The 72,089-nt window shown below is 35.0% G+C and overlaps 1 protein-coding gene across 2 annotated transcripts; it reads left to right on the top strand.

The window, feature by feature from the left end:
• The first annotated feature begins 15,029 nt into the window (after positions 1 to 15,029).
• On the top strand, positions 15,030 to 55,711 carry LOC120203848 (nuclear pore complex protein NUP160-like). Of its 2 annotated transcripts, XM_039204009.1 has the most exons (26): positions 15,030 to 15,285; positions 15,387 to 15,760; positions 15,853 to 15,919; positions 16,824 to 16,984; positions 23,536 to 23,621; positions 24,693 to 24,797; positions 24,921 to 25,015; positions 25,729 to 25,849; positions 26,159 to 26,341; positions 26,440 to 26,632; positions 26,750 to 27,321; positions 42,639 to 42,801; positions 42,942 to 43,216; positions 43,339 to 43,526; positions 44,129 to 44,205; positions 44,300 to 44,640; positions 45,119 to 45,187; positions 45,294 to 45,612; positions 45,819 to 45,944; positions 52,067 to 52,175; positions 52,273 to 52,344; positions 52,459 to 52,582; positions 53,482 to 53,589; positions 54,106 to 54,246; positions 54,714 to 54,887; positions 55,522 to 55,711. In XM_039204009.1, the coding sequence occupies exons 1-26, from the start codon at positions 15,113 to 15,115 to the stop codon at positions 55,558 to 55,560; spliced, it is 4,455 nt and encodes a 1,484-aa protein (XP_039059940.1). In that variant the 5' UTR covers positions 15,030 to 15,112; the 3' UTR covers positions 55,561 to 55,711. The 2 variants fall into 2 exon arrangements, with proteins under 2 accessions (XP_039059940.1, XP_039059945.1); XM_039204014.1 differs by lacking the exons at positions 15,030 to 15,285; positions 15,387 to 15,760; positions 15,853 to 15,919; positions 16,824 to 16,984 and having other exon boundaries at positions 23,530 to 23,621; positions 24,697 to 24,797; positions 55,522 to 55,709.
• The last annotated feature ends 16,378 nt before the right edge of the window (positions 55,712 to 72,089 follow it).

Raw genomic sequence — 72,089 nt, 5'->3', positions numbered from 1 at the left:
ACCTTCCTCAGCTTCTCCCTTAAATTCGGGAGCTCCTAAACCTCTCAACTCTTTTGCTACATTTATTCTTTGAGTTAGTGGAGCAGAAGGTTGAAGACGCATCAGAATAGCGTCTAACGTTCTGAAGAACGTATCTTGATCTTTCACAGGCACTCCTTGAGATGCCTGTTCTTCACCTTGCCTGGCCAGGGCAGGTGAATTACTGCTTTCAGCATGCCTATCTTCTCCCTCTTCACTTCGGGAGCTATTATGTCCGGACATCTAATAAGAATAAACACATTGTTCTATTAGCAAAACAGCATACTCATACTATACCAGATCAGAAGTTCTCACTATTTGTTGGCATGTATTCCATTTAAAGACTCTATAGACTCTGGTTCATGCCTAGAATCGGCTAAACAATAGCTCTGATACCATTAAATGTAACACCCCCAACCCGTACCCGACCCGGATATGAGTCAGAGATATTACATTGACTTTTAAAACACAAATCTTAACCAATAATAGCAAAATATTTGAACTTATATTAAGAAAATACGATAATATACATATTGTAATATAAGTTTACCAAAATATTCAGAGCATACACAACTTAACCCTTTACTTACATGCCAACTGCCATTTACATAACAAAATGACCTACTGATTAAGTTGCTTCTGATCTGGTGGTTGCAGGAGTAATGCTGTCAAGCTGCTTCACCTGTCTCGTCTACTTTCTCGGATCCTACGTGTGAAACACTCACACGCTAAGTCATCGACTTAGTGAGGCAATGTAATAATAATAACAAGGCAATGTAATGAAAATGTCATAATCATATGAAATGAGATGGAAGCATGTACTTAATCAATGTAGTCTACATCATCAATATCCATACCTGTAAGCATATTACTTTAACATTCATGAATTTGTATTAATAAGTTTATTGGCCCATGATATCATATTGAGAACCTAAGGTATCTGAGTAATGTGAGGTTGTGCACTATGCTGTCACCACAGCTCGTATAAATGCACCGAAGTGCCGCGTAGAATTGCACCGTAGTGCCATATAATAATGTCCATAAGGACCACATAGAATTCCTTAAGAATCATATACATATGCTAGGGATCACATATGTGTCTCACCAGACTTCACACATGTTCCAAAGAATATATATATATCCCGAAGGACCGCGTAGAATATTGTCCCGAAGGACCGCGTAGAATATTGTCCTGAAGGACCGCGTAGACCCTCTACCCTTGGCATGCCAACTATACCTATAGTTCTCATCTACATAACATGGGCTTTTACATTTCACGTAGTCTATATCGCGTAGACATGTAAATTCTTACCTTTTCACATAGCTCATAACTTTTCCTGCATATTCATGTCATATAATGCATTTTATATGAATTCATGTCATGTCTCATAATACAGAATATGATCATGTACCAAGATATAAAATCTAGACTTATCACAAGTATAGAATTGAGTATATTTCTATAATTATGCTATGCATATGCACTCACTTATATTTCTTTGTCTTTTCCTCGATCGATCCTACTTGTAGATTGTTCCCGAACTCGTGTAGGCTCAGTATCTACATAAACATAATTTTCAAGATGATTATCAGATGTCTATGTCTTGAAATTAATCTTTAATAGCCTACCAATTTAAGGAATTAATAGTTTAGTCTTTCTTTTTTTTTATATGGGGGAATAGGTTCCCCCCTGGGGGTATCGATTCCCCTCTAGCATTCTGGAAATTCATATTCGTTGAGGGGGTATCGATTCCCCTTGAATGGGTACCAATTCCCCTAGCCCAGAAATCCTATTTTGAGCTCGAAAATCATCTCATTTCAGCTCAAACATTCATATTTCACTCCCTTTAATACTCTTAGCTTTCATACACTTACTTAAACTAATTATTATCCATTCAATACCTCTAAAACTAAAAAACTAATCATCCATATAGAATTTAAGAATCTTACTCAAATTCCAACTTGTTCTAATTTTAATTCTATCACCTCATACTTCTTAATTAGCTTGATGACAAGTCAAATCCAGCTTCTAATTCTTATTATGACCTTTAATCTAAGATTTCATTCAATGGCTCCCAACCTTTAATCTCCCTTAACTTACAATTCTTTGAGTTCTAGGATCCTTGTTTCTCTCCATCATATTTCCTACATCTTCATTAACCAAACCCATGCTTAACTCATAAGAATTAATCCAAAAGAAGACAACTCACCTTTGCTTGCAAGCTTCACGGTTGGAGAAGGAAGAGAAGAAGAGAAAAGTCTGGAATGTTTATCTCAAATGCCCACGTGATTTATAAAATCACCCTAAGGAATATTTAATTATTTCACTTACTAAATTACTCTTTTGCCCTCTTAATTCTCCTTCTTTATAATTCAATCTTACACCAAATAACTCAAATAGGTCATTGAACTCTTCCATCATTTTACTTAAATCACCAAATGTTGAAACTTTGCAAATTAATCACTAACCCGGCATGGAGGATGTTACAAATCTCCCTCCCTTAAGAAAATTCGTCCTCGAATTTTCAATAAGAAAAGAGATGGGGATATTGATTCCTCATATCCTCCTCACGCTCCCATGTTGCTTCCTCTACTTTGTGATTCTTCCATAAAACTTTAACCAATGGAATAGTCTTATTCCTCAATTGCTTAACCTCATGAGCTAAAATTTGAATCGGTTCTTCCTCATAAGTCATATCCGGTTGTACCTCGATCTCTTCTGGATTTACGATATGGGAGGTATCCGATCGATATCTTCGAAACATTGAGACATGGAATACATTGTGAATCTTTTCCATTTTTGGTGGTAAAGTCAATTGGTATGCTACGGGTCCCACCCTTTTTACAATCTCATATGGTCCAATAAACCGGGGACTTAACTTTCCTTTCCGACCAAACCTCAAACATTCTTCCATGGAGATACCTTTAAAAACACTTTATCCCCAACTTCAAATTCAATCTTCTTTCTTTTAAGATCAGAATAGGACTTTTGACGATCAGAGGCCACTTTGAGGTTATGCTGAATTTCTCGAACTTTCTGTTCTACATCTTGAATTAAATCCGGAATAAGAACACTTCGGTCTTTGAGTTTATACCAATTTAATGGAGTACGACATTTTCTTCCATATAATGCTTCATATGGGGCCATCTTTATACTAGACTGATAACTATTGTTGTAAGCAAACTCTGCCAGCGGTAAATACTTTTCCCATGATCCTTTAAATTCCATTACGCATGCTCTCAACATATCTTCCAATATCTGAATAGTTCTCTCTGATTACCCATCAGTCTGAGGATGAAAAGCCGTACTAAAGTTTAAACGAGTCCCTAACGCTCCATACAAAGATTTCCAGAATCTAGAAGTGAATCGAGGGTCTCGATCAGAGACTATGGAAACAGGTACTCCAAGCAATCTAATAACTTCTCTAATATACAGCTCTGCATACTTTTCCATAGAGAAATCCGTTCTAACCGGAAGGAAATGCGCTGACTTAGTTAATCGATCAGCAATTACCCAGATTGATTCTCTTTTGTTCGGAGTCAAGGGTAACCCCGAAACAAAATCCATCGTAACATTTTCCCATTTCCATTGAGGAATGAAAAGCGGTTGCAATAATCCTGATGGAACTTGATGCTCAGCTTTGACTTGTTGACATGTCAAACACTTAGACACAAATTCGGTGATGCTTCGTTTCATCCCTGACCACCAAAATCGATCCTTCAAATCCATATACGTCTTGGTTCCACCCGGGTGCATCGTTAACGGACTGCAATGAGCCTCTGATAAAATTTCTTTCTTCAAGTCGTCATTGTCGGGTATTACAATTCTTTCATCAGGTACTTCAGGCTCTTATGATCCGTATATAAGTAACAATGCTCCCCATAAAGATAATGACGCCAAATCCTGAGATCGAATACTACAGCAGCCATTTCTAAATCATGAGTGGGGTAATTCCTTTCATGTGGTTTCAACTGTCTCGATGCATACGCTACCACCTTTCCTTCTTGCAATAATACACACCCCAACCCGTTATGGGATGCGTCACTGTATACTACAAAATTCTTGCCAGATTCCGGTTGAACCAATATCGGAGTTTCCGTCAGAATTCTCTTTAAAACTTTGAAACTTTCTTAACATTCAGAAGTCCAAACAAATGGTACGTTCTTTCTCATTAGCTTTGTTAGAGGCAGCACAATCATCGAAAAATTCTTAACGAATCTTCGATAGTAACCGGCAAGTCCAAGAAAACTCTGAACTTCAGACACATTCTTAGGATCTTCCCAATCCATTATAGCTTTAACCTTCTGAGGGTCTACTCTAATCCCAACTGCCGAGATCACATTCCCCAAGAAAATTACTTCGTTTAGCCAAAATTCACATTTGGACAATTTCGCATAGAGATTTTTATCCCTGAGAATTTGCAAAACTAGCCTCAGATGTGTGCTGTGCTCTTCAATGGACTTCGAGTAAACCAGTATGTCATCAATAAAGACAACAACAAACTGGTCCAGATAGGGCTGAAAAATCCTGTTCATCAGATCCATCAAAGCATCAGGTGCATTCGTTACTCCGAATGTCATTACGATGAATTCATAATGACCATATCTCGTTCTGAAAGCCGCCTTCGGAATATCTTTCTCTTGGATCTTCAATTGATGATAACCCGAACGTAGATCGATCTTCGAAAATACCGAAGCTCCATTTAGTTGATCAAACAAGTCATCAATGCGCGGAAGGGGATACTTGTTCTTGATGGTCACCTTATTAAGCTGTCGATAATCAATACAGAGACGCATTGATCCATCCTTCTTCTTAACAAATAACACCGGAGCTCCCCAAGGTGACACACTTGGTCGAATAAATCCTTTTTCTAACAACTCTTGCAATTGATTCTTTAACTCTTGCAATTCTTTCGGAGCCATCCGATAAGGTGCCATTGCAATAGGAGCGGTTCCTGGCATTACTTCAATTTGAAATTCTACCTCTCTATCCGGAGGTAATCCTGGCAACTCAGCTGGGAAAACTTCAGGGAATTTTTGAACAATTTGAATCTCCTTTAGCCCTTTCTCTATAGCTCTTAAATCTATTACATTTGCAAGAAATCCTTGACATCCCTGTAGCAATAGCTTCTTAGCTGACATTACTGACATTACATTTGCTAAGTGATTAAACTTTTCACTGCTCACACTTATCTCTGTTCCTCCTGGACATTTCAGGGTTACCTTTTTCAATCTGCAACTAACATCTCCATAATAACGGAACAACCAATCCATTCCCAGAATCACTTCAAACTCGTCAAAGGGTAATTCCATCAGATTAGCAGGGAATTCAATTCCCTGAACCTTTATGGGACACCCCTTACAGACTTTATTCACCCGAGCACTATGGCCTAACGGAGTTGTTACTATAATCTCATTACTCGTAGCTTCTAAGGGAATCCTCAACTCCTTTACTAACTTACTTGTAATATAAGAATAATTAGAACCCGGATCAATCAGCACCAATACTAATTTATCATACAATTGAAAAGTACCTGCAATGATATCAGGATCATCACGGTCATCACTTGTCTTTAAATTGTATACCCGAGCAGTGGATCGAACTTCAGGTTGAGCAGAGAATTCAGACGGGTTCCTTCCTCTGCCTCTTCCTCGTCCTCTTTGTGAGGAAGAACCAACTCTTCCAGATGGTACAGGCTCACCAACAATCAATGGACAATCCCGGATAAATTGTCCGGCATCTCCGCATCGAAAACAAGTCCCAGCAGCCATCCGACAAGCCCCATAATGGTTTTTCCCACAGTACTGACACTGTTTCACTTGACTCGGAGTAGATCTCCCAGCACCAGATTCCACTGACTGCGTCTGTCTAGGTCTTGCCTGACTTGCTCCCCTAGCAGACGATGAAACTGATTCTGATCTAGCTTGTGATCGAAATCCCGAGTCTCTTCCCCTTTTTGATGGTACTGAGCTAGAAGAAGCACCCGTTCTCTTTGATGTTTGAACTCTAAAATCCCCGAATATCTCATTCTGAGCTCTTTCAAGAGCCTTGGCGCGATTGATCACCTCTTGGAACGAGGACAAATTCAACACTATCAACAATTATTTAAGTCTAGGGCGCAAGCCCTCCACGAACCATTCGCAAGCATCTTTTTCAGTAGGAACAAGCTCAGCTGCAAACCTGCTCAGCTTATTAAACTCACATTCGTACTCATATACAGAGCGGCTCATCTGCTTCAAATTCATAAACTCCTGCTTCATTTGTCGGATAAACTGATCTCCAATATACTTGATTTTAAATTCTTCTAAAAACAAAGACCAAGTCAACTGGTCGGTTGACATCCTCATGGTGACGTTCGTCCACCATATCCTCGCCTGACCCCTCAATAAAGATACAGCTCCATCTAATTTCTCCACTTCGAAACAGTGGAGACCATCTAACATGATTTTCAAATCATTCAACCAAAGATCCGCTGAAACTGGACCTTCCTCAGCTTCTCCCTTAAATTTGGGAGCTCCTAAACCTCTCAACTCTTTTGCTACATTTATTCTTTGAGTTAGTGGAGTAGAAGGTTGAAGACGCATCAGAATAGCGTCTAACGTTCTAAAGAACGTATCTTGATCTTTCACAGGTACTCCTTGAGATGCCTGTTCTTCACCTTGCCTGGCCAGGGCAGGTGAATTACTGCTTTCAGCATGCCTATCTTCTCCCTCTTCACTTCGGGAGCTATTATGTCCGGACATCTAATAAGAATAAACACATTGTTCTATTAGCAAAACAGCATACTCATACTATACCAGATCAGAAGTTCTCACTATTTGTTGGCATGTATTCCATTTAAAGACTCTATAGACTCTGGTTCATGCCTAGAATCGGCTAAACAATAGCTCTGATACCATTAAATGTAACACCCCCAACCCGTACCCGACCCGGATATGAGTCAGAGATATTACATTGACTTTTAAAACACAAATCTTAACCAATAATAGCAAAATATTTGAACTTATATTAAGAAAATACGATAATATACATATTGTAATATAAGTTTACCAAAATATTCAGAGCATACACAACTTAACCCTTTACTTACATGCCAACTGCCATTTACATAACAAAATGACCTACTGATTAAGTTGCTTCTGATCTGGTGGTTGCAGGAGTAATGCTGTCAAGCTGCTTCACCTGTCTCGTCTACTTTCTCGGATCCTACGTGTGAAACACTCACACGCTAAGTCATCGACTTAGTGAGGCAATGTAATAATAATAACAAGGCAATGCAATGAAAATGTCATAATCATATGAAATGAGATGGAAGCATGTACTTAATCAATGTAGTCTACATCATCAATATCCATACCTGTAAGCATATTACTTTAACATTCATGAATTTGTATTAATAAGTTTATTGGCCCATGATATCATATTGAGAACCTAAGGTATCTGAGTAATGTGAGGTTGTGCACTATGCTGTCACCACAGCTCGTATAAATGCACCGAAGTGCCGCGTAGAATTGCACCGTAGTGCCATATAATAATGTCCATAAGGACCACATAGAATTCCTTAAGAATCATATACATATGCTAGGGATCACATATGTGTCTCACCAGACTTCACACATGTTCCAAAGAATATATATATATCCCGAAGGACCGCGTAGAATATTGTCCCGAAGGACCGCGTAGACCCTCTACCCTTGGCATGCCAACTATACCTATAGTTCTCATCTACATAACATGGGCTTTTACATTTCACGTAGTCTATATCGCGTAGACATGTAAATTCTTACCTTTTCAAATAGCTCATAACTTTTCCTGCATATTCATGTCATATAATGCATTTTATATGAATTCATGTCATGTCTCATAATACAGAATATGATCATGTACCAAGATATAAAATCTAGACTTATCACAAGTATAGAATTGAGTATATTTCTATAATTATGCTATGCATATGCACTCACTTATATTTCTTTGTCTTTTCCTCGATCGATCCTACTTGTAGATTGTTCCCGAACTCGTGTAGGCTCAGTATCTACATAAACATAATTTTCAAGATGATTATCAGATGTCTATGTCTTGAAATTAATCTTTAATAGCCTACCAATTTAAGGAATTAATAGTTTAGTCTTTCTTTTTTTTTATATGGGGGAATAGGTTCCCCCCTGGGGGTATCGATTCCCCTCTAGCATTCTGGAAATTCATATTCGTTGAGGGGGTATCGATTCCCCTTGAATGGGTACCAATTCCCCTAGCCCAGAAATCCTATTTTGAGCTCGAAAATCATCTCATTTCAGCTCAAACATTCATATTTCACTCCCTTTAATACTCTTAGCTTTCATACACTTACTTAAACTAATTATTATCCATTCAATACCTCTAAAACTAAAAAACTAATCATCCATATAGAATTTAAGAATCTTACTCAAATTCCAACTTGTTCTAATTTTAATTCTATCACCTCATACTTCTTAATTAGCTTGATGACAAGTCAAATCTAGCTTCTAATTCTTATTATGACCTTTAATCTAAGATTTCATTCAATGGCTCCCAACCTTTAATCTCCCTTAACTTACAATTCTTTGAGTTCTAGGATCCTTGTTTCTCTCCATCATATTTCCTACATCTTCATTAACCAAACCCATGCTTAACTCATAAGAATTAATCCAAAAGAAGACAACTCACCTTTGCTTGCAAGCTTCACGGTTGGAGAAGGAAGAGAAGAAGAGAAAAGTCTGGAATGTTTATCTCAAATGCCCACGTGATTTATAAAATCACCCTAAGGAATATTTAATTATTTCACTTACTAAATTACTCTTTTGCCCTCTTAATTCTCCTTCTTTATAATTCAATCTTACACCAAATAACTCAAATAGGTCATTGAACTCTTCCATCATTTTACTTAAATCACCAAATTTTGAAACTTTGCAAATTAATCACTAACCCAGCATGGAGGATGTTACAAATCTCCCTCCCTTAATAAAATTCGTCCTCGAATTTTTAATAAGAAAAGAGATGGGGATACTGATTCCTCATATCCTCCTCACGCTCCCATGTTGCTTCCTCTACTTTGTGATTCTTCCATAAAACTTTAACCAATGGAATAGTCTTATTCCTCAATTGCTTAACCTCATGAGCTAAAATTTGAATCGGTTCTTCCTCATAAGTCATATCCGGTTGTACCTCGATCTCTTCTGGATTTACGATATGGGAGGGATCCGATCGATATCTTCGAAGCATTGAGACATGGAATACATTGTGAATCTTTTCCATTTCTGGTGGTAAAGTCAATTGGTATGCTACGGGTCCTACCCTTTTTACAATCTCATATGGTCCAATAAACCGGGGACTTAACTTTCCTTTCCGACCAAACCTCAACACATTCTTCCATGGAGATACCTTTAAAAACACTTTATCCCCAACTTAAAATTCAATCTCCTTTCTTTTAAGATCAGAATAGGACTTTTGCCGATCAGAGGCCACTTTGAGGTTATGCTGAATTTCTCGAACTTTCTATTCTACATCTTGAATTAAATCCGGACCAAGAACACTTCGGTCTTTGAGTTCATACCAATTTAATGGAGTCAGACATTTTCTTCCATATAATGCTTCATATGGGGCCATCTTTATACTAGACTGATAACTATTGTTATAAGCGAACTCTGCCAGCAGTAAATACTTTTCCCATGATCCTTTAAATTCCATTACGCATGCTCTCAACATATCTTCCAATATCTGAATAGTTCTCTCTGATTACCCATCAGTCTGAGGATGAAAAGCCGTACTAAAGTTTAAACGAGTCCCTAACGCTCCATGCAAAGATTTCCAGAATCTAGAAGTGAATCGAGGGTCTCGATCAGAGACTATGGAAACAGGTACTCCAAGCAATCTAATAACTTCTCTAATATACAGCTCTGCATACTTTTCCATAGAGAAATCCGTTCTAACCGGAAGGAAATGCGCTGACTTAGTTAATCGATCAACAATTACCCAGATTGATTCTCTTTTGTTCAGAGTCAAGGGTAACCCCGAAACAAAATCCATCGTAACATTTTCCCATTTCCATTGAGGAATGAAAAGCGGTTGCAATAATCCTGATGGAACTTGATGCTCGGCTTTGACTTGTTGACATGTCAAACACTTAGACACAAATTCGGTGATGCTTCGTTTCATCCCTGACCACCAAAATCGATCCTTCAAATCTATATACATCTTGGTTCCACCCGGGTGCATCGTTAACGGACTGCAATGAGCCTCTGATAAAATTTCTTTCTTCAAGTCGTCATTGTCGGGTATTACAATTCTTCCTTTACAATATAGATTTCCATCTGACTTAATCTCAAAGTCTTTAATCTCTTTGTTCTTTACTTGTTCAATTCTTTTCAAACACATTTCATCTTTACTTTGCAATTCTCCTATTCATTCTAACCCTGCTGGTTTAAGGGTTAATTCTGCACAAAGACCACCATCTCCCGATAAAGATAATCTTGCATCCATAGCTCGTAAAGCTGCAAACGTCTTTCTACTCAAAGCATCTGCTACCACATTAGCCTTTCCGGGATGATAGTCAATTATCACATCATAATCCTTTAAGAACTCTACCCATCTACGTTGCCTCAAATTCAATTCTTTTTGAGTCATCAGGTACTTCAGGCTCTTATGATCCGTATATAAGTAACAACGCTCCCCATAAAGATAATGACGCCAAATCCTGAGAGCGAATACTACAGCAGCCATTTCTAAATCATGAGTGGGGTAATTCCTTTCATGTGGTTTCAACTGTCTCGATGCATACGCTACCACCTTTCCTTCTTGCATTAATACACACCCCAACCCGTTATGGGATGCGTCACTGTATACTACAAAATTCTTGCCAGATTCCGGTTGAACCAATATCGGAGCTTCCGTTAGAATTCTCTTTAAAACTTTGAAACTTTCTTGACATTTAGAAGTCCAAACAAATGGTACGTTCTTTCTCATTAGCTTTGTTAGAGGCAGCACAATCATCGAAAAATTCTTAACGAATCTTCGATAGTAACCGGCAAGTCCAAGAAAACTCCGAACTTCAGACACATTCTTAGGAACTTCCCAATCCATTATAGCTTTAACCTTCTGAGGGTCTACTCTAATCCCAACTGCCGAGATCACATGCCCCAAGAAAATTACTTCGTTTAGCCAAAATTCACATTTGGACAATTTCGCATAGAGATTTTTATCCCTGAGAATTTGCAAAACTAGCCTCAGATGTGTACTGTGCTCTTCAATAGACTTCGAGTAAACCAGTATGTCATCAATAAAGACAACAACAAACTGGTCCAGATAGGGCTGAAAAATCCTGTTCATGAGATCCATGAAAGCAGCAGGTGCATTCGTTACTCCGAATGGCATTACGATGAATTCATAATGACCATATCTCGTTCTGAAAGCCGTCTTCGGAATATCTTTCTCCTGGATCTTCAATTGATGATAACCCAAACGTAGAATATTGTCCTGAAGGACCGCGTAGACCCTCTACCCTTGGCATGCCAACTATACCTATAGTTCTCATCTACATAACATGGGCTTTTACATTTCACGTAGTCTATATCGCGTAGACATGTAAATTCTTACCTTTTCACATAGCTCATAACTTTTCCTTCATATTCATGTCATATAATGCATTTTATATGAATTCATGTCATGTCTCATAATACAGAATATGATCATGTACCAAGATATAAAATCTAGACTTATCACAAGTCTAGAATTGAGTATATTTCTATAATTATGCTATACATATGCACTCACTTATATTTCTTTGTCTTTTCCTCGATCGATCCTACTTGTAGATTGTTCCCGAACTCGTGTAGGCTCAGTATCTACATAAACATAATTTTCAAGATGATTATCAGATGTCTATGTCTTGAAATTAATCTTTAATAGCCTACCAATTTAAGGAATTAATAGTTTAGTCTTTCTTTTTTTTATATGGGGGAATCGGTTCCCCCTTGGGGGTATCGATCCCCCTCTAGCATTCTGGAAATTCATATTCGTTGAGGGGGTATCGATTCCCCTTGAATGGGTACCGATTCCCCTAGCCCATAAATCCTATTTTGAGCTCGAAAATCATCTCATTTTAGCTCAAACATTCATATTTCACTCCCTTTAATACTCTTAGCTTTCATACACTTACTTAAACTAATTATTATCCATTCAATACCTCTAAAACTAAAAAAAGTAATCATCCATATAGAATTTAAGAATCTTACTCAAATTCCAACTTGTTCTAATTTTAATTCTATCACCTCATACTTCTTAATTAGCTTGATGACAAGTCAAATCCAGCTTCTAATTCTTATTATGACCTTTAATCTAAGATTTCATTCAATGGCTCCCAACCTTTAATCTCCCTTAACTTACAATTCTTTGAGTTCTAGGATCCTTGTTTCTCTCCATCATATTTCCTACATCTTCATTAACCAAACCCATGCTTAACTCATAAGGATTAATCCAAAAGAAAACAACTCACCTTTGCTTGCTTCACGGTTGGAGAAGGAAGAGAAGAAGAGAAAAGTCTGGAATGTTTATCTCAAATGCCCACGTGATTTATAAAATCACCCTAAGGAATATTTAATTATTTCACTTACTAAATTACTCTTTTGCCCTCTTAATTCTCCTTCTTTATAATTCAATCTTACACCAAATAACTCAAATAGGTCATTGAACTCTTCCATCATTTTACTTAAATCACCAAATGTTGAAACTTTACAAATTAATCACTAACCCGGCATGGAGGATGTTACATAAACAATTTTAACCCAGGTTTGTACATTAGAAAAGGTTTTTTTTTATTAATATGAGATAATTACAAGGTAGTATCTGTTTAAAGATAACTTTCAACCATTTGACATTGAACGTTCATACCCCTGACATTCATGGTCCTCAAATCCGAAACTTCAAAAAATAACAATAACTTCTTTATCATTGAAGTCGCGTTATTCGTGTTACGTTAGAGAAGTTGAACTGATAAGAAAGGGATAAGATGGAAAGAAAAAAAGAATATAATTTCGATTGTCAAGGAAATTGCATTGATGTTTTTATTCAAAGATAATGTCGATGAGTTCTACCACTTTTGAATCTTTCTCGTCTCTTTCTTTCATTTTTCTACTCATTTTCTTCTCCAATCTTATTTTAAATTAGAGATTCCTACCAATAAGCAAAAAATGAAGAGATTTATGTTTTTTTAATTAGAATAAAATAGTAAGCTAATGAGAGATTATCATGGACAAGGAATACTGTATCAATTACTCTAAAGTGTCACATTATATTGATATTACCTAAGTAATAATCATTTACTCCTAATAGAAGAATTTAGGGTAAATTACGTGTTTAGTATCTAAAATATCAGTTTTGGTCTGTTTTAGTAATTAAACTTTTTTTAAATTATACCTAAAATTTAGTTTTTGTTTCATTTTAGTACTCTACCGTTGAAAACTTAACGGATAGGCTTGTCGATCGCCGCATCTATAGTCGTCGGCCGTAGCATCTGTCGGTCAATGAGGTCTAAACTTTTCAGCCTGCACCTTTTCGACCCCTAAGCGCGATTTTGACCTATATTTCACTAGGAAACACCTCAATCTCTCCAAATTAACGATGAACTCTTCGATTTCTTCATCCTCCGATCTCCATGGTCCACCGTTTGATGGGCCTAAAGCTGGACTATGTTGGTCGACTCATCATTCTCTTGTGGTCCACCATTCAGATTGGTCGTTCGTCCACCAAAGCTATGCCACGTCAGCATGTCTGTTAAGTTTTTAACGACAGGGTACTAAAACGAAATAAAAACTAAACGTTAGATATGATTTAAAAAAAGAAAGTTTAGGTACTAAAATAGACCAAAACTGATAGTTTAGATACTAAACACGTTGTTTACCCAAAAATTTATTATAAATTGACAATATAAGTGAGTGTAGGGTTAATTATAAAATAAGTGCCCAAACTATAGCGCTTTTTACGAATAGGTGTTTATAGTATTTTTTGAATGATCTCGGTGTCTAACGTTACAAACGTTACCATTTTAGGTGCCTAGGCCGTAAACACTGTTAATTTTCTCTATTTAGTGACACATATCACATTCTGGTAATTTTAAAAAATTTATTTAAAATTTAAAAAATTAAAATGATATATTTTTAAAAAAACACACAAAAAATTCGAAATAGCCCCAAAACTTTTCATTTCAACCTCTAAACTCATGCCGCCCGCCGCCCTTTGCATTGACGAAGCTCCACCCGACCTCACTTACCCAACGATCAATACCCCTATGAAATCGCGATCGATCGACAGTCTATCGGTGTTTTGTACCCTGTGAACCCTATGATGAAAATCACGATCCCACGTGATTCTAACGGCCAATCGATTACAACTATGGTGGTATATGACTAGGAGGATGACAAGAACTAAGTAGGCGGTGGTTGTGGCCGAAAAAGTTGGTGGTGACGATGAATTAGAGTTAGGATTTAGGATTTTTATGAAATTGAGGTTTTTTAATGTAAGAGAAATTAATTTTTTTTTATATAAATATAATAATATTTTTAATTTAATTTTGAAAAAAAAATTACTGGAATGTAACACATATTATTTAATGGAGAAAACTAATAACAATTACGACCCCGAACACTTAAAATGATAACATTTGTAACGTTAGACACCGAAATCATTCAAAAAATATTCTAGACACCTACTAGAAGAATCGGTATAATTTGATCAATTAGTTTATATTTAAGCCGTGAGCCTAACATAACTTTTCAAATGTTATGTTTTTTTTTCTTGTTTGATTTATATGTGGTAACCGGTTGTGGTTTTTTTCCCGGTTTCCCTTTTCTTTCTTTATTTTCAATGGTTGAGATGGTCAACTGCAAAATCCAACGGCTAATTTGCCTTTGTCGTAAGATTGCCGCAGGTTAATGTTTTTATTTTAGAAAAGTTCGAGATTTTTAATTTAAAATTTCAAAGTTGAAACTAAAACCCTCGCTACCAGAGAGAACTGGACATCGTTTTCCGGCAGCGGCACAGTGAAGGGTTTTGACTGAAACTCGAATTCATTGAAATTTCACAATGATGGTGGCGGGGATGGAGGTTCCTGTCATTGGCAGCGACTCCATCAAATGGATTGACCTCACAATCCCTTCATCCATCAACCACCTTGACGAAGGCGGTTTCGCTCCCCCCGCGGTGGATTCCGCCTCCGCCACTTACGTCGACGGAGACGGTCCTTTCTATCTCATTTGGTATGTCTCTTTATTTTTCTCTACATTAGTTCATCAACATAAGCATTGTTTTTTTTTTCTTTTTTGTAAATTCTTATTCTTCTCTTGTTCGCAACCATCAGCCGAATCCATATGGGTCAACCGAAAATTCTGGAAATCTTCAAGCTCTCGCAGGAATTCCCTCACAACACTGGGCTCCGCCTTAGTTTTGCTCACCCACTCTCGCTTTTCGCTCTTGTTAGCCCCCATCCATCCAAGTCGCACTACTTGCTTTATACTGTGACTGTCTCGGGGATTGCTTACTTCATTAAGCTTTCCAAGGACTTGACTTCCTTTTGCTCCAGGGACGAACTTATAGAGCTTGATGCGCGTGCATATTCTAATTGTAATGAGCCAATTACATGTATGGATGCAAATCCTGGATGTCTTTTGCTTGGGAGAAATGATGGATCTGTTACTTGCTTCCAACTTGCCTCGCTTCACCAAACTGCTCCTGGTATCTATTCCTTTTACATCTTGGTCCAATTTTGTTATGTCATGATAGTTAATTGTACAAAACTTTTTGACTCTTTAACTTTTCCATTTTAGGTTTTGTATCTGAACTGCGTGACGATTCAGGGGCTAGTCTAGGTCGCTTTTGGGGTTTCATGTCAAGGTATCTTTTTCTATTTTCGAGCAATATATATACATACACACAAAAATGTACATTGTGCAACAAATAGTGCACTTATCTGGGGAATGCATGTTCAGTGAAGCTGTCTGTTTTAATGATTTATATTTGGAAAAAATTCAATTCGTCAAAATGGGCTTTAAGGCTGTATATGAATCTCGGGGAAAATGTGGATGAAATTGAAATGTATTAAATGTGAAAGAGTTGGAAGTATAGTATATGGGGGAAAATGTTTTCCAATCTTGTTTGAGTAACTTGAGGATAAACTATTACACTAACTAAAGGAAAAGGATTCCTTTTTTTTCCTTTAAAAATACTGTTTCCGTCTTGTTTTCTTGTTCTCACTTTTTCTGACATCCAAAATAACATTAATTGGCTTTATTAAGGGCGATTTAGCTTATTTAGTGTTCGTTTCCTTGTTAATAGAGAAGCTTAAAAATATGTTTGGACAAGACAAATAGGTTTAGGGGTTTACCTACTCAATGTTGATTTGAATTTTGAAAATTAATTCGTTGATGTACTGTTTACTTCTATACCCCGAGTCCTGGGATCTTGGTGGATAACCAAGGATCGTGTTGTATAGATTTTTAGAGTGAGAACTTTTTCTTGTAATTGTTATCTCAGCAATTTAATTTTTACTAGTATAAGAGCTTCGTATAGTGTTCATCATAGTCCTAATAAGAATAGGATTCTTGCGAGAACTCTAATCAGCAGTTAGATTCATGTGAGTGTGGATGTATGAATGGATTTGAGACCACCTAATCCGTATTACAACATTAACGGAAAAGGTTAAACTTATGTTTTGAATTTTATGCTTGATTTGATTTTTATCAGTGGTGCGATCATTTTCTCTTCTAACATAGGTTAATTTTCTTCATATGCCATGCAGGGGGAGGGTTGTTGGGGCTGTCCAGGATCTAATAATAAAAGAGATTCTTGGGAAACGAGTTGTATTTGTGCTTCATCATGATGGGATTCTACGAGCATGGGATCTTTTATCTCGAAACAGAATTTTAAGTCATGCGATGGTCGTGCCAACATCAGTTGAAGGTGATTCTAGCACTCGACTATAACTTGCTTCTATAACTATCTTAGCTTCCATTTTGTCCCTTCTCCAAATGTTCAAGTTTTGTAGCTTCTCAAACAATAAGTTTGTCATGAGTAGTAGAGATATAGAAAGTCGGAGAAGGTGGGGGAGAATTGGGGGAATTGAAAGTAGGGTTAGGGATTTCAATTGAGAAAATTAGGGTAATTGGGAATACAAAATTAGAAGGGCTTAGTCACTTACCTGATGAACCAAATCAGGGGAAGGAATCATGCCAGCAGCACCTGCAGGAGAAAGAATCTGTTCGACAGATGTACTGCCAGGTGGTAAATTGGTTAGAATTGGTACAATGTTAACAAATAAAACGTGTACTGAACCAAGAGGAAATCATCTGAAAATTGAATGAAATTATTCTCTTCAATCTTTTTTTCTCTAAATCTTCTCTTAATCGTTATTTCTTCTATTCTCGTTCTTCTCCGATTCTCTTGGGTCATAACAAATTGGTATCCAGAGCCACAACTCTTGGCAAAGCAGTGGCTGAATCCTCTGCTCTTTCTGTAATTCAAAACCAGATTGACGATTTATCAAAGCTGGTGAAGCAAGATCAATACCTGGAGACAAGGATTGCAAAGAATAAAGGTTATTTTGAGCAGATTCTAAGGGTCTTGACAGGAAAGACGGTGGAGCAAGACCAAAACAACCCTGAAACAGAGGCGTTACCTGTAGCAATCGAAGGCACAAATGATGGGTGTCAAGTGTTTGAAAAAATGCCATCCATCACTAGTACCCAACACTTGGAAATTGGTTCCGACTGTGAGTGGTCTGAAGAACAAAAGCTGGAATGGATAATATCTAAACCAAGTGGAAAACGTCCGTTGTTTGGTTTTGATCTTCCTATAATAGAAGAAAATGGTGTTGTTTTGGATACAATCAGTATCTTGGCAGAGTTTCCGGCAGATAACTTTGGAGCATACGCCATTTCAATTGCAACTACCCCTTCTGATGTTCTTGCTATTAAGTTCCCGCAGCATGAATGCCATGAGAAGCAACCATTAAGAGTTGTTCCACGGTTTGAGAAGCCAGCTTTGCCTAGATCAGTTCAAATTGCCACTTTTACGCCCTTCATAGTTGATTTTTCTGTGGGTAACTCAAATAATTTCAACTATCTAGTTCCATCCACGTTTAGAGAAATTTGTTCTAAGATGTTTAGGGATGTCAATGAACATGTTGAATTTTTTTATCCTTGTGTGTTTAAACTTTTGTTGATGGGAAGGAGTATAATTTATTTAGCTAAGAATTGGAGTGTGAATCAAAGGTTGCACCTTATGCTTTCTACTCTATTGAAGTTGGGTATATGGAGCAATCTCAGTATTTATGATATGGACAGCATCGACCTCCTTTTTGTACTCCACAACAGATTTGCTACTATGTTCTTGTATTAATCTATAGCAACTGGACTCCTGTTCCTCGAGCTATGAAAGATTACATAGCAACATCAAAGCTTAATGGCTATCAAAGTCTTCATAAAACGGTAATTTTGTTTTTGTATGAAAGCATGTTTTGCCTAGAATTTCATATTAGAACTGATGAGATGGATTTGATAGCTGAAAGAAGGATTGCTGCTCATTATAGTGGGAGAGTCTTTGTTACTGGTCTACTTGAGGTATCATCTTGAATTACTCATTCTGGAAATCTGAGGCATCCTTTGGAGTTCGTGATGGGGATCCGGGTACATTATTTGTAACCATTTGGAGTGGCTTTCCTAACGTTATAATTCTTGATTCTCTTCATCTCACTTTGATGGGTACATTTAATGCGGATGAAGGTGGTAAGCGAAGAATCTCTAGTGCCACTATACTGAAGCTTGGTAGGAACATGATTACCTATCTTTTAGCAACACAGAAATTTAGTGCTTATGTCTTAAGGTTAATTACAGCTTCAAAAGAAGAACTAAAGCAACATGAAAAAGGAACAAAGATTGATGGCTTGGAGCCTAAGTATGATCTTCACAAGAATTTATCTTGGAACAGTGCCTTTTTCACAAGTTCAAGAGTTTGGGATTTTGAAGAATTGTTTGGGAATGTTGAAGTTGATAAACCTGCTGCTAACAGTCCAACATCAGATGCAATTTATGTTTTTGGACAAAGGCATAAGGCCCCTACAAAGATTGAGCAGTGCCCTTTTGATGTCAAACATTTGTTCCATGAATCAATAGAACCACAAAAGAAGGATTTTGTGACAATTGATTCCACTAAATACGATAAGAGCAATGTTGATACAAAGTGTGGGATAAAAGTTATCCAAATTCCTAGTGGTGTTACTGGAAATGTGGCATCTTGTGCCAAAATGACTATATATTTTGTATTAGACCTTCTTAAGAAACAAAAATGCGATGCAAATATTTGTAAAGTAGAAGGTGTTTGATCCTTGGGGACAAGGATCATCTGAAGGAAGGGGGAATGTCATAAAAGGAGAGGAAACCAACACTAAAGGCAGCAAAGATCAAGTAGAAGTCAAAGAGCATGTTGAGATTAGATTCCCTTGTACAATTCTAACTAGTTGCATATATGAAGGTTGCAGCTCGGAAGTAGCTACCGATAGCTTAGTTTAAAAAAGCGCCGCTTAAGCGCGATTAAAGCGCTAAGCGACTCGAGCAAGGCCCCTGGCGCTTCAGCATAGCAAAAGCACTACGAATTCATTAAGCGGTAGTAATCGGCGCTTTTGCAGCGCTTTTAGCAAAGTGCTAATCGGCGCTTAATTGCGAGTTTAGAAGATACGATTATGGGCTTTAGCAGATATGATTTTTGGGCTTATTTAGGGTTTAGCGGGCTATTAAATTATCAGTTTTGTTTTTTTTTTCTTATAGCTTCACACTATGAAACGAAATAGATTGGCACAATCTAAATTGAATGACATGGTGTTTGTGAAATTCAATCATGCCTTGGAGCGCCGAGCTAAAAGTAAGGAGACCAATCCCATTCTTTTGCAAGATATTGATGAGAGCAATGAGTGGTTGATGGGAAGAATGGAAGAAGATGAAGATGATGATGAGGCGGTGTTTGTTGGTGAGGATTTGACATAGAGTGATGTTGCTAACGCTTCCGGTGCATATGAGCCTAGTTATCTAACTAGAGCATCAAAAGTAGTGAATGATGGAGCTGGACCATCGAGAAATGATAAAGGAAAATCTCCTGCTCATAATCCTATCTCTAGTAGACCATCTCGTAGATGCTTAGTTGATGAAGATGAGATGGAAGAAGATATTGGAGTGTCTAGTGATGAAGGAGATGGTGTTGTCCGAGTTGATGACGATGACGATTTAGAGGACTTTTAGTTATAAGGAATTGAGGGTTTAGAAAAATACTTTTGTTCATCTCACTTTAGACTACTTTTAGTGTAGACCATCTTTTGAGATTAGTATGCTCGTATAGTCGTATGGTTAATCGTATATAAGTATTTAAGTGTTTATAACTTATAAGTTATAAGTAAATTGATAATTATATTTTGGTGTTTAAGTATTTATAAGTTTTGAATATATGTATCGACACTTTGATATTTAAGTATTTATAAGATAATTTATAAATATTTTGTATTTTTTTGTGAATTTCGGCCTTTCTGGCGCTTCTTGTGCTTTCGCTTAGCGCTTACCACTTCGGGGTCTAGGACCCTAGGCGCTTTAGGGCGCTTTACGCTTTTTAAAACCAAGACCGATAGCATGAAAATATTATGGGAATTTAAAATAACAGTGTTGATTGCTGCAACTGTAAGGAAAATGGTAGACAGTCTATTGTTCAATCAGTACAGAAAGTGATAGACACTAGAGAAAGCAAGAATCAGGTACTAAAACAACAACTTCAGAAGACTTAAGGAAGGATGAAGCTTTATGCGAATACAAAATGGACAGACAGAGATCTAAAGGTCGGGGACAGAATTTACCTGAAGTTCCAGTCTTACCATCAAACCTCACTTGCTCTTCGAAAGGGATTACAGCTGGCAGGAAGGTTCTATGGTCCCTACACTGTTTTACAATGCATGGGGTTAGTAGCGTATAAATTATTACCGTCCTCGAGAGTGCAACCAGTAACTCATACCAATTTGTTGAAGAAAAAATTTGGAGATCAAAGCGTTATCTCATTGGATCCTTCCCAGTTTGGACAGGAAGGAAAGTTGAAGGTTCACCCGACTATGGTGCTCGACAAACATATGGAGAAGAAGCACAATCATGTGCAATGGACGAACTTAAGGATGGAAAATGTCACTAAGGTAAACTATATTGTGCCTAAATCACAATTCCTAGTTTTTGATCCTTGGGGACAAGGATCCTTTCATGGAGGGGGTATTGTCATGAGTAGTAGAGATAGAAACAGTCGGAGAAGGCGGGGGAGAATTGGGGGAATTGAAAGTATGGTTAGGGATTTCAATTGATAAAATTAGGGTAATTGGGAATACAAAATTAGAAGGGCTTAGTCACTTACCTGATAGACCAAATCAGGGAAAGGAATCATGCCAGCAGCACCTGTAGGAGAAAGAATTCTGTTAGACAGCTGTACTGCCAGCTGGTAAATTGGTTAGAATTGGTACAATGTTAACAAATAAAACGTGTACTGAACCAAGAGTAAATCATCTAGGGCTTTTCTTACAACTGCGCATTCATAAATCCAAAGGGTAACGCAAGGCAGTACATGAGACCTAAGGTGGGTTCTGCAACAAATATAGATCTAAACAATTTTTTCAAGGGAATTTTATAGCTCCCAAAAGAAAGTATAGGGGTTACCGAAGCAAGAGCCATCAGAGTAAGGTGCATTGGGAGGAAGAGGTGGCTGTTATTGATGACAGATTCATATATGAATCTGATTTTCCAGCATTGGGGCAGTCTCTACAGAAGGATACGATCAATTCCTTGCCTTTTGGGAAAAATTTGGGTTGTGAGTGTAATGGCTCTGTAGTGTATCTGTTGTCGGAAGACTTTGGCGGGGGAAGGAGTAGAAGTTTCAGGTGATCTGCACCATGCTTTTTGTTTGGAGCTGGAAGTTCAGATGGTCTTAGCCGACCAAACGAGTTGATGTGGTGGAAAGGCGGCTATGTGCGTGTTTTTTTGTATTCTTATCATGTGATAGCTCCGTGGCTTTTGAGTTAGAAGTTGGCTTATATAGTTTTAGTCAGCTGTCACCCTTGGCTTTTAGTATGGTTGTTTTGTTTGATTGGGAGTCTATCGGGCCACGTTTAGGTTTTTAGTTTGGCCAGTCTGTTTTATAGGCTGTTGTTGTTGGTTTGTTGGATTAGGCTGGTTCTGGTAGGATTGTTTGTGGCTGTTTTTGGTGTTTTGTTTATATTGGGGGTGGCTCCTTGGTTGTATCGTGTTCTTTCTATGGTTAATAAAATCCTAAGGCACGCTTTTCCTCCTTCCGCTGATTAAGGAGCTTCTCTATAAGCTCCTTTAATCATGAAGGAGGTTTTTAACGAGGCCTTCAATTCCTATAAAAAAAAAAGCTCTCTTTCTTCTCTAAATCTTCTTCTCTTAATCTCTATTTCTATTTCTTCTATTCTCGTTTTTCTACGATTCTCTTGGGTCATAACAAAGTTCTCCTCATTGAGGGGAGAATGTCTTTCCTTTAACCTTTGAAAGAAAACATAATGTTGAATGGAAGCCTTTCCTGAGAGAGGGAGCAACTAGAGTATTTCTCTTGATCCCTTAATCTGGTTGTAGTTTTCATCTAGTGATTGCAGAAAATCAGTGTAGTTTCCTCAGAGGGATCATCTTCTGATTGTTAAACATTCTATATTCGATTTTTACATGTCTCAAAAATTATATTTATTTAGTATCATATGAAATGACCTTTGATGAAGGAGTTCATCATTTATTTGTTTTTTATGTTCACAAGTCAGAGTATGTGCAATAGAATTTCGTTGCCTCTCTCTGGTTCTTATTGATTGAATTTGCTGTTGGCAATGCCTAGTTAAACCTTCTTGATTGTTTTACTTGCTTGCTAGCCACAAATCAGTATCAAGAGTTGTGTACGTTGAAGTCATAGATGTAAATAGCACTATTTAAGAAATTTCTTTTCTATATAATTGTAGTTGATTTTTTAGCAACAATGAACTAATTTAGCTTTTTAATTCTCAGAATGATCCAGATGACTTCTGAATATCGATGGTCTTCCATGTATCTGTGTAGCCATATTGCATTTTTGTCCTTAAATGCCATTCTATAGAAATTTAAAATTTAAAATTTAAAGATATGGATCATCTGTTTTACTCATGCATTTTTCAGGTCATCTTCTAATGTTGTAGATCGTATATAGATTGGAGTTCTGTTTTGTGTCTGCTGTTTGCTTATTGTTTTACATTAAATTGGAGCTTTTGGGGATACTTGTCATTAAAAAAATGCTTCTATCCGAAGGAATAACCAAGGTTGTTCTGAAACACAATCTCTCCAACATCCACTTCTAAATGATGTTCTTGCTGCCCCAAAATTACTTGCAAACTTTCTGTAATGTTTATGAGCACTTTCTCGTATAAATTTGTTTCCATGTTTTCTTGTTTCTTGTAATTGCAGGAACTACACCCACAAGGTTATGGTTGGGTGACTCTAATAATGATTCAAACGTTGTTCCTTTGGCCATCTTGTATAAGAGTTCTGTGGTATGTATTTCTGAATTGACTACCGGGTAATATAACATTATGCTAGGAAATGAAGAATTTTCTACTGAATATTTTATTGTTAACCTTAACTAGAGTGGCCTTATCTGAATTTCAAGCATCTAATATAAAATAAACATTTATAGGCAACCTGTCGTTAAGAGAACCAACAAAGTAGGACATTCGAATGTTTTGAATGAGGAAGCTGATTGCTATGGGTTTCTTATCATCCTAGATAATATCAGAAAATACTTCTGTGGAACTGCTGAGAAAGATAAAAATACAAAAAGTAGGTAATAATTTTGAGTGTGAAGAGCTGATAGAAGTTCAGATAATGTTTAAGTGGCCAGTGATGGAGATTGACCAAGCAAATGAATCACTTGCTGATTTGTGAGATCCAATGACAAGGAAATGATCACTTTTAGGGATTGTGATCCTTTGGTTCTCTTCTATAGTAAGTTATAGGATTAGGTACCTATTTAGTAATGAATTCTATCCCAATTGGTTTTGGAGATATCGTAGGTATTTTGTTGTTATTTTTATTTATTTATAATTTAATGAAGTTTATTGAGAATATTTATTTGCTGTGTTCTTCTCCTATTTATCTGCTACTGTTGCATGCTCATTTAGTTTAATCTCCAATGAAAATGTAGAAAACATATTCCAGGAGTCATTTTCGTGAAAAAAATGGATCCTAAGTTTCTAATTTTATATTGTTAATACTGTCACATAAAACAAGGGTTCCAGTAACTTGTTCTGCTCGTTGCTTCAATGTTGATTGATTTCTTGGTTTACGTTTAAGGAAGTTGGCATGGAGATGATTTATAATTTAGTAAAGTTGATTGAGAATATTTATTTGCTTGTTCTCCTATTTATCTGCTACTGTTGCATGCTCATTTAGTTAATTCAACAATGAAAGTGTAGAAAACATTTTTCAGGAGTCATTTTTGTGAAAAAAACTGGATCCTAAATTTCTAATTTTATATTGTTAATACTGTCACATAAAACAACGGTTCCAGTAACTTGTTCTGCTCTTTGCTACAATGTTGATTGATTTCTTGGTTTACATTTAAGGAAGTTGGCATGGAGATGATTTATGTTTATAGTCTCTGCTGTTCTACGGGGGACAGGATTATCTTGTCTGTTGATTCTTCAGTCAAAAAATTTCCTTCGGATGAGGTAACAAGCTGGTTTGCCCATTCAGTGCTCCTTATCTCCCTCTGTTATGTTTTTTTGGTTAGCATTCGTTTAAAATTGACTTGATAATTTTTTTTGGATATCTCACTGATCCAATTTTGTCAGGGGGGATGCATTGATGTCAAACTTACGTCAGACAAGATCTGGATATTAAAGGATAATGGATTGGCATCCCACCACCTTTTCAACAGTAGTACCTTGTGAGACTTGACATGCCTAACCAATGGAAGCTATTGACTAACGCATGTTTTTACCATAATTTATTGTGCTGCATATTTTGCAGTACTCATGGCTAGTCATAGTGTGGCTTTAATGTGCGAATCACATTGTTTTCTATGATATGGTTGTGTTATATGTGTTCCATGCATTCTTTGATTAAACATCATAATCTTTCATGCTTGGTGGTCTGTGTCTCTGTGTATAGTACATTTAGCATAGGTAGTTAAGGGCAACAAATAGGGCTAAAACACATACAAACAAACTCGACATGTTAATTGGATGGATCTGGTGGATTTTGGGTCAGATCAATTTGGATATTAAAATTTTCTGGTTATTTCAGGTTCATGTTATTTCTGATTTGAGTCAATCTTGGGTCATTTGAGTTTACCAGTTGGGTTTCTCGGGTCAGGGCATTGTGGATTTAGGCCATTTGAGGTTACTTGTTTGGGTCATTTAAGCTATGGGTCATTTATGGGGTTGGGTCATTTCTAGTTCTGCTTGTTTTTGGCTTTGGCAGGGTTGGGACGTTACTTTTTATGGTCATATCCGGTTGTATCGGGTTTGGGCTAATTGTGTTGGTTTTTCCGGTTTGGGTTATAAATTGACGAGCATAAAACAAACATATATTGGTGCTTTAGTGTTTTTGCTTACTAATTTGGTAAGTTCTTATTTTTTTCCAAAACATTTCTGTTAGGGAAGAGGCACACTGTTATGCTTTACATGAAGAGTTTATTGCAGACCAGCTGTTGCAAAGTTCGGAACACACTTCAGATGATCTTATATCAATAATCAGTTCAATTTTTTCATCTGGAAAGGTTCTCTCATCTATGTTACTTTCTTGAACTTTTAAAGATTTGTTTTTTGTATTTATGTTCTATTGACTGCCGAATGCATTGTATTTGTCTCATTCAAAATTTGTCCACAACTTCAGAATCTACACATAATTTCTTACTTTATCCCCTTCTATATTGAAAATAGAAGTAAATAAACTGTGCATTTATTCAGCTTCTCCTTTCAGTTCTTTGGTGTGCTTGGTTTGTTTTCATTTTTATTTTCTTGTGTTTGAACTGAATGAGATGTTTTTCAGAGGTATGTTGATTATAATTCCTTTCGAAATTTTGCAGGATCAGATTGTGCCATTTGTATCTTCTATTTTCTTTCGCAGGCTTCTGCATCCTGGGGTTTACCATAATATTGTTCTACGTTCAACTTTTCTAGATTATAACAAGCACTGGACTGATAATGAATTTCAGTCATTTACTGTGGATGGACTCAAAAAGGAGATTCTTTCAGTTGTTGAACATGAGGTTTTCTTTGCTTCATTGTTTTAGTTATTCCTCTGGCAAACTTTATGTTCTCTGGAGAACTTGTTCGGTTCTAACGTTTGACATTTGTTTTTTGTTAGAGCATGGTTGAAAGTCCAATATCAATATTTCAAGGATGGAAAATTTTTTGTTGTCGATATTTTCAGTACTGGTGTAAAAAGAACGCTCCATGTGCTTTGATTATACAGTCCACCTCAGGTGCTGTTGGTCTTATCAGAAAACATTCAGTGTCTTTCTTCCGTAGTTTGGAAAGTACAGAGCTGTTTATTGATGGTATGATGGAGATTCTTGCTATGCATGAACTACAATTAAATTATACTTGGTTTATACACCATATGTACTTATTTTAACCGTTTAAATGTATACTCTCTTGCTTTTGTATTCTGCTAGGGTTGTCAGAAGATCTCGGTAATCTTGGTAGCTTTGGCTTGGATTTATTTGATGACAATTCTGATCGCGTGATTCTTTTTGAAGTGCTCAGATGTGTCATAAACATCAGCCGACAATTGGGCAATTCAGCTTCTTTTGCCTTTTATGAATCTTTTGTTGGCAGACCGATTATATCACCTGAAGAGATCATTCCTTGCTTGGTGAAGATTTTAGGAACTGGATATGGTCCATCAACAAGAGCAGGCTATTTATCTGCTCTTGTATCTGATGTTGCTTTGGAGAGGGAACAAATAGATCATATAAATCTAAGAAAATTTTCTGTTGACGTGCTATTATCTCTTCACGATCTTTGCAAAAAAGCTGCCTCGTGGAAAAAAATATTGGATGCCATAGAGAGCTATCTACAACTTCTTGTCCCTAAAAAAGTTTCTCAGAATTTGGGTGCTGAGACATTATATTGTCTCAACAGGTCCATCTTGGTTCATGCTTCCTGCCAGATTGCAAAGGCGATGTTTGAGTCTGCATTCGACATCCTTCTTTTTGTAAGCTATCTGATGAGCATTGGTGCACAGGTGAGTTATTCCGTCTTATATTTGATTTTCTATCAATTTGTTATGAAAGAAAACAAATTGGATGCATGTCCATGCTTTTGCTATGGTTGGGTCTGATTTGGTAATAGTTTTATGTCAAAAAGGGCTTTTACCTTATTATGCTTCTTTTGAAGCGGAAGACTGGTATTAAAGGAATTCTGTGACATGATTATATATGTTCATGTTAAAGTTTGTGCTGACCTATGTTGCTTGGAATTTTGTCAAATGACGTGATCCTGGACATGGACATGATATAGGATCTGTGCCTGATATAGTAGATAAAGCCAACATCTTGGCAGCAAAGGTTTGTTTTTTTTTGATAAAAATTGGAGGCCTCGTTAAAAACCCCCTTCATAATCATCAACATACTAAAACGTATGTCAACGAATATTGGAAGGAGGAAAAGAGTACGTCATGATTTATTAAATAATATAACCATTACACCTTGAATGAAAACACCCCAATAAGATACATACACCACATTTAAACCATAAAATCTGTAAGTCCCCCTTAAACATCCAACTATTACAAGGTCAGCCCTATTCGAAACCCACTCACACCTATCCCAAGCCTCACATCACTAAAAACCAAAAATATTCGAAAGCAGTACATAACTCTTTAAATATAAACACACAACCGACTCATAACGTTGAACCATCTATATCGTGGAGAAGCAACACACTCCAATCAATAAAAAAACTCCTTCCAAAACCGCTATTCGTCCGAGATAGTTAAGCCACTTCATCCTTTTACTTGCTACTTATAGATTCGCGATGTTTTTTTTATTCTTTCCGCACTTTGATCCCTTTCGAAGACCCTTCCCCTGCAACCTGTTAGAATCACCTATTGCCCTACCACTGAGAGCGTCTTGCAGGGCATGAGATACCTCAACGTTTTGATCTGATTGATTAAGTGCACAAGGTAATGAAGACTCCAAAACTGAACATGGCCTTGAAGTTAAACACATCTCACTACCATTGTTTCCACCGCCAGGTACAACTTCTTTCCCAATCTGATACGACAAGTTTTCCAACAATCCAAGGGTTGAGGAACCCGGTGTAGCTTCAGGGGAACATCGACCATTGTGTGGACCTTTAATTTGAGTATTAGAGATGGCCAATGTAGCCGTGATCGACATTGGATTTTTGGATTCTTCGTTGTCATGGGCAATCGTGTCTTCTTCCTCTTCCTCGGGAACCCAAAGAATATGCTTGAAACTCGGATCGATCTCGCGAACCAAGACGTTAAACGATTGATCTTCAACCTTCAATCGTACTACCTCATCAATTCTAGAGATGATATTTGAGAAGATTTGAATTTTTACCCGATCAAAGGACGATGGATATTGGGACTTTTCATCGATTGCAATAATTTTCCCCCACTTTGATGCAATGTTTGTAAAGGTATCCCAGCTTCAAGCATGAAAAGGAATATCTTTGCAAACCAACCATATATGCCGACTTTCAACTATCAAGTTTTTTTACCATGATTCAAACCTGTCGAACCACACTGTCAGAGACTCCGAATTTTCTACCTTCATGCTATTCAGTAACATCGAGGATTCAAAACACATTAGGACAACATTTCCAGTAGCTCTCATCAATGAAAAACACTTGAGACTTTTTTCATGCATTTGTCTTGCAAGGTTCGAGATGGAGACAAAATTTCTACACCAACACACAAGGCAATTTCCAGAATACGTAATTTATCTTCATCAACCACCCCTTCTATCGAGGATATGTAACTCTTCTTGTCAGCTACCTCCCCATCCTTCCGTTGAAAAAATGTATTAGATCTTTGCCAGAAGGATTACCTGGGCTTATATTTAGCCATCGAAACTCCAATCTTGAGTCCAAAAATGAAAGAGCCATCCATCCTAACAATTGCTTTCTTGGCTTCTTCAAATATAGCAAATATGATAAATCCAAAATGAATCCCCCGTATAGATTTTTTATAAGGGATGAAAGCAACAATCACCTTTCCATGGATGCAAAATGAGATCTAAGCTTTTTTCCAATGAAGATTCTCAGGAATATTTTCAACAAAAAGCGTATAACATGAAGCCGTAATTCCCTTTTTTGTTGGTATGTATTTTTCCTTATTTTTTGAGAAGTGCCGACGATGGTACAAACGACTGACACCCTGAAATGCTTTCGGCTTTGAAACTTTAAATGCTGGCGATAAAGGCTGCTCTTCAGATTCAAAGGTTCTAGTCTGTAACATCTCTTTTATTCTCAAACCCACTTAAACAAACAAAACCCAAATATTCTCCAACCCAAAACTCCTCTCTAATTTTCTTCAGAATGCTCGACTTGATCTTCGCCAACCTTGTGTGCAATAGAGGGTCCTTTACGCAGTCGCGTGCAATACAGGGGTCCATTTCCTCCTCATCTTCCTCCACACGGTTGACACCATATACCAATGTAGGTTTGGTGAAGAACAAAAATTTAGGAGGAAGGGTATTTGTTGGGGTGTCGAAGAAGAGGTTTTGTTGATGGAGGGTTTTGAAGCGGAAAGGAGAAAGGGTGAAGATTAAATGACGTTGGGCGGCGGCGTTCTGGAGGCGGAGCTTGACTTCGAATTCCTTCAGTAGATGCATTTATGGCGTGTAGATTTGTGCCGATTGAAAGAATTTATGGCAAATCTAAGTCCAGATTTGAAATCACCGTAAGCAGATGATATTCCCAAGAAAAAACAGTGTCAAACGGAGGTTGGACTATAGCGGCGGACGGCGGCGGCAGCGGACGGCGAACGGTGCGGTGGACAACGGTGGATAAAATAATTTTCAAAAACGCCTGGGCTCGGGGCTCTTGCCAAAGTCAAAAAACAATTGTATAATATAAACGCGTATCTACAAAGGTTTGTTTATATTAGTCTCATTAGGATTTTTCCAAATCACGCTTGCATTGGGTAACTTATATGCTGAAATCTTAAAAGAATGAGAAGAGATGTTTGATATTGCAAAATCAAAAAGAAAGAGAAGATAATAGTGGGAAGACATACGAAAAAGCAAGGGGAGGGGGAGAATATGAGAAAGATTAGTGGGATGAGGTGTTGTTGGGAAGAGTGAGTAGGTTTCAACATTCAAAAGATGTTGCAGGGGATGGAAATTGCAGAATGAGAAACGTGATGCAGAAAGGGACAGGCTATATTCAAAACAGTCTGTCTTCTTCCATTTCTTTTTCTTCTGTCACTATCTAATACAACTTTAATCATCGTTAACTAGTATAACTGTCACAATTTATTTGTGGATTCTTTGCTCTTTACATATTAATAGTCATGATGAGTGTATTAAAAGTAATAGATAGAAAAGTATTTGGTGTGATCCAGTTCCTAATCCATATTTAAAATCCATTTTGAAAAATAAAAAACCTTTAACATATTAATGTTTTATAGCCTATCTGAGTTGAAAAGAAAACATAACAATTTTCTTTCTATATTGGTTTGAAAGGAAAAGCTATTTTACGCATCTTTATTAAATTTTAATGATCACTTGATCACTGATGTTGAATCAAATCTAATATATATTCCATAAAGCAATCTTATTTTATGAAATATATAAGTCCATGCACCTTATCCTACTATAGGATCCTTATTAAGTATATTCATGTGTTAATGATGTTAGACAATTAACAAATCAGATGCTTCCATGCTTATACATATCCACACGCTACAGCCACATCTGAGTTTGAGCAATATGATAATATTTTATGATCTAAGAGGAAGCCTCGCAAGCTATATTTGTGTTTGTGAGACTATTAGAGTTCAATGAATTGCTTTCAAAGGTTTCAGAGATTTCTTTTAAAAAATAAAGATCCTCTTAAAAGATTGCAATTTATTAGGCTGTTTTTTAAAGAAAAAATATATAAAGCAGATAAAGTTCTAAAAAATATCTCCTTTGCATGCTTAAAAAGTCTTTTTTTTTCTCAAACCCGCATCAACTAGCCATAATTGTTGAACCTATAACCAGTGCTGAAAAAATAGGATCGTACTGGCTGGTCAGCTGGTTAATCCTAGACCAGTGGCCTGTCCTTCAAGGTATTTATCATAGAACTGCTTTGTCCTAAAACTGGTTGAACCAATTAAAAAATGCAAAAAATTGTTAAAAATCCAAGAAAAAGACATCTGTTTTGAACCTGTGATTAGATTTTATCTCTTTATCCCTTCTATTATTTTGGTATAAACATAATATACAGTATTGTTATAATTATGAGATTCAGATAATATCCTCTTTTCCAATTCAATGATGCTCCTTAGTTGAAATACCTATATTGTATATTGTAATCTTTCTCTTTTTATCTCAAATGCGTCATAATAAGCCATTCAGGTAGGACAAGAAAAAAGAAACATTAGTAATAGGTAAAGCCTTTTCTTGGTACCAAGTTTTGGTGGTTTTACTCGTGATGAATAAATTTTATTAACAAAGGAAACTGTAGATGCTTAGTTTAGACTTGGTCACACTTTTGAGTGGATGGTAAGCACTAATGGTTATGGAATTTGAGAATAGTATTTATTTGGATATATCATTATTGTGTTGATTTTTCTCCTTCCTTAACAGGTATTAGATTATATTTCTATATGTTAACAATGTACACAATTGTTTGGACACCTTAAGAAGGAACTTACAACTAGATACTCCGACTTTTGGAGAAATATACCTATATAAATATTCTTATGTCAAAATATCACCGTGGTAAACTATTCCTGGCTTATATTGTATTCATAATGAATTAAGTCCTTTACAAGTTGCATGCCTCTAATTCAATAGGATGAAAACAATAAGAACATGAAGAATCTTCTCTATAGGGAATTTATTTTGTAGACCATCTTAGAGAATGAGTGCTAGAGGTAGGGACAGAGAGAGAAAATGGGAAAGGGATTACTGTCTTCGATGAGGAGTGGACTGTTTTTGTTGATAACCTGAGTAAGAGGGTATCAAGAGGAGCGTTAAGGGAATTATTCAGTCATTACGGTTTTGTTGTGAGGATCTTCATCCCAAGTTTTATAGCGAAACCAAAATACAAATCTTCAACTTTTGCTTTTTTTCATATGCTTATGAAAAAGGTAGAAAGAAGGCAATCCAGTATATCAATGGAACGTCGATTGATGGGAGAAGAGTTACAGTGGGGATTGCAAAATATCAAAGTACTCGGAGAAGAGTAGCTGTTGAAGGCAAGTCGATGTTGGAAATCACCAAGTCAAAAAGAGAGGAAATAACAAAGATAAGGGGGGATGTTGAGTCTTTGAAAAGCCTGAGGGACGACAGGTCGTATAAGGATGTTCTGAATACGGATAACGTAATGAGAAGTGAACCAATTATAGGGGCGAACAGGGAGGGTTCAAAGCAGGCTACAAAAGGAGTGAGGAATGTCTGGGAGTTTCACATTCCTTCTGAAGATTCAGATTGGGTGAAATGATCCTTAATAGGGATAATCAAATCCTTCTTTGATCAAGAACTGATACATAAAGCATTGGAGTTCGAGGGAGTTGAAGTATAGCGAGATGGGGATATGCATGGAACGCTTGTATCATTACGTTCAAGTCGGTTGAAGAATTTTCAAATGTGTGGACGAATAAGCAAGAGGAACTATTCTTCTGGTTTGATTGGTTGGCTCCATTGCTGAACGATGAGGGAGTTCCTTTTGCCTGGTGGAGTTATATGGAATTCTTTTATTATGCTGGAATGAGGTGTTCTTGAAAAAACTTGCTGGAAGGTGGGGAAAGTTTATTTGTATTAAAGGAGAGTCAAAGAACAGAGTGGATCTCTCGTCGGGGAAAGTTCTGATCAGGGTGGCGAGCCCTTTTAACGTCCCTGAAACGGTCACAGTTGGGTCTTATGGCAGATCGTTCAAAGTCAAGATCACTTCTGTTTTGAAAAAATGGGAAGAATTATTTGGGAAGATGGTGGAGAAAATTTCAGAAGATTGGCACAGTGATGATGTCTTGTCGGCGGAAGATGATGGTCGTCGTCTTACTCTGGCAGCAAATGAAAGTCAGAAGATATCAGAGGAGTCTAGGCTTAAGGTGATCACGTGGCTGAATCAAGGACATAAGAGTGGTTTGAAAGGGGTTAGTGTGGACAATTTCCATCGAGGAAGTCAACCAAGGAAACTTCTAATTATGGGCCGTCAGATTTCCTAGAAAAGGGGACAAACTCGATAGGGAATCACCAATCTAGAAAATCATTCCTGCGGGGCCTGCCTTTAATTTAAAATGGGTTGGTGTAGGGAAAGATAATAATATGGGTCGGTTTATGCCACAACCCAATATGGATTCAGATATTCTTGTGGAAGTTTCAAAGGAGGAAAAATGGAGATGGTTAAGAAAACTACAGGAGGGGAAGAAGCAGTGACAGCAATTGAAGAGAATGTTTTTCTTGGTAGGAATCTTTCAATTGCCCCGAGGCGCCAAGAAGGAGACCTTGTTTCTAATATAGAGACTTTAAATGTTGGGGACAATTCAAATATGGATAATCCAAATGCCTTTGGTGGGAGAAAAGTAATCTCAGATCAAAGGGTTGTTTCTCAGAAGAATATGGATGATCAGGCTAGTACTCACTTTGGCCTTAATACGGGAAGCAACTCGACTTCGGGTTCAAGAGCAAGCAAATTTGTGAACCAATAGGTAAACACTCGATTGTCCATTTTAGAAGAACAAATTAAAGCAAAGGAAAATCAGATGTCTTTTTTAAAATCTGTGTCGATTCTTTCTCGGTCAAAGAGTTTCAGACATCATAATCATTTAGGAATTTCTCCCCGCCGTTCAGGAAGTGTGTGCTCGAGGGTGGTTGGTCAATCAGCTTCTTTGACAAAGTTTATAGAAGGGATTATAGAAGCAAGGCCATAGAGTCTCTGGAACAGGATAGGGCTTCTTCGAAGTCTTCCCATTCCTCTGTTAAAGCAAGAGATGAAGCTACTGCTACTCGTGAGGTTTGTAATATGTTGGAGATTTCTTTTAAAGGGGGGCAGCAAATTTTAGAAGAGGAGATCTTGAAGATGGAACTGAGGGGGTCTGCAAAGGAGTCTTGAATAGTATTCCTCTGCTTGCTTTTGGTTTTTAGGTCTTAATAATTCAATGTTAAATTTTAAATTATTTCATGGAATATAAGAGGTCTAGGGAGGAGAGAAAATTAGAGTAGTGGCGAGATTTATAAATAAGATTAAACCGGTCTTCTTACTCTTACATGAGACAAAATTGAATCAGTGTAAAAACGTGCTAAGAAGAAAATTAGGGGGTAATCTGTTGAAAGGTGGAAGTTTTCATCCAGTTGATGGGTTTACAGGTGGCTTGATGTGCTTGTGGAATGAGAATTTTTTTGAAGTTTTTTGTGAACATAATCAGAGTAGATTTTTGGCAATCTCAGGGAAGTTCAAGGTGTCAAAAATTGAGTGTGTAATAATTAATGTTTATAGTTCGTCCGTAGAGGTTGAAAAAGAGTTTTTTAGGGAGTTGTCGAGTTTTGTTGAAAGTTTAAATATGCCAGTATGCATCGGGGGTGATTTCAATGCATATCTTGATCTAGAAGAGAAAAGCGGTGTTTCACAGAATTGGCATGCCATGGATCTGTTTAGGTCTTTTGTTCAACAATCAAATTTAATTGACCTTCCTTTATCAGAAGGTAGCTTTACTTGGTGCAACAATAGAGGGTCCCCAATTTGGGTAAGACTTGGATCTTTTCTTAATTAGTGCCAGTTTTTTTGTAGAAATCAGAGTAATTCTCTGTAATTTTTTATTCTTTTCAATATGACAGATTACATATTTATATACAAAAGCTCTCTCTAAAGTAGGAAACTCTAAGAAAGGAAAAATAATAATCCTAGGATATGATCCCTTAAAATAAAGGATTGTAGAAATCTATTTACAAAATCATATCTCTATAGGAATGGTAACAAATCATATCTCTATAGGAATGGTAACAACTTCAGGAACTAGCTGATGTTGGGTTAGGCGGATGGGCTTTTGTTTCCCATCGCTATTTGTATTAATGTCATGTTTTATTTTCGAGGGTTAGAGTGTTATGTCTATCCTGTGTTATTCAGGGTCAGAATGTTAGGTGTATCTTATGTAATCCTGGTTTATTAATATACTGAGGTGCTCTTTTCCTCCCTTAATTAGTTGCCATCCTGAGTCAACTATGAGGGAGGTTCCTAACGAGACCTCCTATTCCTATAAAAAAAAATATCTCTATAGGAATGGTAACAAATCATCTCTATAATTCCTACACTCCCCCTCAAGCTAGAGAATATACATTGTATAATCCCAACTTGAATAGGAATTTATTGAAAACAGGCTTTGGCAAAGCCTTAGTAAGAATGTCTACAACTTGTTCTTCTGAAGGAATGTATGAAAGTGTGGCTGTCTTTTTGTTAACTTAATCAACAATAAAATGCCTATCAATCTCAACATGCTTTGTCCGATCATGTTGAACTGGGTTCTTGGCAATTTGAATAGCAGATTGATTATCACACAAAACTTCAAAGTGATCCTCTTGATTAGTGACAAGTTCTTTCAGTAGTTTAAGTAGCCAAATTCCTTCGCATATTCCCAATGCTAGTGCTCTAAATTCAGCTTCAGCACTACTTGAAACGACAGATTATTTCTTACTTCTCCAAGTTGTAAGGTTTCCCCAAACAAAGGTGCAGTAGCCACTAGTGGATCTCCTTTCAGTAAGGTCTCCGGCCCAACTAGAATCTGTAAAGATCTTAACAGTTATGTCTTGTGTCTTCTTAAACATTAAACTGTGTCCTGGAGTTTTCTTCAAGTACTTGAGAATTCTATTTGCTGCTGTCATATGCTCTTCAGTAGGATTAGTCATGTGTTGACTTATCACATTTACAGGAAATGTTATATCTGACCTTGTCAAGGATAAATAAATTAGTTTCCCAACTAATCTTTGAAATTTCTCTTTGTCTACCAAGGACCCATCTTCTTTGTTAAATTTCAAGCTTGCCTCCATTGGTGTATCAATCGGCTTACAACCAAGAAAACCAGTTTCTTTGAGTAAATCAAGTACATATTTTCTTTGGTTGATCACAAGTCCTTCTTTTGACCTTGCCACCTCCATTCCTAGGAAATACCTTAGCTTTCCCAAGTCCTTGGTTTCGAATTCCTTATTTAACAACTTCTTCAAATTGCAAATCTCTTCTTCATCATCTCCGGTAAGAATTATGTCGTCCACGTACACAATAAGGATAGCTTTCTTATTTGTAGAAGTAACCTTGATGAAAAGAGTGTGATCGGCGAGGGATTGCTTGTAGTCGTTTTTTAGGATGACTTTAGTGAACCTCTCAAACCAAGCTCTGGGTGATTGTTTTAACCCGTATAGAGACTTGTTGAGCTTGCACACCTTATTACTTCAACAGACTTTAAGCCAGGTGGCAACTTCATATAGACTTCTTCTTCTAGCTTGCCATTAAGAAAAGTGTTTTATACATCAAGTTGGTGTAATTTCCAATCGCAATTTACAACCAAACTTAGGAGTACTCGAACAGTATTCAGCTTCGCCACAGGTGCAAAAGTTTCTGTGAAATCTATTCCATATGTTTGTGTAAAGCCTCTAGCCACTAGTCTCGCTTTGTATCGTTAGATGCTACCATTTGAGTTATACTTTACAGTAAAGATCCATTTACAGCCAACAACCTTTTTTCCTTGAGGAAGGTCCGTAACAGTCCAAGTAGCATTTTTCTCCAGTGCACAAATTTCCTCTTCAACAACCCTTCTCCATTTTGAATCCTTTAGAGCTTCAGCTATGCTTGTGGGAACCTGTTCTTTATCCAAGTTTGCTGTAAATGTTTGAAAAGACGGCACCATTGAATTATAACCAGCAATTTTTTAATAGGATGCTTGGTGCACTGTCTAACCCTTTTTCTAATAGCAATAGGGAAGTCATCTAGAGTAGGGGAAGTGGACTTACTGATTTCTTCTTCTATTTCAGCAGCTGAACCCAAATCCAATTCTCGGCAAGCATCAGATTGCAAAACAGCCTCAGGAATATGTTTTCTTTTCCTTGTATAAAAACGGAGCTGTTTGATTGGTGTTGTTTGTGGAATATTTTGAATAGGAGTAGGTGTATTTTCAGGAAGGGTATTTAAAGGGGTATGGGTGAAGTAGTGATAGGTACTATCGGTAGATCAATGGGAGTAGTTACAGGTGACAAATCTGTAGGTAAGGACAAAATTGGTGGTAATTTTGAAGGTTGAGAATGAAGAGTAGGAGGAGATACCTGATGTGGCTGAAAATCCTTTCATATCTCCCCCTGAATTTCAGCCCGAGTGAAATAGGGATCCTGCTCATAAAATGTTATATCTATAGTGGTAAAAAATCGTTTTGAAGGAAGATGATAGCATTTATAACCCTTCTTAAGTGAAGAATACCCAACCAGTACACACTTTAATAATTTAGGATCTAACTTGGACTTATTAGGAGCAATGTTTTGGATAAAAACAGTACAACCAAATATTTTAAGTGGAAGAATGGAGGAGATAGGTTTAAAATGGGGAAAGTATTGCAAAATTATAGATTGAGGTGTTTGAAATTGTAAAACCTTACTAGGCATTCGATTGATTAAATATGTGGCAGTTAATAAGGCTTCCCCCCACAAATATTTTGGAACATTAGTGGTAAATAGAAGAGAACGAGTAACTTCAAGGAGGTGTCTATTTTTTCTTTCGGCAATACCGCTTTGTTGTGGGGTGTCAACACAAGAACTAATCTAAACTATGCCCTTTTCCCTGAAAAACGCACCCAAAGACTTAGCAAAAAATTCACTGCCATTATCAGATTTAAAGAGCTGAATTTTAGACCCAAATTGAGTGAGAACCATGTTATAAAATTGGGTAAAAACACCTGCAGTTTCAGATTTATGTTTTAGCAAATAAGTCCAAGTTATCCTACTGTGATCATCAATGAAAGTGATAAACCACTTACAATTATCAGCATTCTTCACCCGAGAAGGACCCCAAATATCACTGTGGATCAAAGCAAAAGGGTGAGAAGGCTTATTTGTAGAAGGAGAATAAGTTGATTTAGTGTGTTTGGCAAGAGAGCAAACTTTGCAAGAAAAAGAATTTGGCCTTTTATGAAGGAATAGAGCAGGAAAAACTTTTGCAAGATAGTGAAAACTAGGATGACCTAAACGATAGTGCCATAACATAACATTATCAACTTTTTCTAAAGCGGTGAAAGATTTCGAGATTTCGGTTTTAGTAGAGGCAGGAAGAATGTAGAGACCATTCTGCAAACTGGCCTTACCAATCATCTTTTTCGAGTTCAGTGCCTGCAAAGTACAATCAATATCATTAAAAATTGCAGAGCAATGCAAGTCGGTGGAAAGTTTACTAACGGAAACGAGATTGCAAGCTAGATTTGGTACGAAGAGTACATTTTTAAGTACAATCTGGTCATTGAGAATAACAGTGCCATGTCCTTCTATTTTGCACAAAGAACCATCAACCGTTTTGACAGCTTTACCAAAGTTTGGAAAAAAATTGCAAAACAAATCCTTATTACCAGTCATATGATCCGTAGCACCAGAATCGAGGATCCAATTAGGGGACGACTGGGAGGAAAAACAAACTGTAGCATGAGGTTTACCTTCTGATTCTTTCATGACCAGATTACCTTCTAATTGAGCAGCAGAACAAGAAAAATTTTCTGGATTTGAAGGGATCTCCGGAGTAGGAGAAGTTGTGGACATAATCTAGGTTGGAAAGAAATCGTAACCTAAGCTGATACCATGTAGAAATCAGAGTAATTCTCTGTAATTTCTTATTCTTTTCAATATGACAGATTACATATTTATATACAAAAGCTCTCTCTAAAGTAGGAAACTCTAAGAGAAAAATAATAATCCTAGGATATGATCCCTTAAAATAAGAGATTGTAGAAATTTATTTACAAAATCATATCTCTATAGGAATGGTAACAAAACATATCTCTATAGGAATGGTAACAAATCATATCTCTATAGGAATGGTAACAAATCATCTCTATAATTCCTACATTTTTAAATTGTTTTCCAAAAGTATTCACTGAATTCTTCCTAAATCCCTCTTTGACCACAATCAGGTTGTGTTGGAAGAAGATTGCCAAAACTAGGGCCCAAACTTTTTAGATTCTTTAATTACCTGTTAGAGGAAGAAGGTTTCGAAACTCTGGTTGAAAATTCCATGAATGATTTGAAAAAGGAAAATGGGCAAAGGGGACTTTTTAGCATATTACAAGGAACTAAAAAGGTGATCAGGAGGTTGCCTAACAAAATAAATCCTGAGTGTATTGAAGACTATAGACCAATTAGCCTGAGTGTATTGAAGACTATATACCAATTAGCCTTGTTGGTAGTTTATACAAAATCATCTCCAAAGTTTTATCGAAAAGAGTTGTTTCTGTTATTAAAGATATTGTCAGCCCTTCCCAGTTTGCCTTTATCCCGAGTAGACAGCTGTTAGATTGTGCCTTCCTTGCAAATGAAGGAATTGATTATTGGAGGAAGCAAGGACTGAAAGGGGTCGTTTTTAAAGTTGATTTCCGTAGAGCCTATGATTCGGTGGAATGGCTAATTCTCTTGAGATTATTGAAAGTCATTGGTTTTGGGGAGAGATGGGTTTCATGGATTGAGTATTGTCTTTCTTCTGCATCTATCTTGGTTCTAGTGAATGGATCTCCCACAGAGGAATTCCCGATGGCTAAAGGGTTGAGACAAGGTTGTAGTTTGTCCCCTCTTCTGTTTAATATAGTAGGGGAACTTCTTCATCTAATGCTGATTAAAGCTGCTGATTTGGGCCTCTTTGAAGGGTTTGCTATTGGTGGATTAGATAATCCATTCCAGCTGACACACCTACAGTTTGCAGATTATCTTATTTTGTTCTGCAAAGATTCTCCTACTCACATCTTAAATATTAGGAGAGTGTTGAAGATTTTCAGTTTAATGACAGGGTTGCATTTGAACCTTACTAAGAGTAATCTGTATGGCATTAATATAGAAGATGACACCTTAAAAGAATGGGCTACTGCGGTTAGCTATTCAGTGGGTTTTTCCCTACGGTGTATCTTGGCCTACCTTTAGGTGCAAAGAAAAATTCTGATGCTCTTTGGGCTCCAGTCATCCAGAAGTATAACAAGAAATTAGCTGGTTAGAAAGCCTCTTCATTGTTAATGACAGGTAGATTAGTGCTTTTGAAGTCGGTGTTGTCCTCCTTGCCGATTTTTTTCCTTTCTATTTTCAAAATTCCACTCAAGGTAAATCAGAAGATTAACTCTTTGATGGCTAAATTTCTTTGGGAGGAAGGATCAACAAAGAGTCGTATTCACTGCGTGAATCGAAAATTAGTTTGTCAACCGTTAGAAGAGGGTGGATTGGGAGTTCTGGATATGTATACTATAAATAGAGCGTTGCTCGGTAAATGGGTGTGGAAATTTGTAAATGAAAAGAAACCCAATGGAAAAAGATGCTTTACAGCAAACATAATGTTAGCAATTTGTCTCTATCAATTAACAAGACAGTTTCTCCTCAAGATCCATGGATTTGAAAAGGAATTGTTAACAACTATTTGAAAAATGACGAGGTCGGAGAGTGTTTGAGGTCACATTCTAAGATTCAAGTGGGGAATGTAAAGTCTATATCCATCTGGACTGATGTTTGGGTTAATGATTCACCCTTAAAAAATCAATTTCCTAGGATTTTTGCTTTATCTAATAATAAATGAGGTAAAGTGGCTGAATTTGGTTGCTTCGAGAAAAATGATTGGGTTTGGAACATTCAATCTAGAAGGGACTTATGTGATTGGGAATTGGACCAGTGGGTTGAATTAATGTCAATGTTTGATTCTATTGATTTGTCTGATTCAGTGGATGACTTCCTTTCTTGGTCGGGGAAGGGGGTGGTCTGTTCTCGGCTAAATCCCGCAAGTTGACTTTAACAATTAAATTTGGAGGTAGTTTTAAATGGAACAAGTGGGTATGGTCAGGTTTGGCTCCTCCCAGAGTCGAAACCTTTCTTTGGCAAATTTCCCATAAAAAATGGCAGTTAGAATGGAGTTGAAGAAAGGGGGGGTTCCCTTGGATGATGTTCTTTGTCCTCTTTGTCACAAACATGAAGAAACCATTCAACACCTTTTCATTTCGTGCTCTGTTGCAGGGGAACTTTGGAACAAATTTTTCAGGTTATGGGACATTTCTTCAGCTTTGCCTCAAGATCCCCCTTCCTTGCTTAGCTTGTGGTCTGATTTAAGGGCAGAATCTTCAATTTGGAAGTTTATCTCAGGAGTTGTTTTATGGTCCATCTGGAAGGCTAGGAATTAGGTGGTGTTTGATAATTTGAATCTCAACAGATCTTCTCTCTTCTTCATTTCTAGATTTAGGTTGGCTAGATGGTTTCTTGCTAAGTTCCCTCAAGTTATTATTCAGGTTGATTTGTTGGTTGGGGACCCCTCTCTTGCAGACAGGCTTCCTAGTAATACTTTTATTAGAAGGAAAGGTGCAGTGTTGGCTTCCTCCTCTAGTAGATTTTTTCAAATTTAATGTGGATGGGGCTGTCAAGAAAGATGGGCTGAGGGGTGGAATAGGAGGCATTTTGAAAGACTCTAATAGCTATACTTTAGCGACCTTCTCGGATAGTGTTGGTCCTGACCCTCCTCCTTTGGCTGAGTTGAAAGCCATTGAAAAAGGCATCGACTTTTTTGTCATCATCTTGGGCAGTGAAGGGAAGACTGATTTTAGAGAGTGACTGCAAATCTGTCGTTGACTGGATTTTGTTGCCGATTTATGCTACTTCGTTCTTCAGTTCCTTGGTTTCGGAAATTGGGTCCCTAGTTTTTGCCAGGGCAATTATTGTTAGATTGATTCCTAGGGGTTGTAATTGGGAGGCAGATAAATTAGCTAAGGAAGGGATTGGGTGAATGTATAGGTTTTTTAAGACGCTTAAAGTGGTTTTTGCTGTTTTGTTGTTTAAGGTGTAATGGTTCAATCTTATGTAATAGCTGAATTATTAATAAATTGAGGTACTCTTTTCCTCCTTCCGCTAGTTGCCTCTTTTCAAGAGCCAACTATGAGGGAGGTTTTTAATGAGGCCTCCTACTTCTATCAAAAAAAAAAGTTGTTTGTTTAATTTTGTTTGTTTTGACAGTCTTTCCCTTTCCCAAGTAAAAAATATCGTTTGTAACTTGCCCAGAATATTGAACTGAAACCAAACTATTTTAATTTCCTGACTTTGTTCGTACATTTATACATTTATCTTGTTGGCTCTTACACAAAGATGAATTTTATTTAAGTTGTAGATATTTAAAAGTTCTTTTTTAATGCAGATTAACATGGTGCATGATGACATGACTAGAATACAAGTTGACTTGGTTCCAATGATTGAAGATATTATTTCTGAGTGGCTTATCATTCTGTATTTTTGCACAACACCATCAGAATCACCTGCAAATGAAGATTTCAGTTCTCAGCTTTCATTGCTACAGATTGGTAAGTTTCTTATGTTTGCTGCTGAGCTGTTTTAGGTAATCAGAAACCATCACCACCATTAAACAACATACTGTGGTATTGAGAGAGGAATTTGTATTACTTATTGATTTAATTGGTTCTTATTCTTGTCAATGTTTCAGATAATAAAATCAATAAAAGATCATGGAGGGAGAAACTCGGAAAATGTGATTTCACATTAGCTTCTTTACTTCTACTAAATAATCAAAGTTCCTTTGGATGTGAGAGACATCTTTCTTTGGGATGCCTTCTTAATCCAAATGACATAATTACTTCAGTGCTGAAGTTTACCAGTTGGATAGTTTGGGGAAATACTAGGGAAGTGTCTTCCTTCTTGAAGCGCTCAACTGAAATAGCAATTATCCTTCTTAGGAATGGCCAATATGATGCCGTTGAGGTTTGTCATTAATTTCTTGCAATTGTGAATTTTCACATTAAAAATAAATAGAATCTAAGAGTTGATCTGAAATTCATGTCCTGTCTTTTTTTTTTGTGGGTCAAATTTTTATCCTGTCGAAGTACCTACTTGCTATTGTTGAGGCCAATGCGAGAAGGGAAAGGAATTTCAGAAGTGTTCAAGATACTAGTGGTGATTGGTGCTTACTTCTGCATCTCCTTGGATGCTGTCTTGTTGCTCAAACACGGCGTGGGTTACATGGAATCCTGAAAGGGAGGAAAGTCGGTGAAGCTGTTAGCTGTTTCTTCAGGTAATTAGTAATTTAGTTACATCCTAGTCCATATTTTTTTGGCTACTTCGTCTGATTGAATTCGAACCTACTTCCCTCTTTATTCCTTTTATAAATATTTTAACATCCTAGACTTTTTTGAAGTATGTTTGTAAAATGTGTAAATATATGTAGGTCTATATATACAAATAAATAAATGAAAAATGTTTCTAAAATATAAAGTTTGAAGTATATATAGTTGAAATTCTATAATATGAATTTGTAAGTAATTTAATATCCTTAGAATTGGAAATTTTATCAACTATAGCAATTGATATAGATATCGCACCATTACCAAACGGTGATGATAGTTAGTTTTACCTTTCATCATTTTGAATTAATTGCTATTATATTTGAAGTAAATATCTCCTATGAAAGTAATGCAGTGCAATACAAATATTTCTTATCTACAAAATAAATTCTATTAATGAGTAATTATAATTAGCAAATATAAACAGCATTTAGAGCCTGTTTGGGTTTGTTTTGAGTCGTCAAAATGGTCTTTTACTGGCTTTTACATGTACATTATTTTCAGTTCTTTTATTTATGTCTCAACCGAGTTGGCACTGCTTTGTTCTATGCAGAGCTGCATCAGGAGAAGGAGCTTCACAGGCCTTGCAGAGTTTATCTGATGAAGCAGGGTTGCCATATCTTGGTTTTAGTAAGTTCATCTGAAGAATATTGTTGTTTTCTACAGAAAGCCAGGAGAATTTAATTTCTTGAGCAAACAGATGAGTTTAATTTTTCTTGTCCAGATGGTCACATATCTGCTGCATGGAAGCTTCATTACTATCAATGGGTGATGCAGTTATTTGAGCAATATAACATTAGTGACGGTGCTTGTCAATTTGCTCTTGCTGCACTGGAGCAAGTTGATGAGCTTGACCTTAGAGGTGATGGCTTTGAGAGAGATTCATCTAATGAATCCACTACTATCATCAAAGGACGTCTTTGGGCAAATGTTTTCAAGTTTACGTTAGATCTTAATCTTCTGAATGATGCGTACTGTGCAATAATTTCAAATCCAGATGAGGAGAGCAAGTACATCTGCTTAAGGCGCTTTATTATTGTTCTCTATGAATGTGGAGCAATAAAGGTTCTCACTTTTTGTTTGTTCTAGATACTCTGCCTCAGTTTAGTGTCTTACTATTTTCTCATGGCTTCTATGGGGCTAATACCAGCTCAAGTAAATCACAATGGTTGATGAGTAGCTTCAATGCCATTGACGACATCCTAAGAACAAAAATCATAAAAAATTAGTAAAGCAAGATTTGACATTTCGTTTTGTTTGAAAATAAAGGTGTTGGATCAGATTAGAGAATAAGAAAAGGATTCATGAATGATGACAGTTGCTGTAGTGGATATAATTTTTTTTTTTTTTTATGAAATTGCAACTTTCCTTCTTGCTGTTTTTCTTTATTTTACCATGTTGGTTCCTCTGCATCACATGCTGTCGTCTTCGTTTACCATTCTTATTCTTGCAATGTTTGTTGTATTATTTATTTGGCCATTTATATTTTGTGCATGTAGATATTGACACTTACTGGGAATTTGTTCTCCTTTTCTCATAGCAGATTCTCTGCAATGGTCAGTTGCCCTTGACTGGGTTAGCAGACAAGGTTGAGCGTGAACTTGCATGGAAGGTATGCAATACTTGCTAGGAGATTTGAACTTTATTGGATGCTGTTCTTGATTTTGTTTTTCTTGCACACTGATCTCTTAGGCATCCTTTAATCTTGTAATTTGTAGGCGGAACGTACAGATATCCTGGTTAAGCCAAATCCATACAAATTCCTTTATGCATTTGAAATTCACAGGCATAATTGGCGCAAGGCAGCTAGTTACATATATCTATATTCTGCTCGCTTACGAACTGATGCAGTTATGAAAGATCAGCAGCATATGTCAATTACACTGCAGGAGAGGCTGAATGCACTCTCTGCTGCTATCAATGCCTTACATCTTGTCCATCCTGCTTATGCTTGGATTGATCCTCTGCCTGAGGGATATCCTCTTCGGAATGATCACTGTCCACGTAAAAAGGCTAAAACAACAGTGAAAGAACAGTGTAATTATCACACCAACATAGAGCTTTATTATTCTGTGATGTTCTCAATTTTGTTGTCATCAAAAGAAGTTTGCTCTAATCTTATCATTATAGGAAAAATGGACCCATTTGATGCTCTTATCATGTCCAAGTATGTGTTCTGTTCTCTAATCAGTTTCAAAGTTGTGCATGACCTTACAAATGTCATCACCCTCTTTCTACTGCAGCTGTTAATGATGTACCAGCTCAGAGGCAGCAGTTTTGCATTGATATTGAGAAACTTGAATATGAGATTGTGCTAACATCAGCAGAATATCTGCTTTCACTGGCAAACATCGAGTGGACATATTCTGGTATTTTTCGTAAACTCCTTTATTTTTCACAGACTACTTCATTTCTTAAACAATTCTGTGAATAAGCAAGATGTAGGTGCAAATAAGCAAGATTACATTCCATCCAATTGAACCAAACGAGAATTTAACATTACCAGTAAACTAAGTAGGGGTAATCCTACTACCAAAGGATTAATCAGTATCCAAACCAAAAGCCTCCTTAGTTCTGATGATATTGATTAAAATGATATTTAAAAAGAAGGTAATAATTATTAATTGATATTTACAGACACCTGTAATTGAATGTTTTATCAGTGATTTTAAAATGCCAAATCACTCCAAATATATTTTAGTGCTCATTAAATTGATTTCTATTTTAGCCTTTTTTTTTAAAAATAAATAATTAGCCAAAATTAGAACATTTTAAACATTATTATATACATGTGAGCTGTGTTATAAATTGATAATAAATAATCCAAAAAGAGCAGAAGACCGAGGCCACACATGAGCCTCGCTTACCATGTTACCAGAAAATAATGGGAAAAATCAATTCTTTATTTACCTGGAGAATAATATATATATACAAGAATGCTAGTCCAATAGAAAGGAAATAAAATAAAGAACTAGCTTGTGGCCCAAGAACAAAATAAAGCTATACAACATTATTAATTATATTATTTACAGCCTGTAACAAGTTTTTTTTCTTGTTGGAATAACTATAATAGTTGTTTAGGATTAGGGTTGATAGTTAGATAAATATCAAATTTACTCTTTCTTTTGTAGACAGATTATGATGAGATTTTTAGCATTAACTAGGATTGTTGTTTAGGATTAGTGTAACACCCCCAACCCGTACCCGACCCGGATATGAGTCTGAGGTGTCACATTGACTTTTCAAACTTTGACTCTTGACAAAATTCAAAGAAAATTTAAAACTTTCATTAAAGTAAAAGCAGTTTAGTTACATAAATTGACCACAATAACCAGAATCAATCAGAGCATATTTAACTCAACCAATTAGTACATGCCAACTATATTCAAAATAACCAAAGTCATTTAAATCCTCTATTTTCTGATCTAAAATTATTTTTGTAAAGGAGATGTTGACCTATCTTGCTCCTCTTAACCTTTCTTTTAGCTTTCCGGAACCTACGTGTGAAACATTCACACGCTAAGTCGATGACTTAGTGAGGCATAAATAAACTGATTATAGTATATCATAACTAATTCCTATTATACACAATTTATGTAATCATGATAAACTATAAAATGCTTCCAAACATAAACGCATATATATATACATATTGTTTCACAAGAAACACACATTATCATATAATTCTGATAATATATTTCCTAACACACAGCATATAAAGCGTATGTAATACATTTATCATTATCTCTTAATAGTCTTATTTTCGTTCTTTATCTTTTAGTCTGATGTCCTTGTACCTATTCTTTTTAACCAAGCTATATACACATCAACATCATATCACATATATCATTTCTCAACATAAAGATTACAAACAAAGCACATAATATCATACAAGATTCTTTTATATCATCTTCCTTATTAGCCCATGTACACATGTGAGAACTATAGATATGTGAGTCTATAGAGGTTGTGCACTAATGCTGTCACCACAGCTCATATAAATGCACCGAAGTGCCACGTAGAATTGCACCTAAGTGCTGCGTTGAAATGCATCGAAGTACCATATAAGATGTCCCTAAGGACCACGTAGAAAATTCCTTTAGATCCATATACATATTCCAAGGATCAAGTATGTATCTCAAAAGACCTCATAGATGTTCCAAAGGATACATATATGTCCCGAAAGACCGCGTAGACCCTCGACTCTTGGCATGCCAACTATACCCCTAGCTCTCATGACACATAACATGGGCATTATCGTTTATGTCATTTCACATGTTCACATATTCATATTACCTAGGCACGTAGTCTCATAGTTTTTGCACATAGCTCATTATCACATTTTCATATAATCACATAGTTACGTAGTTCACTTACACATAGATCATTTTCATATAATTCACATGTCACATATCTCATGTTCTTGTATTCATATAACATATAATATTTCAAATAACGTTACTCAAATTTATCATTTATTCACATAAATCAATTACTCATAGCATTTCCTATAGCATTTATTCACATAGAACATATATGCATAGTGCTACATATACGCATAGTGCTTCATATAACAATATTCAATTTATCATTTATTCCCATTTAACATTATCACATAGATCATATACTTGTAGTATTTCACATAGAATATATATTTTCATAGCACTGAAATCAAAACAGTGCATTTAAAATACTATTTAGCTAAAACCAAAACATAATACAAACCATTTGATTCAAAAACATTTATTCATGTATAGTATTTCATCTAAACTGTATAGTAATGTCATATACACATATTACCGAATAAATTCAAATGAATATATATATCTTATGTTCATTTCAATGCTTAAATCATATAACACATAAGTTTTCCTTATGTCATTTATGTTACTTATTCATATAATCTTATTTTATCTCATAGGTAAATGCTACTTAACTTATCTCATTTTCCATTTATACCAGTTTAATCTATTTGTTTAGTTAAATTTTACATAACTCCTATACCATAATTCTCTTTAAGTATACTTCTTCTCTATAACACTTATCTTATAGTTTGGCATCATCATTTATATTAAATTCCCTTCACTAATATATTATTCTATAATCTAATCTTATTTAACTCATCACTCTTCTCATGTAATCATATAAATCTATTAAATTGATTCTTATTATTGATCACATTTACTAGGTAACATGTATGGTCACCTATCATATAACCTATTTCACATTCCCATGTAATCATATAGATCAATCATATTAATTCCTATAACTTATCACACTACATGTATTCACACAAATCATTTAATACATACTATAATATATATCACATATACCCAAATCAAACATATGCATATGATCATACATTCATGCCTTCTAATATAGGAAGTAGACTTGTCGCAAGTCGTATTTCCATTAAACATTATAAACTAACTTGTATGCACTCACCTGGCCTCACTAGTCGATTCCAATCTTTTATCTTTCCCCTTGATCGATCATACTTGGCAATGATTCTAGAACTTGATTAGGCTCTGAATCTACATAATTATACATTTTAAGACAATTATTAGATACCTACACCTTGTAATTTGATACTAGCAACTTAAACAAACTTAATAAACCCATATTCACATTTTTCCTTAGGGGTGCATCGATACACTATAGGTGCATCGATACACAAAATAGCTTCGAATTCTCATGCATCGATGCATCCCCTTAATGCATCGATGCACCTTCAAAATTTGTCTTGGTGCATCGGTGCACACTCAAACTGCATCGATGCATTCCGGGCATTCGGTGTTCTTCTTTTAAGAGTGCATCGGTACATATTGAATGTGTACCGATGCATCATGCCCAGAAATTGTATTCAAGCCCGAAAATCATCAACTCTTCACTCAATTCTTCTATTTTAAGCCCCTAACATGTCATTAAACTCAACTACCACTTTATAAACCAACTTATATCCATATAAGCTATCTTTATCTTTCATATCTCTTCATGATTCTTAAAATTAAGAATCATTCCCAATTTTCCATGTTATCCAAACTTTGATTTAACACTTATAACTTCTTATTCAAACCTATGACAAGTCAAATTCCATCTCCACATTCATTTATTAACTCTTTTTCATAAATTCACTTTGAAACTCATTTTTTTTTAATCTTTCTTAACTCATTTTCTTTAATCTTTCGTAACTCATTTATGTTTTGATTTTTAAGATAACTTAAGCTTAGTTATTATCTAATGATCAAAACCCAACCTTTAATTCCACAAATAATCAAGAATTCATAAAACTCATCTTTTCTCTTGAAGCTCACGGCTGGAGAAGAAGAAGAAAGAAAGAAAGCTCTGGAGAATTCTCTCCTTTCCCACGTGCTTATTACCCTTTTTAAAGGGAAATAAAATCTTTCCTGAGAAATGAACATAATGCCCTTATTACTTCCAAACTTTGTTATTAAATCCAACACCAACATTTTTCATTAAAATCCCTAAACTTTTAATCTTTCTGAGATTGGTCACTAAATTACCAAAAATTCCATTTTGGTCATTGACCCGACTTTTGGGATGTTACAATTAGAGTCAATTTGATGCATAGTTTTTGTTTGTTCATGGTTATGGTGATGCATTCAAGCAAATGTCATTCTGTATGTAAGAATCTTTTGTTTATTACGAAGGGGTTTTTTATTGAGGCCATCTTTTCTATAAAAAAAATAATCTTTTGTTTATTTAGTTTCCCCTGTTTTCTTAATTATTTTTTATTGTTATTATAATATACCCTTTCCCTCCAATTCCTCTTGCATTCCAAAGTGGCAAAATCAAAACAGAAATATTATGACTTTAGTTTTCTTTAGTGAGCCTTATTTAGGGTGCATTTCCTGAATAAGACACATTGAAAACTGTATACATATTGTTTTTGTTTCTGTCCTAGTTTCAGTGTACAAAGTATTATGGGCAAAGTTTGTTGTTTTCCATTTTCGATAGACTCAGTTCTAGGAAATTAGTCATTTAAGTTCAGAATTCTGATGGGCTAAATTACTTTTGAGTAAATTATTCTTTTAGGTTGGAAGATCTCACAAGATATTCTTTTTTTTCTTTGTAAAGATTTGTCTACTTTTAGGAGCTGAGTTAATAGTTTTACGTTTTTTTTTAAAGTCATTTAGCCTTCCCCTTTTTTTAAAGTATATTTGGAGCGAAGTGAGTAAAGGAAAGGGAAGGGTTTGTGCTATCAAAATCAATTGTTTGGTTATGGGATGGGATGGAAAGGAAAGGAGAATGGATAATGAGATAATGTTAGTCATGGGTTATGGATTGAGTAACTGGGCGATTAACCAGAAAGTCTTCTTTGATTGAGAGGGCCTTTTCCTTGTTGCGATTCCTATATGAAACTTGTCAAAGGGAACTCCTTACCTTAGACTCGTTAGTAAGAGTCTTTAACGCTCTAACTTGGAATAAAACACTGCCTTTTCATGAATAAGAAAATTATTCTCATAATTAGAGGTGTACAATTTGTAAACTAGGAAATTATGAAAAATAAGAACTACTAATTCATAGGAATGTTACTAATTTCTAGGGATTTTGTAAAGGACCTTAATTAATATTTTATTTAAGCTAAGCTATGCCAAAAGCGTTCGCAACATTACTCCCTCTTGAAGAAGACGCTTGTCCTCGAGCAAGTTCTGTAACTTGTTCTTGAATGGGTGGATTTGGTTTGCATTCAATTTCCAGATAAAGTAGCCTCTTGTATTGGTGCTGTGGAAAACACACAATTCATCACAATTATAACATAATTCCTTGGCATGCCTTTCTGTCATTGTTAATTTCTTAATAAATGGACAAACACCGCTATATTTAGTTGAAATTGTATTTGAAATTTAGTCTTATACCTTGGAAGTTTCTAGTTTCTCTGCATTTAAATTGGCTTGGATAATGCCTTGGTAAATGGTATAATTGTTGCTTTTCTACATACTTGGAAATACATTTTTGAAGAGAAGTAATTCTTGGTAGATTTAGCCTAGTACGGTTTCTAGAGAACAACCTCGTAATATGTTAACGTATAAAGTCGGTTTTACTGTTTGTAAGATTTTTATGCAATTTGAGAAGTTCATTATATCAATTTTAGGCGTATGCTCATGCCTCATAGTACTAAATTGCGGTTGTGGTTGAGGCTGTGTCGCAGTTGCGGGTGTTGCGGACATTACGGCATGATTTGTGTCCTAAAAATAACTATGTTTCTAAATTGCGGATGCGGTTACAGTGTCGCAGTGACCTTGAAAACTGTTATGATGTGGCTGTTACAATGCGTTGCGGCCACAATCTAGTATTATGTATGCTCGTGTACAGCTGCTGTACTAGGCTTATGATTTTAAAAAATGGTTTTTGTTTGAAATAAAAGTGAAGAGGATGCTCCATGTGTTTTGCTTAAGGGAGCTCATATTATCCTCTTTTAACAGTCACTTCAGTTTTGGATGATTCATTACTTTTAATTGCTTTCCAGGGATTAAAAAAGCCCCATCAGATCTGGTTGAGCTTCTAGTCCTGGCAAATTTATATGACATGGCCTTCAGTGTTATTCTTAAATTCTGGAAGGATTCAGAATTGAAGAGGTGGAAATATTTACCCTTTCTGCTGCTTCATTAAATGTCCTGATGATAATATGTGCTTCTGGGATGTCCATTGAACTTGATAGTCCTTTTTGGTCAGGGAATTGGAAAATATCTTCTCTACTATTGCGTTAAAGTGCTGCCCTAGTACATTTAACTCGTCTTGGACTAGGTAAAATCAGTTATCGCTCGCACTTAATTTATTTCACTTTTTGCTTATTTTGATTTGCCGATGGAGCAAAATTTTCATTACATAATTCGGTTTTACTTTTTGGATTGATTTCAGACCGCACAGTCTATTATTGACTTCATCCAAGGATGAAGTGGTTGTTCACAGTTCGCCTGATATTGAGCTCACCAATGAACAAGCTAAGGCGAATGGTCATTGGGAAACGCTTGAGCGTTATCTTGTTCGTATCTTCTGGCTGCTCAATATTGTTATCTTGTCTAGTTCTGAAATCTGCTCAATATTGTTTCTTTTGCTACTTGCCTTCTTTCTCCTTAACAAAACAATGCTAGAAGGCAAATGCAAATGATAAAATGAAAAACCATGAACTAATAATTACTTAAAACTAAAAGAAACTCATAATGCACCCCAATCTAACATGATTATTCTATATAAAATAAAATCATGCATTTTATGCAAAATGTGCCGTTTCAAATTTTAATTATTAAAACTCATTAATTGGTTTCTTATTACAATGCACTTCTTGATTTTTCCTCAGAAGCAGAAAGCAATTTGTGATAGAAAACAAGAAAATAATATTAATTTTAATTGAAGGTAGCATCAAAGAACGGAAAATCTGCATCAAGGTTTTTCAGATTGAGGACCTGACTTCGGACATTATAGTTTAACCTTGAAAAAAGAGGATGCTAGAAGTGCAGCTGGTTTCTCATACATCAGTTCTTTAATATATAAATATATCTATCTATGATCTCCTATTTAGTGTTTATTCTAGTTACTGAGATTGGGTATCATTTTTCCTCGCGACTTTTGACACAGCACACAAACGACGTTTTATTGTATATGGGTTTTGCGTACTCATGTTTTGTGCCATACTTGCGTTTACACGTGAAGGTTCAATTGATTTCCATTTCTTTATTGGGGTTAAAGACCTAAGTAATGTTAATTGTGATGAGGTATTTTAAGATGTGAAGTAGAACTTACTTGTCGGGTTTTCTGAACTGACCATTGGAAGAATAAAAAACACAAAAGCAACCTAAAAAAATTATCCTTGTTACCCTTTTTGTTCCTTTTTCTTATTCTCTTTTTCCATCCGACTCATCGTGGGATTTCTATTCATTGCAGGAAAAGTACAAACATATTCATGCTAGATTGCTGGTAGTTGTTGCTGAAACACTTCTTCGTACTGATCCTCTTATTGAATTGCCTTTATGGCTAGTTAAAATGTTCAAGGTAATACTTCTAAGTTCTACCCACAGTATATATCTTTCATATATTTTCTTTTGAAGGAAAGAAAATTTATATAGTGTGAGATACTATGATATTCAAGTGAGAACTAAATGCATGGCCTTAATGGCCTAGAATGGATCTATCAAGATAACACAACAATACTAGGGTATGAAGAGGAAAGAAAAAGGATAAGGCTGTAAGTCGATATATAATTGCTTCACATAAGAATCCATCAATCTAGTAAAGTGATTCTGGTGGGACAAATACAAAAGATTAAGTAGGGAAAAAAGGAAAGAAAAGGAAAAAGCCCAAAGTGAGTTTGAATGTTCGCTTATCTTTTTATCAACTCTATCTTGCTGCCCAAAAGTTTTTCTTACATCAGCAGCCATTTATACCAGTTGCCTCAAGGATAATTTTATTTAAATTAATGCAACTGATCTACTTACAATTTTAACCTTATCATGTCTGGATTAATATTACCTATTCTTAAACTTGCGACACATTCTATTGTTTGAGCAGGAAAATCAGAGGGAGAGCTCTGGCGGAATGGCTGGTCCAGAGCCTAGCCCAGCATCCTTATTTCGACTATATGTCGATTATGGTCGATATACAGAAGCAACAAATCTGTTTCTTGAGTATGTAGAGGTGTTTGCATCAACGGTAAGTTACAAAATTTGAATGCTATATTTACTTGCTTAATGCTATTCATCTTTTTTCCATAATGGGTATACTACATACATACATAATGACTCCTAGTGTCAGAAAACATCCATGATATTTCGATCTATGTTTTACTTAAATATTTGACACCCAACATTTTAGTCTTACCCAAATGGAGGGAAAAGCTCATAAAGAAAATTAATCACAGAATGGTTTTTTGAAGCTGTTGATTGCTACGTTGATTTGTTTTCCTTATCCGACTCCTGATGTCTCATTGGAAATTTACCAATAAACATCATGGAACCCAAAAGGAAAAGTCAAATTTCTTGGATACTTTAGCGAATTCTTGAATATTTTTCTATAATTTTTTATAGCTTTCTAAATTTGTTCTTCATTTGTATGCTACCATGTGGTAGTTGTATTCTGGTGTCTTTGCAAATCAGTGTTAATGTAGAACTTTTCTGCAGAGACCGGTAAACATAATCAATCGCAAACGACCGTCTGCAGTATGGTTCCCATACAACACAGTAGAGCGGCTTTGGTGCCAACTAGAGGGGTTGATGAGTTCAGGTCACATGGCTGATCAATGTGATAAGCTCAAAAGGCTACTGTATGAATCTTCACTAAATCATTTAAAGCAGGTATGTTTCATTGAAAGCCAGTGGCTGTTTAGAATTAATATTGAGTTAATTGCATCACATGTCCTCAAAGTATGACTCATTTTAAATTGGTCCCTGAACTTTTAAATATTTCAATTTCATCCTTAAACTATAGCTATCATTTTGAATTAGTCCTCAAACTTTTGAACATTTCAATTTCATTCCCAAACTATGACCTTCATTCTAAATTGGTCCCCAAACTTTTTGAGCATTCTAATTTCATCCCAAACTATACATGTATCATAATCACATCCCTTGTTAACAAAACCGTAAGCCCCAAGTTATATTATTATATGTTTGAAAAAAATTCAGTTTAAAGTATGTTTGAAACTAGTTACATATTTCAATGAATATGGGGATGAAATTAGAATATTCAAAAGTTTAGGGACTAATTTAGAAAGAGGGTCATAGCTTATGGATGAAATTAGAATTTTCAAAAGTTTAAAGACTAATTTAGAATGAGAGTCATAATTTGGGGATGAAATTGGAATATTCAAAAGTTTAAGGACCAATTTAAAATGAGAGTTATAGTCTGGGGACGTGATGCAATGAACTCATTAATATTGGCTAATGGCTTTTCACTGCTGACCATTTGGCCCAATGTCACTGTTTTCAGCTGAAAGTGGATTCAGATGATGTTTCTTCAGTAGGCTAAAGAAAATCTCATCACAAGGTAACATCTTGAATCATTGAAAATCTCTGGTTTGGTTAGGCTTAACTTGCCCATAAGCTCAGAGAAATTACCATATTTTTTCATGTTTTTCTGTTAACTTTCACAATTATAGTGCAATGACTAATACAATCTAGTACCAAACTTTTATTTATGCAAATCCAATATGAAATTTGTTTTCCCCAGAATTGTAATACCAATTCTAGTATTCCTTCATGTGTTGTAAGGCTGTTTCAGAAATTATGTGTCTATTGTTTGTTATATATATCCTTATTCTGTATTCTAAATCATTTTTTCAATTCCAATTTTATTACATCATGTAAGGCTATAAACCAGCCGAGTCGAGTTTGAGTATTACTGAGTTCGAAAAGTTTAAATTTGAGCTCGATTCGTTTCGAAAGCTCGTAAGTTTAAAAGTTTAAGCTTGACTCCAATCAAAATCAAAAGTTGAAGTTCGACTCGAGCTTGGAAAAAATTGAACTTAAAACATTCTCATACTTAGCTCGATTGAAGTTTAAATTCAAATTTGGTTCATGCTCAAACTCAAATCCGAACCTAAATCTTAAGTATATGGAAGTCTTGTATTAAAAAAACATATATCGATATTGATAATAATTTAATTTAAAAAATTAATGAATTAATATATGGTTATTTAGTTATGCGTAACTTTTTAGAGTTGTGTATCAAGTAGTTTGTTTTGGCTCGTTAAGAATTTGAGTTAAGTTTAAACTCAAGTTGAGTTTATTCAATTTAAATGTTGATTGAACTTTGACCAAATTGAATTTCAATAGTTCGTGATTTCTTGTCTGATTGACATCCCTAATTTTTGGTTGAGAAATATTTCAGAAGTCATGGATTTAAAAAATCATTGTGTACGAGAATCAAAATCTTTAAGTCGAAATTTTGTTTTTTATTTGTTAGTTCTTTGAAAGCTAACAATATTTAATTTCTAATGTTTCGAGTTCAACATAAAATAAATAACACAAGCCCGGAAAATAATCAAAACATGACAAGAAAATAACATCCGTCTGAATTTACGTAAAGCTAAATTATTAAATTCTATATAAATATTATATATACGTGTATGATCTTACATTTTGAAATTGGGTTGATCTAGTTGGATGAGGTATTAGTTTTCTTAAATAAGGTTAGGAGTTCGATATTTGGCGTTTGTGAATGATGCAAATTGAGTTGAGAAGGTTGTCGTATTTATAATATTCGATCTGAATTAATCAATTAATAGATTGAATAGTCATGATTCTACCTATAAAAAGGAACTACGTAAAAGTCATTGAATATCGCTGAGTTTTATCATTTTCCAACTTGGTATAAAATAAATAATGCAGGTATAAGTTGGGGTGTGCAAAAGGATACTGATCGAATAAATTATAATTTCAGATTATCCGAAAATTAGAAGAAAAAAAATCGGGCTTTAATTAGGGTATTTAATTATTTATTATATGTGAGTAATAATTAATATATATATATATATATATATATATATATATATAATATAGTAGAAGTATCAAATAAATTACATTAAATCAAAAAATATAAAATATAAAATTAATTTTTTTGTCAAATTAAATTTTATATTCAGATTGGATATCCGATTTTTTTATATGATACGAATCACTATTTTAGATATATGAATTTTTGGATCGGACTCGATATCCAAATTTACACATCCCTAAATATAAGTAGGGATGGCAGGATTTGACCTAATATTAGAGTTTTTTCTTTTAAAATATATCATAGATAAAATTAGAGAGGTATAATCAAGTTTAGAAGTTAGATTTAGATATATATATATATATATATATATATATATATATATATATATATATATATATATATTCTATCCAATTTAAAATTATTCATTATATTACCCTTTATTTTTAAATTATAGAAAGTACACATTTTACCTTTTATCTCATTTTTCTTTTTCACTCTCTTGTCTCTCTATTTTAAAATTTATAAAACCCTAAAATATGATCAACAATTGCATTGTTGATTGTCGATTTTCGTTAAACATTAATTTTTCAACAATTTCTTTTAAGTCTTCTAATTTTAAATTTGATACATGTTTTATCAGAAAAAATGTGTTGACGTTCACAAATCAATATAAAGTATTTGTTTCTTTTTTTTATATGCTTCCTCTGTCGTTATCTCGGACAAGATAAATTTATATAGTCTTCTCACTATAAAGAATCTATTCATTTTTTTCGTCAAAAATCGATCGTCGGAAATTATCATATTTAAAAGATGAGTAATTTTTTTTGCTCTCCCTGTTTTTTTTTATTTTACAATCCCAAATGTTTGTTTATTATAAACCTTGAAATACATAGCCCGAGCTATATTGACATTGCCACGAAGAATCGATAAATTTATTGGAACAAAGAGTTACAACAAGTAGAAGATTTAGAAATATTTTTAGAGTAGGCATATATTAACAATATAATGGTCCGTTTGCTTTTAGAAAATATAAGTTATTTTTAATTTTTTAGAAAAAAGAAAAAGTTAAAGAAAACATGTTTGGTTGTATAATTGAAAACTGATTTCTCGAAAATGAAAACAAAAGTAAGTGAAAATGTGAAATTATGAAAAAGATGTTTTCAGTATTTTCATTAAAATTGTTTTGAAATTTTGAAAAAATAAGGAAACATAATATCTAGATTTTTAAGTTAATTTAAAAACGTTGAAGAATAAGGAAAAATATAATTTATTTTTCTTTTCTTAGAAAATAACAAACCTTGAAGAAAAAATGTTTGGTTATAAAATTGAAAAAAAAAAATTAGAAAATGAAAACAAAGATGAGCGAAAATATAAAAAAGATGTTTCCAGTAATTTTATTAAAATTGTTTTGAAAATATGAAAAATAAGGAAACATGAGATCTAGATTTTTAAGTTAACTTATACGTGTTCAAATTATTCTAACAATAATTTTCTGATTAAATGGTATCTGAAACCCTCAAACTTTTGCAAAAATAAAAAATAAAAAAATCGATATGGTCTCTGAACTTTTTTTACATTCAATATAGTTCTTAAATTAAATATTTTTAATAATTTAATTTTGTAGTATTTTTATATTTAATGTATTGAATATCTTAATGATTTTTTACATTTTATATTTTAAAAAAAATAAGTCCTTAAACTTTCTAAAAAATCAATTATGCCATCAAACTTAGTCAAAATATCAATTAAGCTCATCTATTGTTGGGATTTGCAGAAGCTCGAATCGACAACCGAAAGGGTTTGCCAAGAGGGGTCGGGTTGGTTTTTGTGTTTAGGGAGTAAGGAGATTGAAAGATAGAAAATCGCACAGCGATTTATAGTGGTTCGACTTCTAAACCAAGTGTACATCCACTACCTTAGCTCCTCACCAAGGATTTTCCAACAAATTCACTAATGTGTTCTTTCTTTTTCAAGGACAAAGAGATAACCTTTATAAACTCCCTAGTTTTTCACGGGCTAAACTAGAACCTTTCCCTAGCTTTTCACGGGATCAGTTAGAACCTTTCCCCATTACAAAAAGATAAAATAAGTAAACAAATAAACCTCTCAAAGGTAGGTGTTTACAAGAATTAAGCTTACAAGAACAAAAATATTTACAAGAGAAAGATGAAATAAGAATGAAAAACTCTTCTCTTGTGTTTGATTACTAGGATAATTGTTCTCTTTCTTCTTCAAGTGTCCTCAACTTGTATTTATAGCTTGAAATAATGAGTTTGAAGTCGTATCTAACTGTTGGGGATGATTTTGAGCCGTTTGGGGATTATTTGGAGCCGTTTGGGGATTATTTTTCTGCAAAACAAGGTTGTCTATAACAGGGGTATCGGTACCCCTTCATTAAATTCAAATCAACTAGCCGTTTACTAGTCGTTGGAGCCTTGTCGGTACCTCTATAGGGGTATCAGTACCCATTTTGCATTATGTAATTTGAGCCTTCATGGGGTATTGATACCCATTCATAGGGGTATCGATACCCGTTCATAAGAGGTATTGATAGGGGTATTGATACGGGTATCGGTACCCATTCATAGGGGTATCGGTACCTCTTAATATTTTTGCTCAAATCTGAATTTAATGAACTTTGAATTATTTTTGAAACCTTTTGAAAACTTTGAATAAATTCAATTCAAGTCCAAAAACATTTTGCCTTAAATTGTTAAATCAAAACATAGTTCAACAATCTCCCCTTTTTGATATAACAAAACATTTGAAAAATTGTTTTTGACAAAACTCCCCTTAATAAAATGTTTAATGAAAAAGATACTAATTGTTTACAAAAGGATACCAATTGTTGGATATCAATTGTTAAAAAGATACCAATTGTTGGAAAATATATGAAAATATTAAGCTCCCCCTTTTCCATTAAGAAATTGAATTTTTCAAACCATAATGTTCCCCCTTTTTGTTATATAAAAAATAATTCAACTATTAAAGTTCTAAAATAACATTGGAGAGTATGTGGTAATTTAACATTAAAAACATTTGAAAAAAATCAAAGCTCCCCCTCAATAAATGCATTTCAAACAAAATTTAGCTTTAAGAACTTGACACTTAAACAAAAATTGAATTTCAACAAAGAATAATAAGCATGTTAGTAGTACATGAAATTCAATGTATCCAAGTCTAAAATACTTTATGCAATATCAATTATTGAAATTTAGTGTATATGCATAAAGTTTTCCAAAAATGTTATGCATTTGAAAATTTTGATATCAATTGTTAGAGAGATATCTATTACATTTAAAACACATGCATAAACATTTAAATTTAGGTCAAAAATTTAAAATTTGTAAAATCAAAGTATTTGAAATGTTGATATCAGTTGTTAGAGAGATATCATTTGCATTAAAACCAATTTTGACCAAAATTTTATTATGATGAACTAAAATTCTGAAAAATCATTAATACTTTAAAATGTTCATCATGAAACCTTTTTAACATACATGAGATTAAAACAATAATTAATAATCATTTAAAAACAAAAACTCATGCATGATTAAAATCAAATGAGCAACCAAATAACCAAAATTAAAAGCATTAAGCTTAGAGGTTACTCATTCCTTTTTCATGTGTGGCTAGAGCATCTTGAATATCATCACTTTCATCACCATTGCTCCCACACACCTACAAGAGACATTTAAGTAGATTTTGGTATCCAAATTGCTTTGGATCCTTGAACATTAGTTTCAATGTCCCTTGTTCCTTTCAGAACCCATACTTGTCTAATTTCAAAATATTTTCTTTTCTTTATGGGACGAGTATGTTCCAAATGACCATGAAAATGACAATGTGAGCATTTTGCCATTTTTAAACATAATAAGTTCTTTGTAGAAATTAATTCTTTTTTTTTGTTAAGCTTTCAGGCTTAACTTCTAACTCAAAATTTTTCTTTTCTAAATCATTTATTTTGATTTTTGAAAGCTCCAAATCATTTTTCAAAATTTTATTTTGATTTTCAAAATCAACTCTTGCTTTCAAAATCGATTTATTTTCAATTTTGAGTTTTGAAATTAATTTTGTATATTTGGAATTCATGGTCTCAAATACCAAATACAACCTATTATAAGCATCTTGTAACTCATCAAAAGTAAATGAATTAAATTCATTTGAGTTAGAAGATACCTCGAATTCTTCTTTAGTGGCCATGAGGTATAGGTTGACTACTTCATCTTCATCATTGGAATCATCTTCATCACTCCAAGATGAAACAAATGTCTTCTTCTTGCTTGACCCTATTTTCTTTAGAAGAGGACATTCATATTTGATATGTCCTTTTCTTTGATTGAAACACACCGGCAGATTCTTCTTCTTGGTTGATTCATGTTTCACTTCTTTGGAAATCATGAATCTCTTAAGTTCCTTCAAGAGCTTGATCATCTCATCTTCTTGTTCATCATCATCTTCATCCACCTCATCACTTGAATCTTGATAGCTTTCATTGGTGGATTTGAAGGCAATGCCTACCTCATTCTTTTTTTTTTTTTGTTTTTCTTCTCTTCACCTTCTTTCTCTTCCTTCAACATCATCTCATGAGTGAGAAGGGAACCAATTAGTTCGTCGAGAGTGAGTGACTTTAGGTCTCTAGCTTCGATAATGGTCGTCTTCTTCGATTGCCACGACTTTAAAAGAGAGTGGATCATCTTCCTTACAAGCTTCTCATTAGGAATTACTTCTCCAAATCCCCTGAGACCGTTAACAATCACGAAAAATCTATTCGTCATAGCTTTGATGTCTTCATCGGGTTTCATCTTGAAGTTCTCGTAGCTATGGTTGAGAAGACTTTTCTTTGTTTCCCTCACTTCGTCGGTTCCTTCATGAGTGACTTGGAGTTTATCCCAAATATCTTTGGCACTAGAACAAGATGCGATTCTTCCATATTCATTTGGGCCTAAAGCACAAAAGAGAATGTGCATAGCCGTTGCATTGAACTAGTACTTTGAACTAGTACTTTTTCTTCTCTTCATTACTCAAATAATCCCAATCATCTAACTCGCCGGGTGGAGTGGAGTAACCATTAATGATTGAGTTCCAAGCTCCTAGGTTGTAGGCTCGAATAAAGAACATCATCTTATTGTTCCAATGTGCATAACTTGCTCCATTGAAGAAGGGTGGCTTGTTGAGCGGTTGTGAATCCATAGTAGGTGAATCTTCAATGTAATACACACCGGAGTTTGAAGCCATCTTTTTGTTGGTTGCGTCGAGAATCGGTAAAGGTTATTCGAGGATTGTCTCAAGAATGTTAAGCCTTCTAACGAGTTAAGCGCTTATACCAATTGTTGGGATTTGCAGAAGCTCGAATCGATAATTGAAAGGGTTTGCCAAGAGGGGTCGGGTTAGTTTTTGTGTTTAGGGAGTAAGGAGATTGAAAGATAGAAAATTGTATAATGATTTATAGTGGTTCAACTTCTGAACCAAGTCTACATCCACTACCTTAGCTCCTCACCAAGGATTTTCCAACAAATTCACTAATTTATTCTTTCTTTTTCAAGGACAAAGAGATGACATTTACAAACTCCCTAGTTTTTCACGGGCTAAACTAGAACCTTTCCATAGCTTTTCACGAGATCAACTAGAACCTTTCCCCTTTAAAAAAAGATAAAATAAGTAAACAAATAAACCTCTTAAAGGTATATGTTTACAAGAATTAATCTCATAAGAACAAAAATATTTACAAGATAAAGATGAAATAAGAATAAAAAACTCTTCTCTTGTGTTTGATTGCTTGGATAGTTGTTCTCTTTCTTCTTCAAGTGTCCTCAGCTTGTATTTATAGCTTGAAATGAGTTTGAAGTCGTATCTAGCCGTTGGGGATGATTTGGAGCCGTTTGAGAATTATTTTTCTGCAAAACAAGGTTGTTCATAACAGGGGGTATTGATAGGGGTATCGGTACCCCTTCATTAAATTCAAATCAACTCGCCGTTTACTAGCCGTTGGAGCCTTTTCGGTACCTCTAAAGGGGTATCGATACCCATTTTGCATTTTGTAATTTGAGCCTTTATGGGGTATTGATACCTATTCATATGGGTATTGATACCCATTCATAGGGGTATCAGTACCCGTTCATAAGAGGTATTGATAGGTGTTGAAAACATTTTGATGTTTCGATACTAACAAATAAAGTACTATTGAATTTTAAGATTTTATATTCGATTTCAAAATTAATATCCGAGTAAAATTATTCGAAGATCAAAAATATTACTACAAGTTTTCAAATGTCAATTTTAATCCTTACTTAAGTGTAAAATTGTGTTTCAATCTTAAAATATTTTTGAAACAATTTTACAAAGTATTTCGAACCATAATCGGGCCAAAAAATAATTTTAATAAAGGGATGTACCGATACACTCTTGTATGTGTCGATACACCCCCTACATCGAATGTAATTAGTGTACCGATACACAACCAATGTATCGATACACTCCTGGCTCCAAGAAACATCGAATGTAATTAGTGTACTGATACACCTGGGATTACCGATACACTAAGTCAACCAATGGTCGAAATATTTGAATTTTACATTGAGTGTACCGATAAACCTAGAGAGTGTACCGATACACCTACGCTCCCAATAGATTTTGTAAACAATAATTACACCATAACGACTCTATTGACTTCACCAAATGATCCCCAATGTTTAGAAGTGATCCAAGGTGTATTTAAACAAGCTCAGAAGCCATTGATTAATAAGAATTGAGAAAGAATCTAGAGAGAAAGCATCAAACATCAAGTTTGTGAAATTCAAACCAATTTTTCTTCAATATTCATTTTGCTTTCAAGAACACATTTTGTGCTCAATTGTTTTCATCTTTGAGTGTTCTTTTCTTGTTCTAGAATTGTGCAAATATCTTGCCTTGTGAGGTTTTTCTATAAGTTTGCGGAATTTGTAATTTTCTCTTTGGGAGAGAGAGTGTTTTCAAGAATTTGGTGTATAATTCTTGAGGGAGTTGTAAGGTTACTGTTGAGTTAATCGATTGACGAATATGGCCAAGAGGGGGGTGAATTGTCAATTAAAATTTTGGTGGAAGCTTTTGCAGAAAATTGAAAGAAATTTGCACAATGATTTAGAGTGGTTCGAATTTCTCAACCAAAGTCTACGTCCGCTACCTTAGCTATCCACACTAAGGATTTTCCACAAATTCACTAATTTGTCTTTCTTTTGAGGACAAAGAGTAACCTTACAAACCCTCAAGAATTATACCCCAAATTCTTGAGAACACTCTCTCCCAAAGAGAACAATACAAATTTGCAAACTTACAAGGAAATCCTCACAAGGTAGATTGTTTGCACAATTCTAGAACAAAGAAAAGAACACTCAAGAATGAATACAATTGAGCACAATAAGTGTTCTTGAAAGCAAAATGAATATTGAATGAAAAATAGGCTTGAAATGCTCAAACTTGAGGTTTGATGCTTTCTCTTTGATTCTCTCTTGATTCTAGTTGCTTTGATGTTTCTTGTTATTGATCAATGGCTTCTAAGCTTGCTTAAATACACATTGAATCACTTCTGAACGTTTGGGATCATTAATGAAGTTTTTGGAGCCGTTTAAGTGTGAAAATAATTAATATTTCTGCTTGGAGCGTGGGGGGAATCGGTACCCCTAATGGGGAATCGGTTCCCTAGGTGTAAAATTCAAATATTTCGACCGTTGAACAGTGGGGGGAATCGGTACCCCTTGGGGGGAATCAGTTCCCTCTGAGCATACTGGAATTCTCGGAGCCAAACCATTCAGGGGGAATCGGTTCCCTCTGAGCAATCTGGAATTTTTGGCTTTGAAATGGTTCGAAATATTTTGTAAAATCGTTTTGAAATTATTTTAAGATTAAAACTTAATTTTACACTTGAGTAAGGATTAAAAATGACATTTGAAAGATTTGGAGTAATATTTTGATATTCGAATAATTACATCGAATATACTTAGAAAATCTTTTTGGAAAATCTTAAAATTCATTTAACTTAATTTGTTATATCAAAATATCAAAATGTTTTCAACAATCTCCCCCTTTTTGATATTACAAAACATTTTAGTAATTTTAAGATTTTGAAATCAAGTTTTGAAATTACTCCCCCTTACTCTAACACTTCTCCCTTTTAAAAAGCTCTCCTTTTAATTTAATAACATTTCTCCCCCTTTTTGTTAAATCAAAAAGATTTGTAAAAGAATTTAAACAAGGTTTTGAAATCATTTAGCCAATTGATTATATATATAGTTTAAGCTGCTAAGATCACAATCAAGAGAAACGTTAGCCATTAGTTCCATAATCAATATTCATAAACAATGTGACATGGCAAAATTGGTCATATATCTAACATGATGTAAATGATGCAATAATGAAGAAATTTAACCACACCAAATATATACGTTCAAACATCTATAATCCATCAAATAAGTTCAAATATCCAACAACAAAAAGAAAACAATCCAAAAACATTCAAAATGTTTAAACAATAAGATTTAAGTTCAAAGTACTAAAGCAAAACACAGAATCAAGCATCCGTAGGAGGATCGGGAGGAGGAAAACGAGCTCGCATAGCGGCCATTTCATGAGTTAGTTCATTAATACGAGCGTTGGTTGCTTTATTGTTTGCACGCATCTCCCGAAGAATTTCTAATTGTTGAGCTCCCATTGTGGATAAATGGGACTCTATGGTAGCATATCGGAAATCGAATGTCTCCATAAAATATTGAAAATATGGAGGCATTTGATTAGTTTGTTGTGCTTGCTCCTCGGGCTACTCAAGATCATCTTCGGCTTCATCGATATCTCGCATTAATTGTTCAAGCTCGGGATCGTCGTCATCTATTGGAGGAGCTTGAGAAGAGCTAGCTCCCGGAGTATTTTCAGAAGATCGAACCCATTCACCGGTGTCCTTATTCTTTATCCATCCCGCTCTCATTAAGGAAAGAAGATTAATTTGTTTCTTTAGAGGAAAGACGACATCTAGACCTACTCTAAGCCCGGCTTTAGAAAAAAGATTACTCAGAATGCAACTGTAAACTAGAGATGAACAGAGTTTCTTGTTAGGAACAAGATTTACGGTTTCAATGATTTCAGCAAAAATAATTTGTGGTAGGTTTATTTTAATATTGTTTTGGAAACAATGTAACCACCAAAGATCTAAAACACGAATAGTAGAGTAACGACCTCCGGATGGTCGAAACCACCAAGAAATCATTAGATGAAGAAAACGATCATGAAGGTCTAAGACACTCGCACTATCCCTTCTTTTATAACGAGAACCTAAAACCTGTTTTTCATTTGATATACCATCATTATCTAATCCTAATGCTTTGGCTATATAAGCCGAGTCAATATGTAAGAATTGTCCTAGGAGGTAGGAACGAACTCCTATGGTTTCAGTTTGAGCTCGATTTTTGACACAAACGACATTAGAATAAAAGATGCGAACAAGTTGATGGTAAACTATAGGTTCAAGGTCACAAAGTTTATCAAATTTCCACTCTTGTAAAAGAGGAAGATATTTAAAATCGATATCTATCATAGCTTGACGAGAAGTGATACATTCTTCTCTAATTTTGTAAGAGTCAAAATATTGATAATACCAAAAACGATGATTTCTAGGACCAGGATGATTGAAACACAAGTTTTGGATAGTCATATTATGATCAATGGGATTAGGATTAGGAATTAGAATTTCAGGAATAGGAGGAGGATTTAGAGGTGGGTTGGATTGACGGTTTGAGCGACTGGATGATGACCTAGCACGTTTAGGATTGGACATGGTTTAAGAAATCGGAATAGAATGGATAACCTGCAATTTAGAAAACACATGTATGCAATTCAATTAATCCCAAAACTCAATTGAGTTCTCAATATTTCAAGGTTCTCTAAACCAATCCTAATGGGCAAAGTTTTTGAAAACTATTGAAAAATAAGGTTTTGAAAAACAATATATGTATAGTTTTCATAACAACAACATAATTCAATCAAAACACAATAATTTGAAAAACAATTTTTATTTTTATTTTTTTTATTTCAAAATTTTCAAAATTTTCGAAAAATTCTTATGTTTTTGATGAAATTAGTTGTAATAACTAGTTTCTAATCACTAAACAATCAATGCCCGATCACTATTTCTATCTAGAACTAATTAAAACTAGTCCTATATTCAAAATCAATGAAATAGAGAGTTTAGAAAAAATTACCTTGAAAGATGAGATTGAGTGGATTTTGATGTTGTTTGCACGATTTTTAATGATGCTAGCAGGTTTAAAAGATGATATTTGAAGAGAATTCTGATTAAAAGCGTTGTTTTGAGGCAAGGTGGAGATTTGAGAGAGTGGAGGGGAGAAACGGTGTGAAGAGAAGAGAGGATTTAAGGCAAAAACAAGGGTTCTCCTCGATAAAACCAGAACCCCATGGGGGTATCGATTCCCCTAGGGGGAATCGGTTCCCCTTCAAAGGGAGAATCGGTTCCCCTTCAAGGGGTATCGATTCCCTCTGCCCTATAATTTAAAAATTTGTATTTTAAACACTAAAAATGCTAAATTAATCTTCTCTAGTGGTATTGGCAACTCATATATCAAAAATTAATTATGTTCAATCAATCAAATTAATCCTTAAACTACATTTGAACATAAAGTTAATTTTTCATCAAAAATCATAAACTCCCCCTAACTAATAGCAATGAATGTAATAAGAAATTACTATTATAAGCATTTTTCATTTAGTCTTAAAAGTGCTAAAATTATTTTAAACACTGAGTGAAGATAGGTCAGTTAAACCTAATTCTCTCCTAAGTGTCCAAAAATGTTCCTTTTCTAAAGGTTTTGTAAAGATATCCGCTAATTGATGCAAAGTATCAACAAATTCTAGAACTACATCTTCCTTAGTGATATGGTCTCTAATGAAGTGATGTCTTATTTCAATGTGCTTAGTTCTAGAGTGTTGGATGGGATTTTTAGTGAGACAAATAGCACTAGTATTGTCACACTTGATAGGAATGGTACCTACTTCAATTCCATAATCAAAAAGTTGTTGTTTCATCCATAAAACTTGTGCACAACAACTACCAACTGAAATGTATTCGGCTTCAATGGTAGATAATGCAACACAATTTTTGTTTCTTTGAAAACCAAGAAATCAGAATATTTCCAAGGAATTGGCAAGTATCGGAGGTGCTTTTCCTATCTAATTTGCATCCTCCATAATCCGCGTCAGAAAAGGCATGCAAGCTAAAGCTAGAGTCTCTACGATACCAAAGTCCTAAACTAGGAGTGTCCTTAAGGTATCTAAAGATTCTCTTAACAGCTAGTAAATGTGATTCCTTAGGGCATGATTGAAATCTAGCACATAAGCAAACACTAAACATAATGTCCGGTCTACTTGCAGTTAGATAAAGTAGAGATCCAATCATTGACCTATATAATTTAACATCTACACATTTACCTCCTTCATCTAAGTCAAGCTTTGTAGAAGAGCTCATTGGAGTGTCATGAGGTTTCCCATTTTCCAGTCCAAACTTCTTGAGCATATCTTTGACGTACTTAGCTTGATTGATAAAGATTCCATCTTTTCTTTGCTTGATTTGGAGTCCCAAGAAAAATGAGAGCTCCCCCATCATGCTCATTTCGAATTTGCTTTGCATTAGCTTAGAAAATTCTTGGCAACGAACATCATTAGTAGAACCAAATATTATATCATCAACATAAATTTGAACTACTAATAAATCTTTACCTTTATGCTTTAAAAACAATGTAGTGTCAACCTTCCCTTTTGAAAAACCTTTTTCAATTAAAAAATTTGGCAGTCTTTCATACCAAGCTCTAGGAGCTTGTTTTAAACCATAAAGCGCTTTTGTCAACTTAAGAACATGATCCGAAAATTTTGAATCTTCAAAACCTGGAGGTTGTTCCACATACACTTCTTCTTTTATAAAACCATTTAAAAATGCACTTTTAACATCCATTTGATATAGTTTAAATTCATGAAAACATGCAAATGCTAATAGCATTCTAATTGCTTCCATCCTAGCTACGTGAGCGTATGTTTCATCATAGTCTATGCCCTCTTCTTGAGTATACCCTTAAGCAACAAGTCTAGCCTTGTTTCTCACTATATTACCACTCTCATCAAGCTTATTCCTAAATACCCATCTAATACCTACAATAGATTTATTACTAGGCCTTTCAACTAATGTTCATACTTTACTTCTCTCAAATTGATTTAATTCTTCTTGCATAGCCATAATCCAATGTTCATCTTTTAATGCTTCTTTAATATTCTTAGGCTCTATGCATGAAATAAATGCAACATAATTACAAATATTTCTAAGAGAAGATCGAGTTGTTACCCCTTTGGATGGATCACCTATAATCTCACCATCCTTGACATAGTTGTACTCTCTTAGATAACATACTTGTCTTTCTTCAATGGTTGGATTCTCAAGAGGATCATGAGTTACCTCATCTTTTGTTTCTTCCTTTGATGATGGTTCTTCAACATCATGTCTAACTTCATTTGTATTTATAATACCTGCATTATCATTCACACAAGAATCCTTCCTCGGAAGGGGATTATCATTGAAAACAACATGTATAGACTCTTCTACAACTAAAGTTCTTTTATTAAATACTCGATAAGGTTTAGAATTTAAGGAATATCCCATAAAAATTCCTTCATCACTTTTAGCATCAAATTTGCCAAGGTTTTCTTTACCGTTGCTCAAAACAAAACATTTACATCCAAATGGATGAAAATAGCTAATGTTAGGCTTTTTATTTTTGAAAAGTTCATACAGAGTTTTCTTTAAAGTAGGCCTAATCATTACTCGATTAATAACATAACAAGCAGTATTTGAGGCTTCCGCCCAAAAATATTTTGGCAAATTGTTTTCACAAAGCATGGTTCTAGCCATTTTTTCTAAAGTTATGTTTTTCCTTTCAACAACTCCATTTTGTTGAGGGGTTCTAGGTGCTGAAAAATTATGGCTAATTCCATTAGAATTACAAACTCAGTAAATCCAAGATTTTCAAATTCAGTACCATGATCACTCCTTACACTAGAAATGGAGTAACCTTTTTCGTTTTGGATTACTTTTGAAAACATGATGAATTTTTCTAATGCTTCATCTTTAGTACTTAAGAATAGAACCCAAGTATATCTAGAATATTCATCTACCAAGACAAATGCATATTGTTTTCCACCCAAGCTAACAGTCCTAATTGACCCAAAAAGATCTATATGGATCAATTGTATTACTCTACTAGTTGATACATCATTAATGGACTTAAAAGAAACTCGCTTTTGTTTTCCTTTAGCACAAGCATCACAGATTTTATCTTTATCAAATTTTAGCTTAGGCATCCCTCGAACCAATTCTCCTTGAACTAACCGTTGTAAAACACTCATGCTAGCATGTCCTAGTCTCCTATGCCATAACCAACTATCATGCTCATCCTTTGCAACTAGGCATAAATTAGTCATTTCTATAGAGTCTAAATGCACCATGTATATGTTTCCTATTCTATGACCAACAAGCATAATCATATTAGATTCAATGTCAATGACTTTACAACCATTAGTTTTAAATATGACATTGAATCCCTTATCACATAATTGACTAATACTCAAGAGATTATGCTTTAATCCATTCACATATAAAACATTCTTAATTTGTATGGAAGAGGTATTACTAATAGTATCAATACCTTCAATGTGACCTTTTGAATCATCACCAGAAGTCACTTCTCATCCATTTTTGGCGTTAAGCTCAATGAACCGGCTTTTGTCTCCGGTCATGTGTCTTAAGCATCCACTATCAAGGTACCATGAATTTGAATTTATTTCCCATGCCTTGTAGCAATGCTCCTTTTCCTACAAACATAGATTAATTTCTAATTTTTGGAACCCAAATTCTTTTGGGTCCATATCCATTAGTTTCCAAAATCCTAATCCCCTTAGGTATCCATTTGTGTAGGATATCCTTATCTTTAGTAGTAATGAGCTCTTTAGGAACCCATATACTTCTAACGATTTTTCCATTAGTCTTTGGGGACCTCTATGATTGTAGTTTTTAAAACTTTTTCTAACAGAGTTGGATTTTGAATTTTCTCCATTTTCAAAACGTTTTGTTCCAACTTTATTAAAAGAAGCTTTAAGATCATCAATTTTCTTTTGATGATCATCATTGACCTTTGAAAGTAAATTTTGCAAATCCAAATTTTTCTTTTCAAAATCTTCTAGTTTGATTTGCAAATCTTTGATTTTACTTTCAAGATCGTTGTTGGTTTTGGATATGAGTTTATTTTCATTTTTCAATTTTGAAACATTATTTTTATATTTTAAAAACAATTTCTCATAATGCGAAGCCAACCCATTATATTCCTCTAATAGCTCATCATAGGACATATCATCAAAATTAGATGAGTTAGAGGTTACCTTAGAATCTTCCCCGAATGCCATCAAGCACAAGTTTGCTACTTCTTGTTATTCTTCATCGAAACCTTTTTCATCGCTCCATGTAGCCACATTAGCCTTGTACTTATTCTTTGATTGACCCTTTCTCTTCAATTGTGAGCAATCATATTTGACATGCCCCATCTTTTTGCATTCATAGTAAATGATCGGGTCCTTATCTTTTGGTTCATTTTTTAGGCCTTCATTCGTTTGAATTTTCTCCCTCGGCAAGGTCTCATCATTTTTCTGAACCGTTTGGCAAACAATGCCATTTTCTCATCATCATCATCTTCATCCGAATCACTCTTATCTTTTATGGATTTGAGAGCAACTCCAATGTTTTTCTTCTTCTCCTTCTCCTTTGGTGTCTCTTCAATCTTATCAAGGTTCACCTCATCTTCAAGCATCATTTCATGAGTGAGGAGTGAACATATTAGCTCTTCAAGAGTTAAGGACGTTAGGTCCTTAGACTCGATGATTGTCGTCTTCTTTGATTGCCACGATTTTGGAAGGGAGTAAACTAACTTCCTCACAAGCTTTTCATTTGAAATGATCTCTCCATATGATTTGAGACCATTGAA

Source organism: Hibiscus syriacus, unplaced genomic scaffold (assembly GCF_006381635.1).
Source record: "Hibiscus syriacus cultivar Baekdansim isolate YM2019G1 unplaced genomic scaffold, ASM638163v2 tig00000340_pilon, whole genome shotgun sequence".
Taxonomy (NCBI): Eukaryota; Viridiplantae; Streptophyta; class Magnoliopsida; order Malvales; family Malvaceae; genus Hibiscus; species Hibiscus syriacus.
The sequence above is the reverse complement of the archived record's forward strand: the minus strand, read 5'-3'. Positions and strand labels throughout refer to the sequence as shown.

What these genes read in the sequence shown, in the direction of transcription:
- LOC120203848 (XM_039204009.1), top strand. Translation starts at nt 15,113, where the DNA reads ATGATGGTGGCGGGGATGGAGGTTCCTGTCATTGGCAGCGACTCCATC. An exon ending in GCTTCACCAAACTGCTCCTG is followed by an intron (nt 15,761 to 15,852) that starts GTATCTATTCCT and finishes TTTCCATTTTAG; the next exon opens with GTTTTGTATCTGAACTGCGT. An exon ending in CATCGAGTGGACATATTCTG is followed by an intron (nt 45,945 to 52,066) that starts GTATTTTTCGTA and finishes ATTGCTTTCCAG; the next exon opens with GGATTAAAAAAGCCCCATCA.